The sequence below is a fragment of the Felis catus genome, chromosome B1 (genome assembly GCF_018350175.1).
Source record: "Felis catus isolate Fca126 chromosome B1, F.catus_Fca126_mat1.0, whole genome shotgun sequence".
Lineage (NCBI taxonomy): Eukaryota > Metazoa > Chordata > Mammalia > Carnivora > Felidae > Felis > Felis catus.
The window spans coordinates 122,292,293-122,364,381 of NC_058371.1; the positions used below are offsets into that span (position 1 = coordinate 122,292,293).

General features: G+C 37.8%; 1 protein-coding gene across 1 annotated transcript; it reads left to right on the forward strand.

Annotated features, from left to right (window-relative positions):
* Window positions 1–23,907: 23,907 nt before the first annotated feature.
* LOC101100805 (alcohol dehydrogenase 6-like) lies at window positions 23,908–35,523 on the forward strand. The gene is made up of 9 exons (XM_003985149.4): window positions 23,908–24,010; window positions 26,659–26,760; window positions 29,134–29,272; window positions 30,715–30,802; window positions 30,945–31,164; window positions 31,344–31,604; window positions 32,708–32,843; window positions 33,643–33,781; window positions 35,319–35,523. Exons 1-9 carry the CDS (start codon window positions 23,975–23,977, stop codon window positions 35,341–35,343), a joined length of 1,146 nt encoding a protein of 381 aa, XP_003985198.4. The 5' UTR covers window positions 23,908–23,974; the 3' UTR covers window positions 35,344–35,523.
* Window positions 35,524–72,089: the final 36,566 nt, after the last annotated feature.

Here is a 72,089-nt window from a genome sequence, read left to right on the forward strand (position 1 = left end):
AGGCCAAGATCCCTGATGAATATGGATGCAAAAATTCTCAATAAGATACTAGCAAATCGAATTCAACAGCATATAAAAAGAATTATTCCCCATGATCAAGTGGGATTCATTCCTGGGATGCAGGGCTGGTTCGACATTGGCAAATCAATCAACGTGATACATCACATTAATAAAAGAAAAGATAAGAATCATATGATCCTGTCAATCGATGCAGAAAAGGCATTTGAAAAAATTCAGCATCCTTTCTTAATAAAAACCCTCGAGAAAGTCGGAATAGAAGGGACATACTTAAACATCATGAAAGCCATTTATGAAAATCCCAGAGCTGACATCATCCTCAATGGGGAAAAACCTGAGAGCTTTTTCCCTGAGATCAGGAACACGACAGGGATGTCCACTCTCACTGCTCTTCTTTAACATAGTGTTGGAAGTTCTAGCATCAGCAATCAGACAACTAAAGGAAATAAAAGACATCAAAATTGGCAAAGATGAAGTGAAGCTTTCACTTTTTGCAGATGACATGATATTATACATGGAAAATCCGACAGACTCCACCAAAAGTCTGCTAGAACTGAAACACGAATTTAGCAAAGTTGCAGGATACAAAATCAATGTACAGAAATCAGTTGCATTCTTATACACTAATAATGAAGCAACAGAAAGACAAATAAAGAAACTGATCCCATTCACAATTGCACCAAGAAGCATAAAATACCTAGGAATAAACCTAACCAAAGATGTACAAGATCTGTATGCTGAAAACTATAGAAAGCTTATGAAGGAAATTGAAGAAGATATAAAGAAATGGAAAAATATTCTGTGCTCATGGATTGGAAGAATAAATATTGTCAAAATGTCAATACTACCCAAAGCTATCTACACATTGAATGCAATCCCAATCAAAATTGCACCAGCATTCTTCTCAAAACTAGAACAAGCAATTCTAAAACTCATATGGAACCACAAAAGGCCCCGAATAGCCAAAGTAATTTTGAAGAAGACCAAAGCGGAAGGCATCACAATCCCAGAATTTAGCCTCTACTACAAAGCTGTCATCATCAAGACAGCATGGTATTGGCACAAAAACAGACACATAGACCAATGGAATAGAATAGAAACCCCAGAACTAGACCCACAAACGTATGACCAACTAATCTTTGACAAAGCAGGAAAGAACATCCAATGGAAAAAAGACACTCTCTTTAACAAATGGTGCTGAGAGAACTGGACAGCAACATGCAGAAGATTGAAACTAGACCACTTTCTCACACCATTCACAAAAATAAACAAAATGGATAAAGTACCTGAATGTGAGACAGGAAACCATCAAAACCCTAGAGGAGAAAGCAGGAAAAGACCTCTCTGACTTCAGCCATAGCAATTTCTTACTTGACACATCCCCAAAGGCAAGGGAATTAAAAGCAAAATGAACCCTACTAGTACCTTATGAAGATAAAAAGCTTCTGCACAGCAAAGGAAACAACCAACAAAACTAAAAGGCAACCAACGGAATGGGAAAAGATATTTGCACATGACATATTGGACAAAGGACTAGTATCCAAAATCTATAAAGAGCTCACCAAACTCCACACCCAAAAAACAAATAACCCAGTGAAGAAATGGGCAGAAAACATCAATAGACACTTCTCTAAAGAAGACATCCAGATGGCCAACAGGCACATGAAAAGATGCTCAACGTCGCTTCTCATCAGGGAAATACAAATCAAAACCACACTCAGATATCACCTCACGCCAGTCAGAGTGGCCAAAATGAACAAGTCAGGAGATATAGATGTTGGAGAGGATGTGGAGAAACGGGAACCCTCTTGCACTGTTGGTGGGAATGCACATTGGTGCAGCCACTCTGGAAAACAGTGTGGAGGTTCCTCAGAAAATTAAAAATAGACCTACCCTATGACCCAGCAATAGCACTGCTAGGAATTTGCCCAAGGGATACAGGAGTGCTGATGCATAGGGGCACTTGTACCCCAATGCTTATAGCAGCACTCTCAACAATAGCCAAATTAAGGAAAGAACCTAAATGTCCATCAACTGATGAATGGATAAAGAAATTGTGGTTTATATACACAATGGAGTACTACGTGGCAATGAGAAAGAATGAAATACGGCCCTTTGTAGCAACATGGATGGAACTGGAGAGTGTTATGCTAAGTGAAATAAGCCATACAGAGAAAGACAGATACCATATGTTTTCACTCTTATGTGGATCCTGAGAAACTTAACAGAAACCCATGGGGGAGGGGAAGGAAAAAAAAGAAAAAAAAAAGGAGTTTAGAGTGGGAGAGAGCCAAAGCATAAGAGACTCTTAAAAACTGAGAACAAACTGAGAGTTGATGGGGGGTGGGTGATGGGAATTGAGGAGGGTACCTTTTGGGATGAGCCTTAGGTGTTGTATGGAAACCAATTTGACAATAAACTTCATACATTGAAAAAAAAGAAAAGAAAAGAAAAATTAAAGAAATATTAAAAGGGGATAACAGTGAATCTGCCACACAATTATTGTTAGGATTAAATGAGTTGATATATGTAAAGCATTTAAAATGGTACCTGGAACACAGAATGACAAAGATACTAGGTATCACTGTTGTTGTTGTTGCTGTTATCAGGCAGGTTATTTAACTTGGATCTGGGCTTCCTGGAACACTGGCTCTACCACTAGCTGTTTTACCTTGAAAATTTTATGTAAACTCCTCAAGACTCAGCATCATCATCTGTAAAATGTGCATCACAAAGATACCTACTTCACATATGAATTTTAAGAACTGAAATTCATTCAAAGTATTTAGCAAACTAAGCACTCCATTGAATATTAGATACTGACAGTAATAACTTGTTTTTCATGGATAACAATATTTTTAAATTGAGGAGAAAACTTTCCACCACCGAACAACTATTTTTTTTCATTCTTTAAAGTTTTTTTATTTTTTAGAGAGACAGACTGGGAGCCAGGGAGGGGCAGAGAGAGAGGGAGACACAGAATCCGACGCAGCCTCCAGGCTCTGAGCTGTCAGCACAGAGCCCCATGCGGGGCTCGAACTCAGGAACGGTGAGATCGTGACCTGAGCTGAAGTCAGACGCTTAACCGACTGAGCCACCCAGGCACCCTTGAGCAACTATTGTTAGTTTTTAAATATTTTATATTGTCACAATGTTACTTTGTATTATTTCAAAGGATTCTGAATATATGGTGTTTCCACATCATCTCAGTAATTTTATTATGCATCTATCAAACATGTCATAAAAATGATATAAAATACGTCACCAAAATATCTGTGAGACATTCAGATTGTTTGTCGTTTGGTTGTCACAGAGAAATGGAATGTACATATTTGTGGTTTGGGATTTTAGCTTCTTTTAGATTATTTCCCAAGACCCTCTGGAGACATGCAAACAGGATGGTGCATATCACTCAGATGTTCTTCAAGGCAAAGTTCCCAGCACCACAGCCACAGAAAAACTGGCAAGTATTTAAATTCCCTCAACATTTTTGGCTTCAGTATTAAAACAAAATGAAATGCTAACTGTATAACAATTAATGATTTTTAATGTGAGTATTTTTCAAAATTGCTCTAGGAATTTAAAATCTTGGCCGAGGATTCTTTATGCTGCTACTGAATTCCCTGCTCCACTCTTCATTTTGTAACTCATCCCTCATGCTTTAAAGTTTTCAGACTATTTATGTAACATATATGAAGTTTTACATTTTTTCTTTCTAAATATTTTTAAATAATATTAATCTGCTCATTTTGCGAAGCAATTTAACCCCCCAAAATTAAGAATTTGAATTGAGAATGATTTCTGCCAATTACATTTTTCTTTCTTAGGTGCTTGTAAATGATGAGCCCACTAGGGAAAAAAGAGAGAGCCAGGGTCTCTTGCAAAGATGCTAGTTTTTCCCTCTGAGGCTTTGGAGTCAAATCTTAGCAATGCTCATAATTAGCTGAATAACTGTATTAGAGATGCCAGTCTTTGCCTTCCTGGTAACCTTCCAAGGAGTTTGTGGTAATTTGTTACAAAAGCAATGGAAAACTAATATACCCCCTATTGTAACATGGCCATCTGAGAACTGTGGGTAGTCATGTCACCCTCCCTGACCACAGCCTAAAAGAGTTCTCCTATTTTAAGAACCCATGTACTTAGATTAGGTCCTCCTGTATAATCCAGGATAATCGTCTCATTTCAAGATCTTTAAGGAAAACAAAAATACTAATTTAAAAATATATGTGTTTGATAAGTTCTTTATAGAATTTTGGATACTAACCCTTTATCAGATTTGTCATTTGCAAATATCTTTTCCTATTCCGTAGGCTGCCTTTTAGCTTTGTTGATTGTTTCCTTCACTGTGCAGAAGCTTTTTATCTTAATGCGGTCCCATTAGTTCATGTCTGTTTTTGCTTCCCTTGCCTTTGGCAATGTGTCTAGTAAGTTGCTCCAATTGAGGTCACAGAGGTTGCTGCCCGTGTTTTCCTCTAGGATTTTGATGGTTTCCTGTCTCTCTTTAGGTCTTTTATCCATTTTGAATTTATTTTTGTGTATAGTGTTAGAGTGTGGTCCAGTTTCATTCTTCTGCATGTTGTCAGTATTCCCAACACCATTTGTTGTAGACTATCTTTTTTCCCCTTGGATATCCTTTCCTACTTTGTCAAAGATTAGTTGATCCTATAGTTGTGGGTACATTTCTGGGGTTTCTCTTCCATTCCATTGGTCTATGTGTCTGATTTGTGCCAGTATCATACTGTCTTGATGACTACAGCTTTGTAATATAGCTTGAAATCTGGAATCATGGTGCCTCCAGTTTTGTTTTTCTTTTTCAGGATTGCTTTGGCTTTTGGGGTTTTTCATTGTTCCATACAAATGTTAGGATTGTTGGATTCTAGCTCTGTGAAGAATGCTGGTGGTTATTTGAAACTCAATACCCAAAAAACAAACAACCCAGTCAAGAAATGGGTAGAAGACATGAATAGACACTTTTCCAAAGAAGACATCCAGATGGCCAACAGACACATGAAAAGATGCTCAACATCACTCATCAGGGGAATACAAATCAAAACCACGATGAGATATAACCTCAAATGTGTCAGAATGGCTAAAATTAACAACACAAGAAACAACAGGTGTTGGCAAGCATGTGGAGAAAGGGGAACCCTCTTGCACAGCTGGTAGGAATGCAAACTGGGGCAGCCACTCTGGAGAACAGTACGGAGGTTTCTCAAAAAACTAAAAATAGAATGACCCTACGATCTAGCAATTGCATTATTAGGTATTTACCGAAGGATACAAAAATACAGATTTGAAGGGGTATATGCACCCCAGTGTCTGTAGCAGCACTATCAACAACAGCCAAGCTATGGAGAGAGCCAAATGTCCAATGACTGATGAATGGATAAAGAAGATGTGGTACATATATACAATGGAATATTAAAAAATAAAATCCATCACTGAAAAATTAAAGCCATCAAAAAAATGAAATCATGCCATTTGCAACAATGTGGATGGAGCTACAATGGTTTAGGCTAAGCAAAATAAGTCAATAAAAGAAACACAAATATCATATAATTTCACTCATACATGGAATTTAAGAAAAAAAACAGATGAACAAATGGGAAGTGGGGGTGGAAGATAAGAAAGGGAAACAAACCATAAGAGACTCTGACAGAGAACAAACTGAGGGTTGATGGAGGGAGGTGGGTGAGTGATGGACTAGATGGGTGATGGGTATTAAGGAGGGCACTTGTTGTGATGAGCATCAGGTGTTGTATGTAAGTGATGAATCACTGAATTCTACTTCTGAAACTAATATTGCACTGTATATTAACTAAAATGTGAATAATAATACAAAAAGATATATGCACCTCTGTGTTTTTTGTAGCATTGTTCACAATAGTGAAGGTACAGAAGCTGCCTAAGTGTCCATCGATAGATGAATGGATAAAAAAAAAGATGTGTTATATGTATGTGTTGTGTATATATGTATATGTATATATGTGTATATATACTCAGCCATTACTGAGTCATAAAAAAGAATGAAATATTGCCATTCATGACAACATGGATGGACTTACAGGCTATCATGCTAATAAGTGAGACACAGAAAGACAATATGATTTCATTTATATGTGGGATCTAAAAACAAAACAAATGAACAAACAAGCCAACAACAAAAGAAAACAGAAACAGATTCATAAATACAGAGACCTGGTGGTTGCCAGAGCAAGGGGGGGTGGGAGGATGAGCAAAATAGGTGAAGGTGATTAAGAAGTACAAACTTTCAGTTATAAAATTAATAAGTCACAGGAATTAAAAGTATAGCATAGGGAATACAGTCATTACTATTATAATAATGTTGTTTGGTAACAGACAACATATCATGGTGAGCATCCTACAATGTATGGCATTGTCAAATCACCATGTTGTATACCTGAAACTAATAAAGCATTGTATGTCAACTATACTTCAATAATAAAAAATGAAATAACAATAATTTTGAAAGACTTTTAATTTAATCATACCTACAAAATTCCTTTTTCCATGTAAGGCAACATGCAGTTGACCCTTAAACAACACAGGTTTGAACTGCACAGGCAGATTTTTTTCAATAACTCAGTACAGTACTATAAATTTATTTTCTCTTCCTTAAGATTTTCTTTTGTTTTTTTTTCTTTTTAGTTCTTTCCCCTTATGATTTTCTTTATTGTTTTAATTTTATTTTGTATTTTAAAGATTGCTTTTTGTTTCTTTCTTTTGAGAGAGAGACAGTGCAAGTCGGGGAGGGGCACAGGGAGAGGGAGACAGAGAGAATCCTAAGCAGACCCCATGCTGTCAATGCAGAACCCGATGTGGGACTCAAACCCATGAAACCACAAGATCATGACCTGAGCTGAAACCAAAAGTCAGCTGCTTAAACGATTGAGCCACCCAGGTGCCCCCACTTACGATTTTCTTAATAATACTTTCTTTTCTCTACCTTACTTTATTGTAACAATACAGGATATAATACCTATAAAATACAAAATATGTGTTAATCAACTGTCTATGTTATTGGTAAGGCTTCTGCTCAACAGTAGGCTATTAATTAAGTTTGGGGAATCAAAAGTTATACGCAATTTTCGACTGTGCGGTGGAAGGGGATAATCGGTGTCCCTAACCTCTGAGTTGTTCAAGGGTCAACCATATTCATGGGTCCCAGGGCTTAGAAATGGACATTTCTGGAGGCCATTTATCCTGCCTACCCCAGGGTGGGCTGTGACCTCATCTGGAACAATCATATCCTCTTTCTGGAGAATCCAAACTTAGAAGACAGTGCTTGGATTACAACATTATACAAAGTTGGGCTCAGTTACAGAGAGAAAGAGGGACAGAGACAGAAGGAGAGAGAGACAGAGGGGAGTGATAGCCTGTAACCCTTTAGAAACTGATAATTTCCTTTGAATTTTCCAGACTTTGTTCCAGATGTTTTATGGCCATCTTGATTTTGGAGCACTGATATATCCAGTAGCATGTCCCCTATTCTTTTAACCCACCCATCTAAACTTCTAGAAGCTAGGGCAAAGGGTGAGAGCAGAAAACTTGCCAGATAGTATGAAAATAAGATAGCCTGGCTCTATGGAGTTTGTCTCCATGTGTTTTTGGTCATTTAAGGAGCCAAAATCAGTTGAGACTTGAAAACAAGGTGGTAATGACTATAATTCCCTCAAACCCCAGGCCTCCAGGTAGGGGAGATGAGTAAACAGGAGAATGTGTAAAAGAGATATTAAGAGAAAAGATTTTATTCAAGGTTCTTTGTGTTGTTGATTCCAACTATACCTCTCAATTCCAACTCATCTTTCTAGGTTAGTCTTAATAAAATACCTTTCTTTCAAGGCTTCTTTGACTCTCTAAGTAGAAGTCGTTCCTCCATTTCAGTGAACAAATATCTGAGCATTATTTGCCAAGCATTGAGTTAGGTGTTGAAAATGCACAAATGAAAAAACACGGTACAGTCTTTGCCCTCTGAATACTACTTTGGAATTTGGCTGCCATTGACCACTTCCAACATCATATGAGGGTCTCTCTGTCTTGTTGACCTAATGAATGCTGACCCCACAGCTATCTGCAAGCCCTTAAATAGGAAGCACTGGATCGTATTCATTACAGATTCCTCAAGGTGAGCATAGGCCTGCCCTAAGGTAACTGAGCACAAAAATTCATCAACTGTTTATTAAACACCTACTGCATACATGCTACTAAATACAGCTGAGAACATAAATGAAATTTAAGAAGGTTCCTAACTAGAAATTGCCAGTAGGATTTCAAAGATGGATCTCCATACTAAATATCAAGAGCAAAAGAAGACAATGGGTTCCAAGTGCCATGTTGAAAGGGATGACTGTGAGATGGAGCTGACATCATCTCCAGAGTGGGGCACTTTGACCTAGGTCTCAGCATTTTAGTATTTGAATGACCCAAGGGTACAGGAAAAGAAGGAACATGATGAGCAAGGGCTGAATTAGGAATGCATTTCTGTTCAGAAGACAATGTAGACACTAGCTTCCAAAGAGCATAGGTCCTATACTGGAAAAAATGGAGAAGTAAGGAGGATGAGAAGGTTAGAGTCAGATTATAAAGGGCCTTGAATGTCAGACACAAGACTTGGACTTTCATCTTTCTTTCACACCTTTCCAAACTAGATGCAACTTGAAATCATAGGATGTCCCTTGCATCTGGTAGGTGAATGTTTCTTAGCCCCCAGTGATTTCTCAGTGACTACATAATCACAGCTTGCCAACACAGCCATGAACTAGTCATCAAATTGTTCCCTTGACAATTCTAGAGAAAGATGTCCTTTATGTTAACTTATCTACCTGGACAGACTATAATTAATTAAATAGCTGGCTATATGATGGATTTTATAAGGTCACCAAATGTGAATTTAAAAAAAATTGGGGTGCCTAGATGGCTCAGTTGGTTAAGCATCTGACTCTTGGTTTTGGCTCAGGTCATGATCTCATGGTAGTGAGATTAAGCCCTGTATCAGGCTCTGCACTGTGCATGGAGCCTGCTTGAAATATTCCCTCTCTCTTTCTCCCTCTCTCTCTCTCTCTCTCTCTCTCTCTCTCTCTCTCTCATTCAAATAAATAAATATATATAAATCAAACTTTTATTCTCTGGAAACCATACACATACTAGTTATACTGAATAAAGGACATTAGAAATGGCCTCATGAGGATATTTCTCTATTCTCCAAGATTAAAGTCTACCTCAAATGCCTGCTCCTCTACAAAGTGTCCTCTGAGTCCTTCATTCAGAATGGCACTTCCTCCTCTGCTCCCAGAGCACTAACCCATGATATGGCACTTCCCATGATAAGCCAACAAGACTTGGTTGCCTGTGTGTCTTTTCTCCCATAGATTGTGATCTTGCTTTTATGGATAATAATTGTAGCTAATATTTTTCGAGGGTTATCCTATCTGCCAGGATGCTTCCTAAATGCTTTAAAAGAATTACCTCATTTGTTCATCAAACCACCCTTTGAAGAGGTACTATCATTTGTCCTCATTTTAAAGGAAACTAGGCTCAAAGACAGTTAAAAAGTAAGGTTAACAACTAGTTGGGACAGGGTCTGCCTGAACCCAAGGCCATGCCATAACCAGTGCTCCAAACTCCCTGTTAATTCAGGTAGACAGCACCTCTTATCCATCACTGCCACCCCACTGTGCCCAGCTGAGTGCCTGGAGCAGGAAGGTGCACAGTCAGTGCTGACTGGTGTTGCACACAGCAGAAATGCCAGAGATAGTGAGCACCTTTGCTGTGACTAACATCTGACTTCCCTGCTACGAAGAAGAGAGTGCTGGAACATATGTCAATCTCTCTACAGAAATGTTTTGAATGGTAGTAGTTTTATAACAATGAGATAGAGACTGATATGATTGAATATCAATTTGACTCAACACTGAAGTTCAAGACTAAAATTATCTAGGCAAATTTAATCCCTAAAAATAACTGTCATTGGGGTGCCTGGGTGGCTCAGCCAGTTAAGAGTCTGACTTCAGCTCAGGTCATGATCTCATGGTTCGTGGGTTCAAGCCCCATGTCGGGCTGGGTTCTGTGCTGACAGCTCAGAGCCTGGAACCTGCTTCAGATTCTGTGTCTCCCTCTCTCTCTCCCCTCCCACACTCCTGCTCTGTCTCTGTCTCTCAAAAATAAATAAACATTGAAAAAAAAATTTTTTTAAACTGTCATTAACCTGTCCTGGGTAGAGATTCAAACCCAGTTCTCCTATGTAAAAGATGAAGAGAAGGAAGGAAAAGGGGAAGAAGAAAAAGAAAAGTTTTAGTCTGTAATTTTGACTTCTACGTCTCTTAACTCCAGCCTCGAAAGCAGTCCCTACACATAAAAAAGAAAACAAAAGAGGGTGTGCATGCTAAGTTCCAAATGAACTATATACAAAATAATTCCCTCCATAGTTATGTAGAGAGAGATTTAAATAAAGTTGAAGCAGACACGTAAAGAGTAAAGGAGTCAGGGTGCCTGGGTGGCTCAGTTGGTTGAGCGTCTGACTTCAGCTCGGGTCTTGATACCGCGGTTTGTGAGTTTGAGCCCTGCGTTGGGCTCTGTGCTGACAGCTCAGAGCCTGGAGCCTGCTTTGGATTCTGTGTCTCCCTCTCTCTCTGCCCCTCTCCCGCTCACACTCTGTCTTTCTCTCTTTCAAAAATAAATAAACATTAAAAAAAATTTTTTAAACAGTAAAGGAGTGGGTTGCTTCCAAATTTGACTATTGTCGATGATGCTGCTATACATGTAGGGGTGTATGTATCTCTCTGAATTAGTTTTTTGTATTTGTTGAGTAAATATGCAGTCGTGCAATTATTGGATTGTAGGGTAGTTACATTTTTAATTTTCTGAGGATGTTAACTATAGTGGAATTGTAATTAAGAAAAAAAAGAGTGAAAGGGAAACCATCCCAGTCAGACAGAAGAGAAGAGAAGCAGGGACACAGGAAAACACATGGAATAATGAACACAGATTGGTGCTCATTGTGGCTGAAGCAAACAATTAAGGAGGCAATGGAAATAACAAAAACACAAACATCTTTCTATCAATCAAATATCGGTGATCTGGAACTTCACACACTGACCCAGAGTTGTGGTTAGATAACCATTGATAGGAATGCATTAGGAAATAGAAATTAATTAGGAATTAATAGGAATTCATTTTCCTATTAGAAGTTAATAGGAATTAACTAGAAATTAATATCTTCGAAAAAAATATAATTATAGCCTGAAATTCAGCTTTACCTGAGCATCTTACTTGGCTCATCTCTGGTTCTCTATTTTTAAAATATATTTTTTCTTTCTTGGGGCATCTCAGTGGCTCACCAAGTTAAGTGTCTGACCTCGGCTCAGGTCATGATCTCATCGTTTGTGAGTCTAAGCCCCGTCGGGCTCTGTGCTGACAGCTTGGAGCCTGGAGCCTGCTTCAGATTCTGTGCCTCCCTCTCTCCCTGCCCCCCCCCAAAATAAATAAAAATTAAAATATTTTTAAAATATATTTTGCTTTCCACAGTAAAAAAATTATTTCTATCCCCAAAACCAAGAGCACACTTTACACACTGTATGTTAGCCAATGTGATAATAAATTACATTAAAAACAAAGAATTATTTCTACAGGCAGCTGGGTGGCTCAGGTGTCCAACTGCAGCTCAGGTAATGATCTCACAGTTAGTGAGTTCAAGCCCCACAGTGGGCTTGCTGCTGTCAGCCTGTCAGTGCAGAGGCCACTTCAAATCTTCTGTCTCCCTCTCTCTGCCCCTTCCCCTGCTTGCACTCTCTCAAAAATAAATAGACATTAAATAAATGAATGAATAAAAAAAAATAAATATTTCTATAAACCACTAATTATTCAGTTCACATCTATGAAGCACTTACTGTTTTCTAGTCATTGTACAAAATGCCGCCTTTACAAATGTGCGTCATCACATGGCCTTCTTCCTTGTGTGTCTTTGTGTGTACTGTCCTCTTCTTATAAGAACACCAGTTATATTGGATTTAGGGCCCATGCTAATCCAGTGTGACCTCATTTTAACTTAACGTAACTGATTATATCATCAAAGACCCTATTTCCACATAAGGCCACAGTCTGAAACTCTAGGTGGACATGAATTTGGGAGGGATACTATTCAACCTGGTATAGTCCTTCCTCTGGCCTCCTGAAGTTCTTATCAATTCTCCATCCCATGTATAAAATGCAGTTACTTCATCCCAATATTCCCCCAAGTCTTCACCTATTCCAGCATTAACTCTAAATTCTAAATCTAAGTATCTTCAACACAGAACGTTCCAAATCTTATCATTTAAATCAGGTATGGGTAAGACTCTAGGTATCATCCATCCTGGGGCAAGGTTCCTCCCCATTTGTGGTACTAGGAATGTAGAAAATGAGTTATCTGCTTCTCAAGTACAGTGGTAGGACAGGCATAGGATAGACAATCTGATTCCAAAAGGAAGAAAATAGAAAAAAATAAAGAAGTCTCTGGTCTAAAGAAAGTTATCAACCCATCAAGGCAAGTTCCTTTAGGTTTCAAAGCCTGAGAATAATTTTCTATGGCCAAGACCCCCTCTAGGTCCAAGGAGGCTCCACTCTCTGGGCCTGTCCCTCTCGCCCTGCCCTCAGAGTCATTTTTCCTTCATCTTAAAGGGTAGCACATGTTTGTAGCTGAATGGTTCTATCCCAGCCTTTTTTCTGTAGAATCCCAGAAGTCAGGTAGCGTTCGTCCTGTCTCTGGCCCCTTTAGTCCAAGCTGGTAGGTTTTCTGCTGATATGATGTTTTCAAAAACCTTGTTGGTCTTCTGTGTACATCAGGGGATCCACACCATTACATAAGAGGGTCTTCCACAGATCCTTCTTTGGTAACCTCATTTTTATTCCCCACTTCTGATAAGATAGTTGATTAGATCCATGGATAACACACCTGTTCTCTTTAGTGGAGGTTTGTCCAGCCACATCCTTGGCTCTGTTTCAAAGCTGCAATACCTAGGTTGTCAAGTTTTTTTTGCTTGCCACTTCCCTCCTTAACTTCTTTTTCTTCTCATATTTACTCTAGGCACCAAGGAGAAACCAGGACACCTCCCACACTTCGCTTGGAAATCTCAGCTAAATATCCAAGTTCATCACTTATGAGTTATACTTCCAACACAACACTAGAATGCTACTCAGATAAGGTTTCTGTCACTTTGTAACAAGGACTGCCTTTCCTGCAGTGTCCAAGGACAGATTTCTAATTTCCTTCCGAGCCCTCATCAGTCACGCTTTAATATCTATACTTCTGCCAACAGTCTCTTCAAAGCAATCTAGATTTTTTTCTATCTTATGTCACATAATTCTTCCAGCCTCTACTCATTACCAAATCCAAAGCCCCTTCCTAATTTTTAGGTATTTGTTAAAGAAGCACCCCACTTTTCATACAAAAATCTGTATTAGTTTCCTTGGACTACTATAACAAATTACCATAAACTAGATAACTTAAAGCAACAAATTCATTCTTTCACAATTCTAGAGACTAGAAGTCCAAAATCAACAGGTCAGCAGAGTTTGTGACTACTGCAGGCTCTGTGGGAGAATCTGTTCCATGTCTCTCTCCTAGATTCCAATGGTTGCCAGCAGTCCTTGACAATGCTTGAGTTCTAGTGAGATCACTCCAATCAGTGTCTGTTTCCATTTTCTTATGGCCTTTTACCTATGTGCATATCTTTGTGTATCCTCTCTTCTTATCAGGACATCAGTTCATACTGAATTTAGGGCTCACCCTAATCCAGTATGACCTCATCTTAATTATACATCTGCAAAGACCCTTGTCTTAGTCCATCCAGGGTGCCATAAAATATATACCATCAACTAGGTAGTTTAAACAACATTTATCTCTCACAGGCTGGGAAGTCCAAGATCAGGGTGCTGGCAGATTCAGTATCCAGTGAGGGCCTGCTTCCTAATTCATAGACGGCCATCTTCTCAATGTGTCCTTACAGTAGAAAGAGTATGGGAATTCTCTGGAGTTTCTTTTAAAAGGCATTTAATCCCACTCAGGAGGGCTCCATTGTGATGACCTGATCACCTGCTGCCAAAGGCCCTACCTTCAAATATGATATCAGAGATTAGGTCTCAACATATGAATTTTGAGGAGACTTGAAATTTTAGCCTCTAGCAATTCTGTTTCCAAATAAGGTCACATTCTGAGATTCTGGACAGACAAGAAGTTTGGGAGGGTGCTAGCTAACCCAGTACATATAGCAAGTACATATTTAGTTTTGTTAGAAACTGCCAAACTATTTTCCAGCATAGCTGTACCATTTCATATTCCCACCAGTGATGCATGGGTGATCCAATATCCTTGTCAGCACAGTATTACCACTAGTTTGGTTTTAGCTGTTCTAATAGGTGTATAGTTCTAATAGGTATGTATATGTGAGCGTGTGTGTGTATACACATATATACATATATGTGTATATATATATATATGACATATTTATACATACATACACATACATACATACATATATACATATATGTGTGTATATATATGACATATTTATACATATATATATGTGTGTGTATATATATATATGGTTTTAGCTTGTATTTCCCTAATGGTTAATGATAATGAACCCTTCTTTAGTGAAATATCTGTTTACGTATTTTGCTCATTTAATAATTGAATTTTTTTACTATTGAGTTTGAGAAATTTTTAATATATTCTAGATCTAAGCCATAGTTGATTATATGTTTCTTTGTTTCAATTATATGGCTTACAACTATTTTCTCCCAATATGTAGCTCATCTCTTCATTCTCTTACTAAGATCTATTACAAGGAAAAATGTTTTAATTTTTATAAAGCCCAAATTACTTTATTTTTTCTTTTGTGAATTATGATTTTGATGTAATGTCTAAGATCTTTTTATTAAACCCAAGGTCCTGAAGACATTCTTCCATGTTTTCTTCTAAAAGTTTTATAGTTTTGGGGCGCCTGGGTGGCGCAGTCGGTTAAGCGTCCGACTTCAGCCAGGTCACGATCTCGCGGTCCGTGAGTTCGAGCCCCGCGTCAGGCTCTGGGCTGATGACTCGGAGCCTGGAGCCTGTTTCCGATTCTGTGTCTCCCTCTCTCTCTGCCCCTCCCCCGTTCATGCTCTGTCTCTCTCTGTCCCAAAAATAAATTAAAAAAATAATAATAATAAAAAAATAAAAGTTTTATAGTTTTATGTTTTTGCGTTTATATCCATGGTCCATTTTGAATTCATTTTCTATACAGTATAAGGCTTAGATTGAGGTTCACTTTCTTTTCTTATTAATGTCTAATTCATCCAGGACCATTTGTTTAAAAGATTACTCTTCTTCCATTGAATTGCGTTTGCACTGTCAAATTGGATCTATTTGTGCAGGTCTACTTCTAGATTTTCTATTCTGTTCTATTGATATCTATGAATCTATTCCTCCACTAATACCACACTGTTCTGTATCTAGAAAGTAAGTACTAAGATCAGGTACAGTATTCTTCCCACTTTAATTCTTTTTTTTTTCAAAATTGTTTATTCTAGTTTCACTGCCTTTTCATATGAATTTTAGAATAATATTGTCTATACTGCTGGAACTTTAATAGGACTTTTGTTAAACATGTAGATCAATTTGGAGAGAATGACATCATTACTATATTAGTTTAAAACTTTTGAAATTCGGTTTTCACTTCACAGTGCTTACCCAAAACTTGCTCCTAGCAATGGAAGTTTTTGTATAAATGTTTGCATTCCTTTTCCTTGATTCTCTTTTTTATTGTTTTTGCATATGAGATTTAAAAAGAAAGTTTTAAAAAAAAGCGTACACATCATAGTAAATCTAAGCATACTCTTTCCAAAAGCCAATAATTTCTTCTCAGAGTGTTAATCAAAATAATCATTTCCATGTGATCCAAATCAATACAAAATACCATATTGTCTCAATAAGTACTAGAACTCTGGAAACCCAGGGTTACAATAGCGAAAGCTTTGTAACTTTCGCTTACAATATAGCTTACAATAGCAAAAGACTAACCCTGAGATATGTTGAGAATGTTTCAGATTTGTTTAATTAAGGATTAAATGAAATATGTTCAAAGGTTTTAGTAGAGATCATTGTTTAGAATAACCACTTAAAATTACAGTTATTAATAGCAGAAGAAAAAACATTATTATGTACAATACCTTCCATACACCACTTAATGCAATCCCCATAACATTGAGAGGTAGATAGTACGTCAGTATTTTAGAGAGAAAATCTAGACTTGGATATATGGTGAACTGGCCAAATTAATGAAGCTTATAAGCAGAGCAACCAGAACTGAAACCTAGGTCTACTGGCATCAAAGACAATACTTTTATACTATACCATATGATCTCTCAAAGGCTAATATATGTCAATTACTTAAAACTATTAGTTATCATAGCTATCATTATCATCATCATCATCATTACCCTGTGAGCAAGGATGATTACCCTAAATGGCAACACTGAACAGCAAAAGAAATTTTTAAACCTTGTTAAATTTTCGCTGTGAAGTTTACTATGCATACTTAAGTGCATTAAATCCTACGAAATGAAAAATATGTAGGGTAATATTCAATGCTAGTAAAGTTATATATGATTTGTACTTTTGTTTATTGCTTCTAGGAATATAAACTGCTCCAACTTTTCTGGAAGCAAAATCTTTATCAGAACCTCCATGAAGATCACATTGTGGTGAAACTTCTGATTACTACCGTGATGGAGAATGAACCTCCTTCTGATGACAACTCTAAAACCTGGACAACAGATAAAATACAACTGTCCGTTTTTTTTTTTCCAGATAAATATCCTATTGCTACAGTATCATTTACTAAAGAGTCCACCCTTCGCCCAGTGGATTGTAGTGATGCTCTTATTGTAAATGTGATGACTATATGTAAGTGGATGTATTCCTGGATTTTTATTCTGTTCCATTGGCTTATTTATCTATACTTGCTCTAGTATCATGGTGACTTAATTACTCCAACTTTATAATTAAATTCTGATATCTAGCAGTTAAGTCCTCCAGTTTTATTTTTATTCAAGATTGCTTGACTACTCTAGGTAATCGGCATTTTCAAATGAATTTCTGAATAATCTTATGGTTAAATTTAATAGACATAAATCTATTATACTATATAGATATCTTATGACCCAGAAATTACACTCCTAAAAGCCTACCTGAAGTAAAGAGAGCAGTGTCGACCAAAAGACATGTACAAGGATGTTCATGGCAACTGTAATTATAATAACAAAAACTGGAAACAATACAAATATCCAAAGATAGTAGAATGAATAAATAAGTCATAGTATATTTCTATAATGGGATACTATACTGAAATGAAAAATAAATTGAACAACAAAAACTTACTTTTTGCAATAACAGGGATGAATTTCATAGATAAAAGTATATTGTCAAGAGAATGTAATCAGACACAGGAGTAAATACTGTATGCTTCTACTACATCGAAGTTCAAAAACAGTAAAATTATGTCAGGATGATAGAAATTAGAATAGCACTTACCTTTAAAAGTACTGACTGAGTGGAAAGATGACAGATTCCTCTGAGGTACTAAAAGTATTCTGTATTTCTATTTGGAAGAGGGTTACATAGATATAAAAATAAGTAAAAATTCAACCAAGCTATACACTTAAGGTTTATGCATTTTATTGTATATATGGGTTTTTTATGAAAAAAAAGCTCTTATCAGGGCACCTGGGTGGCTCAGCAGGTTAAGCGTCAACTTCAGCTCAGGTCATGATCTCACAGTTCATGAGTTTGAGCCCCGCGTCAGGCTCTGTGCTGACAGCTTGGAGCCTGAAGCCTGCTTGAGATTCTCCCCCCCGCCCTGCCTTCCCTCTGCTTATTCTCTGTCTCAAAAATAAAGAAATAGACATTATGGGGCACCTGGGTGGCTCAGTCGGTTGAGCATCCGACTTCGGCTCAGGTCATGATCTCGCGGTTCATGAGTTTGAGCCCCGCATCGGGCTCTGTGCTGACAGCTGAGGGCCTGGAGCCTGCTTTGGATTTGTCTCCCTCTGTCTCCGCCCCTCCCCTATTAGTGCTCTCGCTCTCTCTCTCTCTCTCTCTCTCTCTCAAAAATAAAATAAACATTGGGGCGCCTGGGTGGCGCAGTCGGTTGAGCGTCCGACTTCAGCCAGGTCACGATCTCGCGGTCCGTGAGTTCGAGCCCCGCGTCGGGCTCTGGGCTGATGGCTCAGAGCCTGGAGCCTGTTTCTGATTCTGTGTCTCCCTCTCTCTCTGCCCCTCGCCCGTTCATGCTCTGTCTCTCTCTGTCCCAAAAATAAATAAACGTTGAAAAAAAAATTTAAAAAAAAATAAAATAAAAAAAATAAAATAAAATAAACATTTAAATAAATAGACATTAAAATATATAAATTAATTAATTAATTAAAAAGCTCTTGTCCTTTGTCTCAGCAATTTCGTTTCTAGGACTCTATTTCATGCAAATCATTCCAGATACAAACAAATATTAGTATAAGAATGTTCGTTTGTTATTCATTATATCAAAAATTAGAAATGCCCTAAAAGTACAATGAAAAGGATATATTTAAATTGTAGAGGGAATACAATTATGAAGGAAATACAATAAAGCCACTAAAAGCTCTGTTTTTAGAAGAATATTTAACAACATGGGAAACAGTCATAATATAATTTTAGATTTTAAGTGCAAAATATAAAGCTGTGTACACCTATACACAAAATTGTACATACCTAATATCTTAACTTTGAAAATATTAACATTTATATATCCAGAAAAAGTTCTAAAATATTTATAGTGATTAACAGGTAATGTGATTATAAGAATTTTTATTTTTTCCTTTACATTTGGTATATTTTTTGAATTTTCTAAAATGAGCATATATCACTTATAATAAGAAAAAATATTGCTTTGTGATGCCTGACTGCCTCAGTTGGTTGAGCATCTGACTCTTGATTTCAGCTCAGGTCATGATCTCACAGTTGTGGGATCAAGCCCTGCTTTGGGCTCCGTGCTAAGCGTGGAGCCTGCTTGGGATTCCCTCTCTCCTTCTCTCTTTGTCCCTCCCTAACTCATGCTCTTTCTGTCTTTGAAAATAAATAAACATTTATAAAAAAAAGAAGAAGAAGAAGAAGAAGAAGAAGAAGAAGAAGAAGAAGAAGAAGAAGAAAGAAAGAAAGAAAGAAAGAAAAAATAGTACTTTAATAAAGAAGCATAACTACCTTGCCTAAACATCAACAATACTAAAGATGATGGTTTAGGAAGAGGATAAAGTATGAAAGAATGGTTCCACAGTAAACATTTCAGTTCTGATCTCCTGAAGTTGAAGAGCTGACCATAGCTGGGACACAAGTCTAGATTATTTCAGGGGTAGCAGAGCTCCAGAGGATGCTGAATTCTCAAGCTCAGCAAGCCTGCTCTGCCAAAGTCAGACCTGTGTGGGATTATTTAATGGCCAAGAGGAGGATGAACCTTATAAAAAGAGTCAAAAAGGAACAGCCAAATATTATGGAGGAAAACAGAAGAGGGCTAAACCAAGAAATTGAAGAAAGAAAGAGTTTCAGGGCGCCTGGGTGGCTCAGTTAGGCGTCGGACTCAGGTCATAATCAGCTCAGGTCATGATCTCGCAGTTTGTGAGTTTTGAGCCCCATGTCAGGCTCTGTGCTGACAGCTCAGAGCCTGGCGCCTGCTTCAGACTCTGTCTCCGCACCCCCCTCCCCATACCATGCTAATGCTCTGTCTCTGTCTCTCAATAAATAAATGTTTAAAAAAAATTAAAATAAAAAAAGAAAGAGTTTCAAGGAGGGCATGATCAATAGCACTGAACTATCAGGATGACTGCTGAAAAATGTCCATTGGCTTTAGTGCATGGAGGTCATGAATAAAATTCAATATGGATGCTTCAATGGAGTGTTGGGGGGTATAAAACAGGATGGTGTGTATGAAGAAGTGACGGGGAGGTGAGGAAAAACAGATATTGAGCATAAAGCGTCTTTTCTTAAATTGTGTTTTTTCTTACTAGGACTCTGGTTTCTTGCTGTCTTTGTGGTCACTGCCAGATACTACCTGAATTACTGTAGAAACTTCCTGAAGTTATGAAATCCAAATCACTCAAATTACAAAGTCAAATCATATATTGGCATCCTGTTACTCAGATTATAAAGTCAAATTAAAGTTATTCAAATATAAAAGTCCTCCCACGAATTAGTCTAATTGCAAAGTCCCAATTACATCCAGGATAATTAAAATTTCTCAAGACCAATAAGCAGAAGCCCAAGTTAACAGTATTTGGCTTATAAATCTTAACCTTCAATTCAGAAAGCCACATAAACATTTGTCTTGACTCCTAGTGGTAGTTAGAGATACGGGAAAATAGAAAGTTTGTTTCTGCTTTTCTTAATGGGAGAAGGATGAATACATTAAAAAGCTGACAAGTTGGGCACCTGGCTGACTCAGTCCGCGGAGCATACAACTCTTGGTCTCAGTGTTGTTAGATCGAGCTCCACCCATATTGGTTGTATAGATCACCTAAAATAAAATCTAGGGGGAAAAAAAAAGCTGACAAGTCACAGTGAGAGAAGAAATCAGAAACAATGATTAGGTGACAGGGACAGGTGACAGGGAAGAACAGGAAGAATATAGATGCAGTTACATGACTGCATAATACGTACATTACATAATAGGCATCCAAGGGAGTTCTTTTCTGATAACTTCACTTTAGTTCATTTAACCAACATTCACAGAGCTCCTACTATATGCCAGGCACCATTCCAGACACATTGGAGTAGAGAAAAATATTGAGATTCAAGGTCCCTATTCTTATAGAAATTGTATTCTAGAGTAGAGAATAAGACTTTAACACTAACAAATTTGGGAAATATATCAGAGGTAGAGCTGGCAGAACTTGTTAATGAACTGGATACAGAGCGGGAAGGGTTGTGCCTGGAGCAACGGGATGAATTTTCAGTGTACTGTAAACTCATCTCCTGAGGGAAAGGGGGGTGGAGGTAGATACGGAGGGAAGATGGTCACATATTTGACACAAGTGTTGAAAAACTGACATGTATTTCAAGAAATTGGATGGCAAGTTAGCTAGGAAAATGAAGTACTGCCAAGCACTATTGAGACTTCATTTCATCTTGATGATCCAGAATTTACAATGGAGCCAGTCTGCCCTGTGATTTTCCCCAGCCACCTTTAGCTGCTCAGGGGCATCAACATGGCTGTGATAATAGCTGCCAAATTCTTCTACATTCCCACAACTTGGGTAGTTTCATTGGTCCAGGAGTGAACGCTTGACCCAAACTGAGCATGGAGAGACTTCCTTACATTTTTGGAGTTAAGATCACAGACAGATCTGAACTCTCTTATTGCAGTTGTTAGATTTAAGAATTAGGTGGATTTTTTTTTGTGGCTATATTTCCCACCATAGAGCAAAAGCAAGACAGTGGTAAGAAAAGGCAAACAATGTGTGATATATAATGGTAATAATTAATAATAGTAATAAATACATAATACTTATATATAGGCCATGCTATGTGCTTGGCATGGTTCTAACCATTTGTCATTTGTTAACTATCTTAATGCTTATTAACAAACCTATGAGGTAGGAACTAGTATAATCACCCTCACCTTATTAATGGGGAAACTAAAATACAAAGAGGTTGGATTTCTTTTCTTATGTCACAGTATGTACAGGATGGAACTAAGACTGAATGCAGGTCTATTAGTGCTGGTATCCATGCTTTTAACCACTTTGCTGCATTGCCTCACATAAGAGAGAGGGAAAATCCTACTGCAGTTGAATTGATTCAGAGTTCCTGCTCCCAGCTACTTTCCTGCCCTTGACCTTGTTTGGTTATTCATTCCTTTCATGATTTCTGTTAAGTCAACATTTCCTCCCTTTTCCTTAAGCTTGTTCATGTTGGGTTTCAGTAACTTGGAAAGAAAAGAGCCCTAACACAAAAATTGGGTCCCAGAAGGAAAATGGTTCATTAATATCCCTGAACTGTGGGACTCACTGAGTAGAGGGGACTGAGAAGCAATAAAAATTCCACCATCCTTGATTTGAAGATAGGTTTTTGTAGTAAAGCAATTAAATGGTCAATTATCACCTGCCATCTCAGGATTCAGATCACATGCCCACTAAAACTATAAATGTAGGCAATTTGGAAGAAAAAAATTCTAATGTTTTAGCCTTTAGCAAGATGCTATGGCAGAGACAAGCCCAAACTAGCCCTTCTGAACAAGATCATTCACATCAGATCATTCCTTCCAGTCAATCTTCTCAAACAATATTGAGCATCACATGCTCCAAGCATTGCTGAACAGGAAAAATGTGTAGGTTCCAAGATTAATGCAGGGTTGCAAAAAGCTTGGTAACTAAGGTATTGTAGAGCAAGGTCATTTAAGGAGAGAGAAGAACGAACAAACCTAAGTCCCTTCAACCCCATCCAAGCACCTTCGTTCTTGTATCATCTTGCCTGACTATATAAATCATAGTCAGCTGGAATGCCTCCCAAGAGCATTCTCCTGGCCAGGTTTTAGAGCAAAGAAACCAGGTCTCTTCACTCTAGCTCAGATAAGGTCCAAGTCTTATAGGAAGAGCTTCAAAATATCCTGGGGGGGAATGGCAAGTCCCTAGACTGTATGATAAGATAGAAGCAGTGCTTCTATAGCCAGGACCCTGAGGATTTCTGAATCATTAGCAGATACAAAACCCTTCAAATGAAACTTATAACTAACTAATTAGGGGGTCAAGACAGTTCTGTTGCAAGGAAAACTCCAAACCTAGAGACCTAGTAATTATTGAAGCTTGTCCCAAATTTTTCCCCACATCCATCCCGTCTCAAATTACTCTCACTTTACAGTAGCCGTGAACTATGACAGTAATATGTTCTCAGCAAAGAAACTGCTTCATTGGCCTCCTCTGAGGAAGCTCTCGACAAATAATGTCTAAGAGATGGGAGTCAAGGGAGCCTAAGCAGCCAACCGAAGAACTCACACTCTTACTCTGCAAATTAATAAATGGGGCCTTGGTGTTTTCTGGTCTAATATTTGCCTTGGTATCCTCATCTGGCAGAAGCCAGAATATTGAGGGCAGGGCCCAGAACTACAAATTTTAACAACCTCCCACAGAGGATTGATTCTTATGCATCCTGATGTGAAGAAACACTGCGGTAAAAAAATATTAAAAGGTAAACGTGATGAATACCTTGATGAAGCTTAAACCCCCATTTTGAATATGCTACCCATTATTTTATAAATTATTTTATATATTTATATATTATATAAATTATTTTATATAAATTATTTTGTTATATAAATTCGTCCAGATGCAGCTAAGTCTCACCTAAATAAAACTCTCTAATCATGCACAATGACCTCATATTGCCTTGGGCACTTACCATCTTTGTCACTTTTTCTCAGCCTTTTTATAGCAGTTTGGATCATTATTTGTGCTCTTCCATCTTTTTTGACTCCCCGAGACCCGTGTTATACTCTCATTGTCTGGATCTGGCAGTACCTTTCATGTAACTGAAACTCCAGAAATTCTTATTGTTAACTAATTAGTAGTTGATCTTTCTCTTAGTTTCTTTCACTTGATTCACTTTTTTAAATAATCCCTACACTGTCTTCAGATGCATCCCTACCCTTCAAGCTCTCCTCATTCAGCATTCTTGTTTTCGACCTCCTTCCTCCCTAATCATTCTCCCACACTCCTTTCTGTCTTTCACCTTCCCGTATTTGCCAACCACTTTGCTTGTCTGGTTTTCCCTTTGCTGATGTGTGATTATGTAATTAGGTTTAATAACTTCCGGTGTGCAAACACTATAACTACTCTGTCTAGTTTGCCCAGGAGCAGAGTCGAAGAAGTGTAGTTCTCTTGGGTAGACCTGTAGGGTGCCATGGAAAGAAAATTCATCATGGACACTTCGGGCAAAGTAAGTGCTATCTTTAAAATACATTTATGTCATTTCCATTAGTTATCTAAAAAGTATACACTGAAACAAAGTTAAGAAACCATTTTCTCCAATCAGATTAGCAAGGATTTTTAACGACAATACCTAATGTTTTCCCACTTGTGGAAACTCAAGCATCACTGATGGGAGAATAACTTTTTCGGAACTTCCTGGGTGATAGTTTGACAATATTGTATCAAATGCTTAAAAACGTGTCTATCATTTGACCCGGAAATTTATTCCAAGGAAATAATTATGTTGTTTTTATAAATAGGTTAATCATGGCATTGTTTTTAAGAGGACAGCACTGGAAACAAGATATGTCAAATACTAGGAAACTGATTAAATAAATTCTGATATATTAGTCAATAAAGTCCTAAGTGATTATTTTAAATTACCTGGAAAATACTTATAAAGCAAAGTGCAAGAACAGACTGTAAAATAGTTTTCTTAGTATGATTACACAAACACACATAGCGTATCAGTTGGAAAGACTGAACATAAAATGTTACAAACAGTAATAGCTGAGTGCCAGATTTGCCATTTTCCGCCCCCCTTTACGTGTCTGAGCTTTCCAAGTTTTTTGCCTTGAGTGTGAACCATTTTGAAATTAGGAAAGCGTTTTTCATAAAGTATACACTTTTACTGGAGTTTGGTAGGTGAAAGCAGAATTATTTCATCTTGAGAAAGAAGTAGTGTTTTTCTATATAATTTTATTTGAACTTCTCTTGTGGCATTTGTCCCTTTTCTTTGTAATATAATACATATATGTATTATATATATGTAGATATATATTAGATATTAGATATTAGATAATATTATATATTAGATATATGTATATCTATCTAAGTTTCTTGGAGACATAACAGAGTCAGTCAGTTCAGTATATCTTACAATTACTAGCGCAGAAACATTGCAAATGGAACATACATAAAATCATAAAGCGTACTGGGGCCACCAGATATTAAGCTCTTTCAAAAGTAAAGTATTTGATCATTGCGGTACTGCTGCAAGAGAAGTCAGGATGATACATGGAACAAGAGAAACGGCTTCCAAAGAGAAACCTGTAAATTTGAGAACTTCTACGTATATAGTAAAGGGGCTAATTAAGCATAAATGAAAGAAATAATCAAGAGTTCATGTTAGGACAATTCATTTAGATTCTATAACTGCACATCGCACAAAAAAATGATTTTAAGTTGGATTTAAGAATTAAACACTTAGAAGTCAAACTATAAAAATCTAGAATGAGAAGAAGAAATATTTATTTGGTCTCTATGCAAAGAGAATTTCCAAAGCATAAAAATGGGATAAATAATAAAGGAAAAGAAGCTTCTAACCAAAATTTTAAAATGTGTGTATGTGCGCACACATGCACGTAAATGCACAAAAATTAAGGTTCAAACATCAATCAGGGAAAATCATGTACAGCAAGCTGACAGACAATAACTTATTCCTTTAATGTGTAAAGAGGTCAAATGATTAATGAGAAAAACACCAAGATGCGAGTAGATACATACATTAACTCTATGACCAAATACTCCACGAAACAGAAAAGTATATATGACTAATATAAACATGGAAAATATTCAATATTATTAGCATTCAAAAAATACTAGTAAAAGAGATTGATTTTTTGTGTCTATTAGATATTTTGGTTTCGATGACTATGGTCAGTGCTAATGAGGGTGGGATAAATGATGATATAGATATTCTTTTACTTCTAGGAATTGTGCCAAATTATTAAACATTTCTACTAAGAGATTTGGAAATCAATTCAGCCTTAGCAATGTCTCTATCTTTTCCAAAATAATTGTTACTTAAGGAAACCAGGCAAGTCAAAATTATGAACAAAGCTGTTTATCACATTAGACTTTAGAACAGTCAAAACAACGGAAATGATTACATTTGTAAGTGGTTACTAAGCAAACTGGAATATTCAAATGATGAAATACAAAGTAGCCATTTATTTATTTATTTATTTTTAATGTTTATTTATTTTGAGAGAGAGAACAAACGAGCAGGGGAGGTGTAGAGAGAGGGACAGAGAGAGAATCCCAAGCAGGCTCTGCCCTGTCAGCCCAGGGCCCCACGTGGGGCTCAAACCCATGAACTGTGAGATCAAGACCTGACCTGAAATCAAGAGTCAGACACTTAACCAACTGAGCCACCCGGGTGCCCCAAAAGTAGCCATTTAAAATTCTGATTACAGGGGTGCCTGGGTGGCTCAGTCAGAAAAGCACATGACTTTTGATCTTGGGGTCATGGGTTTCAGTCTCATGCTGGGTGTAGTGATTACTAAAAAAAATAGGTAAAATTCTGATTACAAAGCATTTGAAGTGATGAGAAAATGCCTACTTACAAGTAAATGACAAATGGTCATTACATGGTGGCTGTCACTAGCAAAAAAGCAGAATACAAAACTATAGACATGATCTCTACTGTATCAAAATTGTTTTAAGAGACTAGAAGGAAATATGCTAAAATTTCAGTAGGTTGCATCTAAAATTGCAGTGATATTTTATTTATGATTTTTGTACTTTACTAATTATAACAAATAAGTGACATTTGTATGATCAGAATAAAAATTAATTTTTTTCACAAAAATTTTGTTGTCCTGGTGTCAACAGACAATCACATGCCGGGCAGCCATTGCGTGGAAAACAGGTTCCACTCTTGCAATTGAGGAAGTACAAGTCGATCCACCAAAGGCTCGGGAAGTTCGTATTAAGGTAAATTTGTCTTTTAACTTTTACCTTTGTAGGTAAATGTAAGGAAATCCTGTTTCATGAAATGAAACATATTTTATATGTAATACATATAACATTTGCATTTGGGGTCTGTCCACTTCTCTTAGTAAAATGAATTTTTTAAACTAAGATAAATAAATAGAGGTAATGAATGTTTAATATATTCTTAATATTTGTAAAATACTGGTAATTTACTCATCTACCATAATTACTTTTTAAGTATTGAAATTTTTACTTAAATTATATAACATCATAGGTCTATATACTTCACAATGTGACCTAGAAGGTGTTTTAAGTACTAACTTCTTTTCATTGAGGGAAAGGCGACAAGAACTGGATTTCCCCCTACTTCAATGATACAAAATTGATATCAACAAATGAATATGCAATGACTAACAGACGAATGTTCCATCTCTATTGTTTGGAGCTCACACATGATAACCTCAGAAAATGTCTGAAAAAGTTCACTGTGTGGTAAATTTCAATTTCTAGGAATGAGCAGCTAGGACTCCATGATAGTCTTCAAAGTGACTTGGAAGAGTTAACAGTTATTGAACAGAGCTTGGACCAGGGATGGGAAAACAATGACCTGTCAACAGCTTCTTGCCACTCTCAAATCAAACTTTTGATCAATACATCCCAAATTTTATAAAACCATTAAATACCCAAGATTAGGAGTATTATTGCTCCTAATTAAACATTAATATCCACCTATCTTCTAATTTGAGATCAGGAAATTGAACACTTGACTTAATAAATAAGACAAATACTGGATGCCATATGCATCTAGTCATACTATATCTAACCAAAGTCGAAGGTGTAGGAGGATGGCTACAGGAGTAACAGAGACAAGGAATGAAGGGAATTGGAAAGATGCCAAAAGGAAAAGGTGATGGAGGGAAGTATAAAAAGACAGACAGGCAGTGAAAGACAAAACAGGAGAATTTGGGAACACTGAATAAATTATCAAGTCCATGTCTAGTGTTACACTCAAGATTTTATTTCACCAATGAGACATGGTAAAGAACAAAATGAAAATTGACAAGAATGTACACAAAGAAAGAAGTTTGGTAACTGACTGCTGTTCAGAAGCTGTATTTTTCTATTTATCATCCATCCAAACAGCATTGAATTAGTCCTTATTGTGTACTGGGTCACCATCTGCTGAAATGTTTACTAGTTAATTAGTCAATATTCTCTGTTCTTACATTGATAGGCTCCTTAACTACAAAGGCTACCCCCTAAATAATAAATCCACAATAGGCTACCAAGGTAGAAGCTGCATAGCAAGAAACTCAGCAACATCACACTGAACCCTGAACAAATCAAGGTTAAGGACTGGGTCTGTTCATAAGAACAGTCAATTCCACCTCCAGCTTATGCCATGGGAAACTTCCCCAAAATAACTGCGTACTCTTATTTGATATGTAGAACCAAAGTAATAAGGAGATTCCAGGCTGCTGCATACCTAAAACAACACTTCTAGCCTTTGACAGCATCTTGAAGCCATTTTAGCACTGTGGGAACCAAAACCACAGCATATTTCTCATGAGCACTTTCTCTTCACCAGGATCCTTCATTTGCCGGGATCATATACCACAGTTGTTCCCAGTGTTCCAGCTATAAATGCTGCCACTCTCACTACACACGCTGGAGAACTAGTCAATATGCTCAGGCATAGGCTTTTCTGGCTGCAACCCAGGCACAGCAGTAACTTAGGGGCTACGGTACATGAAATGTTTCATTTTTATGACCAATGTCATTGGGTCAGGTCTATTGACAGATAAGAAAACTCAGGCCATTAACTAAGAAAGTTTTAAAACTTCACAACGTCAACTAAATTTTGCAATGGTTAATTTTACCTTAAATTCATTGTTATGTTATTAATTTAAAGAATGTTCTCAATGTATAAATTTGAAATGTTAAAAACAGATTTTCCCAGAGCATTGGAAAAACATTCAACAGTATGGGCCTAAAATTCTTTGTTTCTCAATCATGGTGTTATTGATAATGTGGCAAAAATTCCTTCATTATATGTGATTGTCCATCATATTTCAAAACTATTTGATGACATAAATGTACAAAGTAGATTTCGAAAAAATCTAAGTTTATTTCCAGGTCTTAACATGTGCCACGTAACTTTGGACAAGTCATTCTAAGTCTCTGAATCTCCCTTTCCTCACCTCTAAATTGGGAATGATACAATCCGCCCTGTATTCCTCTGAGCATTGTAATAGGGATCAAACGACACAGTTCAAGTAAAGAAATTTTTTTAATAATCAGTCTCAGATTAAAAGAAAAAGATAAAGGAAAATTCCAAACCAACTGATTCTTGGCTATTTAATTCTTATGCAGATGATATCTACAGGGATCTGTGGTACTGATGATCATGCAGTAAAAGGATTACTCTCCCTAAACTTTCCTTTCATCCCAGGCCATGAAGGAGCTGGGATTGTAGAGAGTATTGGCGAAGGAGTGAGCTCAGTGAAACCAGGTAGGAAGTGGGGTAATGAAACCTTCCCACAAACAGCCTCCCAAAGAGCTCCCCTGCACAGAGAAGGAACTTAAAATGCATTCACTGGGGTGCCTGGGTGGCTCAGTCGGTTAAACATCCGACTTCAGCTCAGATCATGATCTCACAGTTCGTGAGTTCGAGCCCCGCATCCGGCTCTGTGCTGACAGCTCAGAGCGTTAGGGGTCACTGATTGTCTCAAATTCTATGTCTCCCTCTCTCTCTGTTCCTCCCCCCCGCCCCCCCGTCTGTCTCTCCTTCAAAAATAAATAAAAAACATTAAAAGAAATTTTTTAATAAATAAATAAACAAAATGCATTCACATACTTACAGGAGAAAAAAAACTGGTTTACCTCTAGACTCTTCTAACTAATCACATATCATTGTATTAAATGTATTCAGTCATTCCAAGAGTCACATGGTTTCTCTGCTGTTTTCTCTAGCAATTCAGAGGGGCAGTAGCTGAGCCAAGAATATATCCATAACTAAATGAGAGCTGAGATAGGACCAGTGTACTTCTAAATAGACTGAAAACTATTGAGACTGCTCCTTACATACTGTATCCCCCACATGTTTACCACAGTGCCTGTCCCATGGTTAGAATGCATTAGAATGTTTGACAGATGAATGTTCTAATCAACTGGAATATCAAACTTGAATTTTCATTGACAGGATGATGATGATATTTCAAAGAATCAAAGAAAGCAAGTATATGTTCTTCCCCAGACTACCAAAAAAGATCTGGACATAGCTATTCTTAGCCTGTCTGAAATGATTAGAGTGAAGAAGAGCAATCACACAGATTAAGATACTATAGAACCTCACAACTTGGAACCAGGCACACAAAGAGACTTAATAAAGGGCATGGTCAGGATATTTGTGAAACTCTTACCAGGGAACTCATTTGGCAAACAATTATGAGATACCTACATTGAATCTGACACTAGGCACAGAAAGGCGACAAAAGTAAAACGGCACGGTCTATCTCCAAGAACATAATGCAAACAGAAGAGATATATGCTTTAACTCCTCTTTAGCTTAAAAAAAAAAAAAAATTCCAGTGAAAGTTTTGTGTAAAACAATGAGGGGTTGGAGGAGAAAGAGTTGGAGGAGAAAGGACAAGAGAGCAAAAGTTCTCCTGAATTTGAGATCCACTACCTTTGGAATTTTTAAGGGCCAGTGAAGTTAAGATGTGCCTTATCTAAACTTACAAGAGAAACTAATGTTACGCCATATGTTAACTAACTGGAATTTAAATGAAAACTTAAAAAGAAAACAGCAATGGGCAATGTTATGCTGGCTACCATAATCTGCCCACAGCAAGTTTTCAAGCCATCCAATGAAATTTTTATAAACATACTATTGTATTTTTGATCCAGTAATATTTTAAACTAATACTCATATTATTATTTCTCTATATATAGGAGATAAAGTCCTCACACTCGCTATACCACAGTGTAGAGAATGCAGTTCCTGTTTGCATCCCAAGGGAAACTTCTGTGAGAAGCAAGAGTTAGTAATTTACCCCTTACTCTATTATTAAATTGCTGATATTGTATAAGCACTGACCTGTAACTAAACGTGCTCTCTTCTGTCTTTATAATTCCACGTGTCGGTGCCGCCACCTGTAACTGTGTCTGTCACCGCGGAACAGTGTTCTACCTTCTTCTGGATTAATGTTGGACAAGACCAGCAGATTTACCTGCAAAGGAAAAAAGATTTATCACTCTTTCCGTGCAAGCACATTCACTGAATATACGGTTGTACCTGAGATTGCAGTGGCAAAAATTGATGCTGCTGCTCCTATGGATAAAGTTAGTATCATAAGCTGCGAGGTGCCTACAGGTTATGGGGCTGCTGTAAATTCGGCCAAGGTGAGGAAGTTACCCATGTGTTAATGAGTGTCATAGTGATTTGCCTGGAAAACATCAAAATGTTCAATAGTTGCATACAGTTCCAAAGGTTTCAACGGTTGTTTTTGTTTGTTTGCTTTCCTAATTACCTATGTGTCCAGGGTTGATTTCTAATACAAACATGCCTTGTGAATTTGTAGGTCACTCGCGGTTCCACGTGCGTGGTCTTTGGACTTGGTGGAGTTGGTTCAGCCATTGTCATGGGCTGTAAAGCATCTGGTGCTTCTAGGATCATTGGGGTTGACATCAATGAGGAGAAGTTTCCCCGGGCAAGAGCATTAGGGGTCACTGATTGTCTCAACCCTCATAACCTCAAGAAACCTGTCCAGCAGGTGGTCATGGAAATGACAAGAGTTGGTGTTGACTTTGCCTTTGAAGCCATTGGACTCAGTGATACGATGGTAGGTGGGCTTAGGGCACAGTGCATAGATGCTTAAAGAGGGTGGGGCGGGAGTGAGAAATACATGCTAAATATCCTCACATAGATGGGTATAAACTCTCCCGAACATACATTTTGGACCTGTGGACCCCAAATGTAAAAATGGAATATAAATTCATTCTAAAATATCTATTTTAAAAATAAGAGCAATATATACTTAAAGATATGTCATTATAATACACAAAATTTAAACATTCAAAAGGCCGTAATACCAGTATTCCCTTTTCTTTATTCCTAGGTCTTCAGATATACTCTTATATTTAAGTATAAACATTATTTAACTCACAAGATAATTATGGGTCCTGTATCAGAAGTCCTAGGGATATAAGGGTGGACAAAATAGGCACTAAACTCTTGGATCTTACAGTTCAGAGGAGAGAATATATAGACATTTAATATGTTTTATTGTGTACCTAACATACTTGATAGACAAATAAAGGAAGTAAAGGTAGTAACATAGGTAAAAGAGAAAATAAGGCAAAATAGAGAAAAGGAGGAAGACAACAGGACAATGAGCCAGAAAAGGAAGTAAAACAAATATATAAGATATGAAAAAGTACACTGTACATCCCTGCAAAACTGAATTAAAAATAAATAAATAAAGCTTCACACACCCATGTATGTATATGTTTTATTTTAATAGAAATGAGTTAGAGAGCCATGGCAAGTGAGAAGGTCTGGCAAAGGCAGTGAGTAATTTTATTTAATAAATATATGGTCCTCACTATATATCAGATAGTGTTCTAAATGTCTTAAGAATGGTAAATTATTTAATCTTCATAACAATTCTATGAAGTAGGCAGTATTAGTCTTCCTTTTACAAATGAAGAAACTGAGGCATATGGAGGTTAAGTAACTTACCTAAGGTCACACAGCTAGCACAGTCTTTCCCACTAAACTCTACTGGTTCTGTAATGAAATCCCATCACTAGCAGTGTTGAAGGTGAGGTTGAGATAGCATCTGGCCAGGAAGAGGTTCGAGATCTAGGAACACAATCCCTCGACCTCTGGTGGTAGTTGTTACTTGTGTGGGAAGGCACTTACGGTCATTATTGTTGTTATCAGATTGCTGCTTGGGATTCCTGCCACCGGAGCTATGGTATCTGTCTGATGGTTGGGGTGGCTTCATCAAATTCACAGCTTTCCCTGAACGCACCAGATATTATCTCTGGACGGACACTGAAGGGTGTGTGTTTAGGAGGTAGGTCAACAAACAGAAGGGACTAGTTGGCTGCTCTCATGAAATCCCTTTTGACTTTGTAGAAACATACAATTCAAAATTCCTCCTCTTGGGGAAACAGAGCTATAATGGTAGAGGTCTTCAAAGACTTCTCCAATAAGTCGGAGAGCTTTGCAAATCAACTTCAGTTAATTTAATTAAATAGGTTTTTTTAAGTTCAAATACAAATTTTATCTCCTACAAAATAGTTTTTGGGTTTTGCCAGTGTTTCAAACAATTCAGTCAACTTCAGTTCCAAATGCTGGTGAGTTCAAAGTTTATTCTGCTACTTTAGCTGCAAATCTTTTGGATAATTATATGCACCAACCTGGAGTTTTGGTACCAGCTTTTATCCTCCCAGAGGAGCCCTTATTTCTGAGCATTATTGACCAACAGTTTCAGTCAATTAACATTCCCATCTGCACGTAGTTCCCAATGCCATCTCTATGTGTGTATCAATACACAGAAGAGGAAATTTTGGGTAAAGGTAAGCCCAGGAGGTGGGCTATAAACTGCTAGTTTAAAAAGACCATTTTTCAACCCAGTAACACGTGAATACTGACCCAATTTTTCTCTAAAGGAATTCTAGGTAACAGAACTGTCTGTAGCAGCCACACTTAGTAACAGCAGTCAATAGCTTCTGATGTATAAATGATTTATCTTTCATGTTCAATGTCAGATTTTCAGAAGAAAATCTCCATCACAAGTTTACACTTGTTTCCTTTTGGTTGGTTTGGCATTTCTCAAATCTTATCACAATAGCCTTTTTTTTGTTTTGCAGATTATAAAACCAGAGACTGTATTCCCCAACTAGTGACTGATTACCTGCAAAATAAAATTAATATAGATCCCTTAATAACCCATCAGTTGCCTTTTGACCAACTCCACAAAGCTTTCGAGTTGTACCATGCTGGAAAAACGTGAGTGCTTTATTTGATGATCTCCACTACCCTGAATTCACAGAGAAATGACTCTTCAAACACTTCCAAGTGGTTTTGTGAGAAAGAGATGGCCACTTGGATCTTCAATATCTTTCGCACTCTCTACCTTATTTCCTACTATTACCAGGATTAGAAAAAGTTTTACCTATAAGCCCCTCTTTGGGAAAGTTCCACATCACCCTATTTTTTAAAAATGTTCAAGGATTCCAGGGGCGCCTGGGTGGCGCAGTCGATTAAGCGTCCGACTTCAGCCAGGTCACGATCTCGCGGTCCGTGAGATCGAGCCCCGCTTCAGGCTCTGGGCTGATGGCTCGGAGCCTGGAGCCTGTTTCCGATTCTGTGTCTCCCTCTCTCTCTGCCCCTCCCCCGTTCATGCTCTGTCTCTCTCTGTCCCGAAAATAAATAAATAAATAAATAAATAAATAAATAAATAAATAAATAAATAAATAAATAAAATGTTCAAGGATTCCATATAATACTAAGAAGCACTTGACACTACATTGGCCAATTATGTATTACTTTTCTGGTTAGAGAAATGATCTAGAATGAATGAGTTGACATTACTGAAGTCATACAATTTTGCAAGGAATCTTAGAGGCAGAGGTTTAGATTCCACCTAGGGCACAAATCCTTCTGCATCATTTCTGACAAATGGTCACTCTGTTTCAGCTAGCAAACCTTCGGGGATGGAGTGTTCATTCAGTGTGTTCATTTATTCATTCAATGTTTATTTTGTGATGGGGCAGTGTTTGCCAGGACTGTCCTAAGTGCTAGAGACACCAGTAGAGAATAAGCAACAATAAGTAAATGAGGAATTACTCCTGTGATGAATGCTTTGATTTTCTCATTCTGATTCTAAGCACATCTCCCTTTCAAATTCTCTCCCCCAATTCTACCTACATTCTCTGATGGATAAGTGATTTAAAAAAAATTTTTTTTTAATCTAGGTCTTTAAATTTTACCCTGCTATACCACCTTCTTGGTTTTGACCTAGCATGTCAGCCAATCTGAATCAGAAATAAAGAATCAAGAAACCTCATCTGAAATTTTATGAACAGATTATGGAGAATGCAGACAGGGGATCTAGCAGACAGTATACATGCTGTAAAAGGAACACCCCCCCCCCAAAAAAAATTATTATTTTTTCCTAAGAAGACACAGTGCTAGATTCTGGGGCTGACAAAAGCTGATCAGAAGCCATAGCAGAGGGTTTGGATGTCTTTGTGATCACACAGCCTGAGAAACAGTCCTCAAAGCTGAGGCCTTCCTTTCTGATGTTGGATACTGATGTTGATCCTGCTTTCACCATATCCAAGTGGTGATATTAACAATGATCCCAATCAGAGGATCAAGTGATATTTCATATAGGTGAACTAGGATGAAGGTGGAATTGGGAGGGGGTACGAAGGAAAAGGTAGGCAATGCAATGTCACATAATACAGTGCATAATTGCTTTGCTGAAATCACTGTTTCTTAAGCAATTCAATCACTTTACTATTACACTTTTATGTTTCAGCATCCGCTGTATTCTGCTGTTCTGAGATCCCAGATGATAAAAGGTGAAAGGGCATCCTTGGGGATATCATTCCTTTCCTGTATCACCTCTCTGATCATTCCAGTACAGTGGAAAGAGGCGTACCAGAGATGGAAATGCAGTATAATTGTGAAAAATATGTGCATCTTGAACGCAGCTGTAATAAAATAACTGCTCAGAGAAGAGATATTACATAATTCGTTCTGTGACTTTAAAAAGAGAAATGATGGGATTTAGTGATGACATTGTTGATATGTCCATCAACCCAATTGATCTCTGTCACCAGTCCATGAAAGGTGTCACTGACTTATCTCTTGTCGCCATTCTCAGAGTACCTCCATAATACACAGATTTCTCTGTATCTTTCATGCCACACCAGGGCTTGCATGATTTTGCTTCTTCCTCAACATGCTGGGGTATCATAAATCTTTGGAAGGCTATCTCAGGACACAGTAAGCCATTTTCTATGCTAAGGTCTTTAGACCATTCTATCCCTCTACCTATGAAATGTTGAGCCACGGTTCACTGCTTTCAAACACAAAAATGCATTTGGGAAATCTTGCCAATTCCACCCCTAGGTAGTAGGTATAGGACCCTCTCAGAAGAATTCTTCCATATCTACAAGCTCCAAACTCCCTCTTCAAGTCTTTGAGCCAGTATAATCATTTCTTCATTGAGGTTGAGAGATTAGGAGCAGAAAGAAAAACTCAAGCTCCTCTTATCCTGCTTTTTTTCTTATATTTTTCATCTGTCCATGAGTCATTTCTATTCTCCTTAATCCTTCAGCTTTTGAAACACAAAAGCTGACAGGAAAATTCCTCTTAGAATTGCTTTAATTCAATATCCCTTCCTGATATCTGAGCCCAGAATATCCAGTTGACATAATGGGGAAAGGTCCAAGAATGAGAGAAAGAAAGAAAGAAAGAAAGAAAGAAAGAAAGAAAGAAAGAAAGAAAGAAAGAAAGAAAGAAAGAAAGAAAGAAAAGAAAAGAAAAGAAAAGAAAAGAAAAGAAAAGAAAAGAAAAGAAAAGAAAAGAAAAGAAAAGAAAAGAAAAGAAAAGAAAAGAAAAGAAAAGAAAAGAAAAGAAAAGAAAAGAAAAGAAAGAAAAATATTTTTTAAAGGTGATTATGTTAAACATGATCCTGAAAGTCTAGTTCTGTCACTTTCTCAATAAGCTCTTCTCTCTTTGAGTATCCACTGCCACACTGTAAAACAGGGAAAATAAGAACAATGTTGTTGGATGATTTTTAAGACTGGAGATCATGTGTTTAACATAGAGATTGATATGACTGAATATAAATTTAACTCAACACTGAAGTTCAAGACTAAAATTATCTAAGCAAATTTAATCCCTAAAAATAACTATCATTAAACTGTCCTGGGTAGAGACATCAACATAAACACAAAACCTACACACAATATAACACAATATAACACAATGGCACTAAATCTATATCTTTAAATAATCACTCTGAATGTAAATGGACTAAATGCCCCAATCAAAAGACATAGGGTATCAGAATGAATAACAAAAAACAAGATCCATCTGTATGCTGCCTATAAGAGACTCATTTTTAGACCCAAGGACACCTGATTGAAAGTGAGGGGACGGAGAACCATCTATCATGCTAATGGACATCAAAAGAAAACTGGAGTAGTCATACTTATGTCAGGTAAACTAGATTTCAAAACACAGACTGCAACAAGAGATGAAGAAGGGCATTATATCATAATTGAGGGGTCTATCCATCAAGAAGAGCTAACAATTGTAAATGTTAATGCTCCCAACATGAGAGCACCCAAATATATAAATCAATTAATCACACACATAAACAAATATATAGATAATAATATTAATTATAGGGGACTTTAATACTCCACTTACAGAAATGGACAGGTCATCTAGGCAGAAAATCAATAAGGAACAATGGCTCAGATGACACACTGGACCAGATGGACTAACAGATATATCCAGAACATTTCATCCTCAAGCAGAAGAACACATTCTTCTCAAGCACATATGGAACACTCTCAAAATAGAACACATACTGTGTCACAAAACAGCCCTCAACAAGACTGAGATCATGCCATGCATATTTTCAGATCACAATGCTATAAAACATGAAATCAACCACAAAAAAAAAATTTTAGAAAGCCCACAAATACATGGAGGATAAAGAACATCGTACTAAAGAATGAATGGCTCAACCAGGAAATTAAAGAAGAACTTTAAAAATATATGGAAGTAAATGAAAATGAAAATACGACAGTCTAAACTCGTTGGGATGCAGCAAAGGTAGTCCTAAGAGGAAAATACACTGCAATTCAGTCCTATCCCAAGATGCAAGAAAGGTCCCAAATACACAACCTAACATTACACCTAAAGGAGCTAGAAAGGCAGCACCAAAGAAAGCCCAAATCAGAAGAAAAATAATAAAAATTAGAATAGAAATAAAGAATATAGAATAAAAAAAATGAAAACAAGAACAAAACAAAACAAACAAAAAATCTGGTAGAACAGATAAATGAATCTAAGAGCTGGTTTTTTGAAAGAATAAACAAAATTGATAAACCCCTACCCAGACTTCTCAGGACCTAAATAAAAAAAAAAAAAATCACGAATGAAAGAGGAGAGATCACAACCAACAACACAGAAATACAATTACTAGAACACTATGAAAAAATACATGCCAACAAACTGGACAATCTGGAAGAAATGGACAAATTCCTAGAAACTCACACACTACCAAAACTCAAATGGGAAGAAACAGAAAATTCGAACAGACCCATTTCTGGTGAAGAAATTCAATCAGTTATCAAATAAGAGTCCTGAGTTCAATGGCTTTCCAGGGAAATTCTGTCAGACATTTAAAGCAGAGTTAATACCTATTCTTCTCAAGCTATTCCAAAAAGTAGAAATGGAAGGAAAGCTTCCAGACTCATTCTGTGAAGCAAGCATTACCTTGATTCCCAAACCAAACAAAGATCCCACTAAAAAGGAGAATTACAGACCAATATCTCTGATGAACATGGATGCAAAAATTCTCAACAAGATACTAGCAAATCGAATTCAACAGTATATTAAAATACTTATTTGCCATGATCAACTGGGACTCATTCCTGGGCTGCAGGTTCAATATTTGCACAGCAATCAATGTGATACATCACAATAATAGAAGAAAGGATAAGAACCATATGATCTTATCAATAGATGCAGAAAAAACATTTGACAAAATACAGCACCCTTTCTTAATTAAAACCATCAGGAAAGTTGGGATGGAAGGAATATACCTTAACATCAGAAGAGCCATATATGAAAGGCCCACAGCTAATATTATCCTCAAGGGGGAAAAACTGAGAACTTTCCCCTGAGATCAGGAAAATGACAGGGATATCTACTCTCACCACTGTTGTTTAACATAGTGTTGGAAGTCCTAGCCTCAGTAATCAGACAACAAAACAAAACAAAAGGCATCCAAATTGGCAAAGAAAAAGTCAAACTTCCACTCTTCACAGATGACATGATACTCTACATGGAAAACATGAACAACTCCACCAAAAAACTGCTAGAGCTGATACAGGAATTCAGTGAATTTGCAGGCTATAAAATCAATGTACAGAAATTGGTTGCATTTATATACACCAATTAAGAAGCTACAGAAAGAGATATCAGGGAATTGATTGATCCCATTTATAACTGCACCAAAAACCATAAAATACCTAAGAATAAACCTAGCCAAAGAGGTAAAAGATCTATATGCTGAAAACTATAGAAAGCTCGTAAAAAAAATTGAAGAAGACACAAGGAAATGGAAAAATATTCCATGTTCATGGACTGGAAGAACAAATATTGTTAAAATGTCAATACTACCCAAAGCAATCTACATATTCAATGCAATCTCAATCAAAACAGCACCAACATTCTTCACAGAACTAGAACAAACAATCCTAAAATTTGTATGGAACCACAAAAGGCCCTGAATAGCCAAAGTAAAGATGAAAAAGAAAAAGCTGGAGGCATCACAATCCCATACTTTAACCTGTCATACAAAGCTATAATCATCAAGCAGTATGGTATTGGCACAAAAACAGACACATAGATCAGAGAAATAGAATAAAGAATCCAGAAATGGACCCACAAATATATGGCCAACTAATCTTTGACAAAGCAGGAAAAAATGTCCAGTGGAAAAAAGACAGTCTCTTTCACAAATGGTGCTGGGAGAACTGGACAGCAACATGCTGAAGAATGAAACTGGACCACTTTCTTACACCCTACACAGAAGAAACTCAAAACGGGGGAAAGACCTAAATGTGAGACAGGAAACCATCAAAATCCAAGAGGAAAAAGCAGGCAGCCACCTCTTTGACCTCAGCTGCAGCAACTTCTTACTTGACATGTCTCTGAAGGCAAGGGAAATAAAAGAAAAAAATGAATCAAGATAAAGAGCTTCTGTGTGGGAAAGGAAACAATCAACAACACTGAAAGGCAACCAACGGAATGGGAAAAGATATTTGCAAATGACATATCAGATAGAGGGCTAGTATCCAAAATCTATAAAGAACTCACCAAACTCCACACCCGAAAAACAAATAATCCAGTGAAGAAATGGGCAGAAGACATGAATAGGCACTTTACCAAAGAAGGCATCCAGATGGCCAACAGACACATGAAACAATGTTCAACGTCATTCATCATCAGGGAAACATAAATCAAAGCCACACTGAGATACCACCTCATACCACTGAGAGTGGCTAAAATGAACAAATCAGGAAACTACAGATGCTGGTGAGGATGTGGAGAAATGGGAACACTCTTGCACTATTGGTGGAGATGCAAACTGGTACAGCCGCTCTAGAAAACAGTGTGGATATTCCTCAAAAAATTAAAAATAGAACTACCCTATGACCCAGCAATAGCACTGCTAACAATTTGCTCAAGGGATACAGGAGTGCTGATGCATAGGGGCCCATGTACTCCAATGTTTACAACAGCACTATCAACAATAGCCAAATTATGGAAAGAGCCTAAATGTCCATCAACTGATGAATGGATAAAGATGTAGTTTATATATACAATGGAATACTACTTGGCAATGAGAAAGAATAAAATCATGCTATTTGCATCAATGTGGATGGAACTGGAGGGTATTATGCTAAGTGAAATAAGTCAGTCACAGAAAGACAGATATCATATGTTTTCACTCATGTGGATCATGAGAAACTTAACAGAAGACTATGGGGGAAGAGAACGGAGGAAAAATAGCTACAAACAGAGGGAGGGGGGTAAACCATAAGAAACTCTTAAATACAGAGAACAAACTGAGGGTGGATGGGGGTGGGGAAGGGGGAGAAAGTGGGTGATGGGCATTGAGGAGGTCACTTGTTGGGATGAGCACTGGATGTCGCATGTAAGCCAACTTGACAATAAATTATAATTAAAAAAAAAAAGAAGCGAAGGATGCATGGCAGTATTTAAGAAGAGAAGGATACAAGATGATAGGGATATCCTAAACTCATCTCCTCCCACAAACACACCAAATCTACAGTCACAAATGGATCACTACCCTCTAAAAAAGATGTAAAAACTGAAAACTAGATGAAATGCTCTATACGACAGAGGATAAAAAGATCTTATTGCAATGGGGAGAAGAGGCAAAGAGACACAGTCTTCCAAAAACCCCACCCCTGGTGCAGTGATATACAATAAGGATGGATATCACCAAACAGGCACTTGTCCCAGAGAAGCAAAGGGTTGGTACCCTACATCAGGCACCTTGGCCACTGGGATTTGTACCAGCCCAGGGAGATGAGACCCAAGAACGTCTAGCTTGGAAAACCAACCAGGGCTGAAAGTAGTTACTTAAGTGCTATAGGAAACTGACATTTCCTTCTTGGAAGGCTCATGTATGGTCTTGCTTACCCTAAGATCCAGAAAAAAATCAGCAGATTGAAAATATCTAGACAATATGTGAGGGAGATTAATTTACTAATCTAGGGTTATCAGCTGGAGGAATAGGGGCCAGTTGAGCTGTTCGTCAGAACTGGAGACACTGGCAGATGCTATTGTTGCACTCTCCATAAAACCTGCTAGCATAGTTGAGCAAGCTTGGATACAGCACACTTCCATGGCCTTGCTGGGACAGGGGGTGAGTAGTTATGGCACTTACTGAGGCCAGAGGGCACAAGTGGTTACAGTGCTCCCCTGTTCCCTAGCTGGAGCAGGAAATCTCCTGGTACTTAGCTAAAGTCTTTGAGCATGGGCAGTTCTGACATTCCCCTGCCCCTGACCAAAGCTGGCAAACGCAAGTAGTCCAGCATTGTTCTAAACAGCCTAAAGCCCGTGTGTACACATAAATGAGGCATGCTCTTGCTGCACTGCTGAAGCCCACAGATACATGGAGTCAAGACATTTTTCCACTGCCTTTCTGAAACCCATGAGCATGCCCTGCCCCCTACACCCTGACTAGCTAAAACCAAGAGGCACATACAATCAAAACAAGTGATGCTCCTTGATCACCTGGTCTTTGTGGCCAAGAGGGAGGGCATTCCAGAGCTCTACAAAAATGTAACAATCAGAAATACAGTTCTTGGCAGACTACCACCCCTAGGGCACTGTTCAGACAAAAGACTGAAACACAACCCCAATAATCCTGTGAGAAAGGCCTATTTACTTCATCTGGTACTCTAGCTTAAGGGACAGGCTTAAGGTTTCTCATACATGTAAAGGCTAAGGAGGCCCTCCAGGGAACATAAGCAGGAAAATATCATCCTTATGCACCTCCTTGGCATTGCTACACCTAAACAAGATTTCCCAGAAAAAAGCTTATACACTCATCTAAAACCCTGATTCTTACAACTGTCACCTAGGGAACACCTCTGGACCTTCTGGTCTGGAGGCCAACAGAGATTAAAATTCCAGCTCCACTAATCTATATTTATTAGCATACTTTAAAAGGTGTTGCCTGAGGGTCTGGCTTCCAATCAGCCTGAAATTAGTGCTAATGAAATTCTTCACCTGGGTCACTGATACACTGACACAGGGTCACTTGGAACACCTTCAACAATGGGGGCATAGCAAGAATAAATCAGGTGATTCAGACAATCACAAAAGTTTGAGAAATGAAAAAGGGCCGGGGCAAGGTTGAACAAGAAGGATCATCACTAAAACAAGGCCGCTCCTTCAACATTGAGAAGGTAGCCATTTCACCTCATACAGAAATATGGAGAGTCAATAAAAATGAGAAAACAGAAATATTTTCCAAACAAAAGAGCAAGGCCAAACCTCAGAAAAAGACCTTAATTATATAAAGATAGGTAATCTACCTAATAAAGAACCTAAGAAATGGTCAAAAAGATGCTCACCAAACTCAAAAGAATGGCTAAACACAGTAAGAACTTCAACAATGAGATAAGAAACATAAATACCAAACAGAAGTCACATAAGCACCAAACACAGCTGAAGAATATAATAATAAACTGAAAACACACTATAGGGGTTCAACAACAGACTGGATGAGGTAGATAAATGGATCAGTGAGCTAGAAGATAAAGCAATGAAACTCATCCAGACAGAGCAGCAAAAAGAAAAGGGACATTTTTCAAAATACAGAAAACTTAAGGGACCTCTGGGACAACATTCACATTACAAGGGCCCTAGAATAAGGAGAGAAAAGGGGCAGAAAAATTATTTGAAGAAGTAATAGTTGCAAATTTCTCTAACGTAAGGAAATAAACAGACATCCAGATCCAGGAAGTCCAGAGAGTTCCAAATAAGGTTAATTCAAAGAAAGCTACACCGGAAGATGGTGGCATAGGAGGAAGCTGGGCTCACCGCGCATCCTGCTGATCACTTAGATTCCACCTACACCTGCCTAAATAACCCAGAAAACCACCAGAAGACTAGCAGAATGGAGTCTCCGGAGCCAAGCGCAGACGAGAGGCCCACGGAAGAGGGTAGGAAGGGCGGAGAGGCGGTGTGCGCTCCACGGACTGGCAGGAGGGAGCCAGGGCAGAGGGGCGGCCCGCTGGCCAAGCAGAGCCCCGAGTCTGGCTTGCAAAAGCGGAGGGGCTGGACGGAGTGTGTTCCGACAGCAAGCGGGACTTAGCATCTGAGAGGTCATAAGTTAACAGCTCTGCTTGGAAAGCAGAAAGGCTGGAGAACAACGGGAGGGAGAGTTGCTGAGCCCCAGGACGACAGAGCCCAGTTTGGCAGTGAACAAAGGCGCTAGCCAGCGCCATCTCCCTCGCCCATCCCCCAGCCAAAATCCCAAAGGGAACCGGTTCCTGCCAGGGAACTTGCTTGCTCCATGCAAACACCCAATGCTGTGCTTCTGCGGATCCATCCCTCCGGCGGGTCTGACTCCCTCCTGGTGCCACAGGGCCCCTCCCGAAGCGGATCTCCAAAGGAACAGCGAGCTGAGCCTAACCGCCCCCCCCCCCGCCCCTGTGCACCTTGCCGAGGCACCCCAGCTAATATGCCAGATCCCCAGGGCCACAAGCCTGGCAGTGTGCAAGTAGCCCAGATGGGCCACGCCGCTCCGAGTGAATCCCAACCCCTAGGAGAGGGGAAGAGAAGGCACACACCAGTCTGACTGTGGCCCCAGTGGTGGGCTGGGGGCAGACATCAGGTCTGACTGAGGCCACGCCCACCAACGCAAGTTATTCAAGACAGCACAGGGGAAGTGCCCCACAGTCCCGCACCACTCCAGGGACTATCCAAAATGACGAATCGGAAGAATTCCTCTCAAAAAAATGTCCACGAAATAACAACAGCTAACGAACTGATCAAAAATGATTTAAACAGTATAGCGGAAAGTGAATTTAGAATAATAGTCATAAAATTAATCGCTGGGCTTGAAAACAGTATAAAAGACAGCAGAGAATCTCTTGCTACAGAGATCAAGGGACTAAGGAACAGCCAGGAGGAGCTGAAAAATGCTATCAATGAGCTGCAAAATAAAATGGAGACAACTATGGCTCATATTGAAGAGCATAGGAGAGAATAGGTGAACTAGAAGATAAAATTATGGAAAAAGAAGAAGCTGAGAAAAAGAGAGATAAAAAAATACAGGAGTGTGAGGGGAAAATTAGAGAATTAAGTGATGCACTAAAGAGAAATAATCTATGCATAATTGGTATCCCACAGGAGGAAGAGAGAGGGAAAGGTGCTGAAGGTGTACTTGAAGAAATCATAGCTGAGAACTTCTCGGATCTGGGGAAGGAAAAAGGCATTGAAATCCAAGAGACACAGAGAACTCCCTTCAGACGTAACTTGAATCGATCTTCTGCACGACATATCATAGTGAAACTGGCAAAATACAAGGATAAAGAGAAAATTCTGAAAGCAGCTAGAGATAAACATGCTCTAACATATAAAGGGAGACCTATAAGACTCGTGACTGTATCTCTACTGAAACTTGGCAGGCCAGAAAGGAATGGCAGGAGATCTTCAATGTGATGAACAGAAAAAATATGCAGCCGAGAATCCTTTATCCAGCAAGTCTATCATTTAGAATAGAAGGAGAGATAAAGGTCTTCCCAAACAAACAAAAACTGAAGGACTTCGTCACCACTAAACCAGCCCTACAAGAGATCCTAGGGGGATCCTGTGAGACAAAGTACCAGAGACATCGCTACAAGCACGAAACCTATGGACATCACAATGACTCTAAACCCATATCTTTCTATAATAACACTGAATGTAAATGGACTAAATGCTCCAACCAAAAGACACGGGGTATCAGAATGGATCAAAAAACAAGAGCCATCTATTTGCTGTCTACAAGAGACTCATTTTAGACCTGAGGACACCTTCAGATTGAGAGTGAGGGGATGGAGAACTATTTATCATGCCACTGGAAGTCAAAAGAAAGTTGGAGTAGCCATACGTATATCAGACAAACTAGACTTTAAATTGAAGGCTGTAACAAGACATGAAGAAGGGCATTATATAATAATCACGGGGTCTATCCATCAGGAAGAGCTAACAATTATAAGTGTCTATGCACCGAATACAGGAGCCCCCAAATATATAAAACAATTACTCACACACATAAGCAACCTTATTGATAAGAATGTGGTAATTGCAGGGGACTTTAACACTCCACTAACAGAAATGGATAGATCATCTAGACACACGGTCAATAAAGAAACAAGGGCCCTGAATGAGACATTGGATCAGATGGACTTGACAGATATATTTAGAACTCTGAATCCCAAAGCAACAGAATATACTTTCTTCTCGAGTGCACATGGTACATTCTCCAAGACAGATCACATACTGGGTCACAAAACAGCCCTTCATAAGTATACAAGAATTGAAAACATACCATGCATACTTTCAGACCACAATGCTATGAAGCTTGAAATCCACCACAGGAAAAAGTCTGGAAAACCTCCAAAAGCATGGAGGTTAAAGAACACCCTACTAAAGAATGAATGGGTCAACCAAGCAATTAGAGAAGAAATTTAAAAATATGTGGAAACAAATGAAAATGAAAATACAACATCCAAATGCTTTGGGATGCAGCGAAGGCAGTCCTGAGAGGAAAATACATTGCAATCCAGGCCTACCTCAAGAAACAAGAAAAATCCCAAATACAAAATCTAACAGCACACCTAAAGGAAATAGAAGCAGAACAGCAAAGACAGCCTAAACCCAGCAGAAGAAGAGAAATAATAAAGATCAGAGCAGAAATAAACAATATAGAATCTAAAAAAACTGTAGAGCAGATCAACGAAACCAAGAGTTGGTTTTTTGAAAAAATAAACAAAATTGATAAACATCTAGCCAGGCTTCTCAAAAAGAAGAGGGAGATGACCCAAATAGATAAAATCATGAATGAAAATGGAATTATTACAACCAATCCCTCAGAGATACAAGCAATTATCAGGGAATACTATGAAAAATTATATCCAACAAACTGGACAACCTGGAAGAAATGGACAAATTCCTAAACACCCACACGCTTCCAAAACTCAATCAGCAGGAAATAGAAAGCTTGAACAGACCCATAACCAGCGAAGAAATTGATTCAGTCATCAAAACTCTCCCAACAAATAAGAGTCCGGGGCCAGATGGCTTCCCTGGGGAGTTCTACCAGACATTTAAAGCAGAGATAATACCTATCCTTCTCAAGCTGTTCCAAAAAATAGAAAGGGAAGGAAAACTTCCACACTCATTCTATGAAGCCAGCATAACTTTGATTCCTAAACCAGATAGAGACCCAGTAAAAAACAGAACTACAGGCCAAGATCCCTGATGAATATGGATGCAAAAATTCTCAATAAGATACTAGCAAATCGAATTCAACAGCATATAAAAAGAATTATTCCCCATGATCAAGTGGGATTCATTCCTGGGATGCAGGGCTGGTTCGACATTGGCAAATCAATCAACGTGATACATCACATTATTAAAAGAAAAGATAAGAACCATATGATCCTGTCAATCGATGCAGAAAAGGCATTTGAAAAAATTCAGCATCCTTTCTTAATAAAAACCCTCGAGAAAGTCGGGATAGAAGGAACATACTTAAACATCATGAAAGCCATTTATGAAAATCCCAGAGCTGACATCATCCTCAATGGGGAAAAACCTGAGAGCTTTTTCCCTGAGATCAGGAACACAACAGGGATGCCCACTCTCACTGCTGTTGTTTAACATAGTGTTGGAAGTTCTAGCATCAGCAATCAGACAACAAAAGGAAATCAAAGGCATCAAAATTGACAAAGATGAAGTCAAGCTTTCACTTTTTGCAGATGACATGATACTATACATGGAAAATCCGTTACAATCCACCAAAAGTCTGCTAGAACTGATACATGAATTCAGCAAAGTTGCAGGGTACAAAATCAATGTACAGAAATCAGTTGTATTCTTATACACTAACAACGAAGCAACAGAAAGACAAATAAAGAAACTGATCCCATTCACAATTGCACCAAGAAGCATAAAATACCTAGGAATAAATCTAACCAAAGATGTAAAAGATCTGTATGCTGAAAACTACAGAAAGCTTATGAAGGAAATTGAAGAAGATATAAAGAAATGGAAAGACATTCCCTGCTCATGGATTGGAAGAATAAATATTGTCAAAATGTCAATACTACCTAAAGCTATCTACACATTCAATACAATCCCAATCAAAATTGCACCAGCATTCTTCTTGAAACTAGAACAAGCAATCCTAAAATTCATATGGAACCACAAAAGGCCCTGAATAGCCAAAGTAATTTTGAAGAAGAAGACCAAAGCGGGAGGCATCACAATCCCAGACTTTAGCGTCTACTACAAAGCTGTCATCATCAAGACAGCATGGTATTGGCACAAAAACAGACATGTAGACCAATGGAATAGAATAGAGAACCCAGAACTAGACCCACAAACGTATGGCCAACTAATCTTTGACAAAGCAGGAAAGAACATCCAATGGAAAAAAGACAGTCTCTTTAACAAATCGTGCTGAGAGAACTGGACAGCAACATGCAGAAGGTTGAAACTAGACCACTTTCTCACACCATTCACAAAAATAAACTCACAATGGAAAAAGGACCTGAATGTGAGACAGGAAACCATCAAAACCCTAGAGGAGAAAGCAGGAAAAGACCTCTCTGACTTCAGCCATAGCAATTTCTTACTTGACACATTCCCAAAGGCAAGGCCATTAAAAGCAAAAATGAACTACTGGGACCTTATGAAGATAAAAAGCTTCTGCACAGCAAAGGAAACAACCAACAAAACTAAAAGGCAACCAACGGAATGGGAAAAGATATTTGCAAATGACATATCGGACAAAGGGCTAGTATCCAAAACCTATAAAGAGCTCACCAAACTCCACACCCGAAAAACAAATAACCCAGTGGAGAAATGGGCAGACAACATGAATAGACACTTCTCTAAAGAAGACATCCAGATGGCCAACAGGCACATGAAAAGATGCTCAACGTCGCTCCTCATCAGGGAAATACAAATCAAAACCACACTCAGATATCACCTCACGCCAGTCAGAGTGGCCAAAATGAACAAGTCAGGAGGTATAGATGTTGGAGAGGATGTGGAGAAACAGGAACCCTCTTGCACTGTTAGTGGGAATGCAAATTGGTGCAGCCACTCTGGAAAACAGTGTGGAGGTTCCTCAAAAAATTAAAAATAGACCTACCCTATGACCCAGCAATAGCACTGCTAGGAATTTACCCAAGGGATACAGGAGTACTGATGCATAGGGGCACTTGTACCCCAATGTTTATAGCAGCACTCTCAACAACAGCCAAATTATGGAAAGAGCCTAAATGTCCATCAACTGATGAATGGATCAAGAAATTGTGGTTTATATACACAATGGAGTACTACGTGGCAATGAGAAAGAATGAAATATGGCCCTTTGTAGCAACGTGGATGGAACTGGAGAGTGTTATGCTAAGTGAAATAAGCCATACAGAGAATGACAGATACCAAATGGTTTCACTCTTATGTGGATCCTGAGAAACATGACAGAAACCCATGGGGGAGGGAAAGGAAAAAAAAAAAAAGGTTAGAGTGGGAGAGAGCCAAAGCATAAGAGACTCTTAAAAACTGAGAACAAACTGAGGGTTGATGGGGGGTGGGAGGGAGGGGAGGGTGGGTGATGGGTATTGAGGAGGGCACCTTTTGGGATGAGCACTGGGTGTTGTATGGAAACCAATTTGACAATAAACTTCATATATTGAAAAAAATAAAAAGAAAGAGAAATACATTCTAAAAAAAAAAAAACTGAGTACAAACTGAGGTTTGATGGGGGGTGGGAGGGAGGAGAGAGTGGGTGATGGGTATTGAGGAGGGCACCTTTTGGGATGAGCACTGGGTGTTGTATGGAAACCAATTTGACAATAAACTTCATATATTGAAAAAAATAATAAAATAAGACAACCAGAAAGAACAAAACAAAACAAAAAAAAAACAAAGATAGCTACACCAAGATAAATTATAATTAAATGTCAAAAGTTAAAAATAAAGAGATAAATTTAAAAGCAGCAAGGAAAAAACAAATTGTTACACACAGGGAAAACTCCATAAGGCTGTTGGCAGATTTCTCAGCAAAAACTTGCAAACCAGAAGGGAGTAGAATTGACATATTCAAAATGGTGAAAAGAAAATTTTGCAGCCAAGAATACTCTACCTGGCAAGAATATCATTGAGATTTGAAGGACAGGTAAGCAGTTTTCCAGACAAACAAAAGCTAAAAGAGTTCATCACTATTAAACCAGCCATACAAGAAATATTACAGGGACTTCTTTAAGCTGAAATAAAATGGCACTAATAACAAAACATACAAAAGTAAAAAAAAAAAATCACTGAAAAAGATAAATATATAGGGAAAGGAGTGGACTAATCACTGTAAATTTACTAAAAAGATTAAAAGAGAAAGTAGTAAAATTAATTAAAGCTACAGTAATTAATTAAGGGATTAAAAAAAAGTGTAAAAAGTGACATCAAAAACATAAAATCAGGGCACCTGGGTGGCTCAGTCAGTTAAATGTCAGACTCTTTGATTTCAGCTCAGGTCATGATCTCACAGTTGTGAGATTCAGCCCCACTCCACTCCATACTACATGTGGAACCTACTTAAGACTTTCTCTTTCTTTATCTCCCTCGCCGCCCCCCCCCCCCCGCCTCAATGTCTCTAAAAAATTAAAAAATAAAAAAACATAAGGACGTTTGCATGGCTCAGTCAGTTAAATGTCTGACTTGTGATTTTGGCTCAGGTCATGATCTCACAGTTTGTGAGATCAAACCCCATGTCTGGCTCCATGCTGACAGCACAGAGGGTTCTTGGGATTCTCTCCCTCTCTGTCCCTCCTCTGCTTGCTCTCTCTCTCAAAAATAAGCAAACTCAAAAAAAAAAAAAAACACATATGTGGGGGAGAGTAAAATGTAGTTTTGGAATGTTTTCAAATTTAAGTTGCTATAAACTTTTAAAAGACTATTATATGCATAGGAAGATAGATGTAAACCTCAGAGTAAACACAAAGCAAAAACTTATAATAAATACACAAAAGAAAATGAGAAAGAAATCTAAACATAACACTATAGAAAGTTATCAACAACTGGGAAGAGAGAAAGAGTAGAAGAGAACAAATACAAAAAAAGCCAGAAAACAATTTTTAAAATGGCATGAACAAGAAGTTGGAGCACAGAGGGCAGTCACAGTGGGTGGTAGCAGCAGAATGTTGGCTACCAGAGTGTTTAGCCTAAAGGGAGAAATTGACAGGAATACAATAATAAGTAAGGGATGTTAATATTCCACTCATATCAGTAGATAGATCATCCAGACAGAAAATCAGTAAAGAAGCATTGGCCTTAAGTAACATATTAGACCAAATGAACTTAATGGATATATACAGAACATTCCATCCAAAATCAACAAAATACACATTCTTCTCAAGTACAGATGGAACATTCTCCAGGATAGATTGCACATTAGACCACGAAACAACTCAAGCAGACTGAATTCATATCAAATATCTTTCCAGCCACAAAGGTTTGAGAAACTGGAAATCAATTACCCTCCCCCCCCAAAAAAAACAAACTGAAAAAACTACAAAAACATAAAGATTAAATAGCATGTTACTGAACAACAATTGAGTCATATTAGAAATTAAAGGAGGGACGCCTAGGTGGCTCAGTCAGTTGAGTGTCTGACTTCGGCTCGGGTCATGATCTCACAGTTCCTTAGTTTGAGCCCCACATCAGGCTCTGTGCTGACAGCTAGGAGCCTGCAACCTGCTTGGAATTCTATGTCTCCCTCTCTCTCTCTGCCCATCTCCCAGTCATGCTCTCTCTCTCAAAAAAAAAGCAAACATTAAAAAAAAAGAAATTAAAGGAGAAATCGAAGAATATTTAGAGACAAATGAAAACAGAAATATACTAAAATCGAAGAGATGTAGCAAAAAGGTCCTCTAAGAGCAAAGTTCATAGCAATACAGACCAACTCCAAGAAACTAAAAAATCTCAAATAAACAACTTTACACCTAAGGAAACTAGAAAAAGAAGAACAAAGCCCAAAGTTACTTTCTAAAATGAATGAAATAATAAAGATCAGAGAGGAAATACATGAAATAGAAACAAAAATATAGGAAAAAAATCAATGAAACTAAGAGCTTTGAAAAATAAACAAAATTGACAAATCTTTACTAAACTCACAAAAAAAAGGTAGAGCTCAAATAAAATCAGAAATGAAAAAGGAGAAGTTACAACTGATATCACAAAAATACAAAGAATGGCAAGAGAAAGACTACTATGAACAATTATACACAAATTGGACAACCTAGAAAAAATGGATAAATTCCTAGAAATTTACAATCTTCCAAAACTGAATCATGAAGAAATAGAAAATCTGAATAGAATAACTACTAGAAAGGAGACTGAATCATTGATTAAAAACTTCCCAACAAAAAGTCCAGGACCAGAAAATTTCATTGGTGAATTCTAAAAAACATTTAAAGAATTAACATTCTCAAACACTTTCAAAAAAATAAAGATGAAGGAAAGCTTCCAAACTCATTTTACTAGGCCAGTAGGACACTACAAAAGAAGAAAAATGAACACAGCTGCAAAAATCCTCAACAAAACATTAGCAAACTGAATTCAATAATGATTAAAAGGACCACACACCACAATCAAGTGGGATTAATTCCAGGAATGCAAGGATGTTTCCACATCTGCAAATCAATTGATGTGATATATCCCATTAACAAAATAAAAGATAATAATAACAGGATCGCCTCATAGATGTAGAAAAAGCATTTGACAAATTTCAACTTCCATTTATGATTAAAAACTCTCAAAAAAGTGAATATAAAGAGAACGTATTTCAACATAATAAAGACTATTACAAACCCACAGCTACTATCATACTCAACAATGAAAAGATGAAAGCTATTCCTCTAAGATCAGAAACAAGACAATTATTTACACTTTTATTCAACATAGTATTGGAAGACTTAGCCACAGCAATTATGGCAAGAAAAAGAAATAAAAAGACATCCAAATCGGAAAGGAAGAAGTTAAACTGTCACTATATGTAGATGACATGATTGATACCAAGTATAGAAAACCCTAAAAATTCTACCAAAAAAAACTGTTAGAACTAATAATTAAATTCAGTGAAGTTACAAGATACAAAATTAAGATACAAAAATCAATTGTGTTTCTATACACTAATAATGAACTACCAAAAAGAGAAATCAAGACAACTATCATATTTACAATTACATCAAAAAGGATAAAATACCTAGCAGTAAATTTAAACAAAGAGATAAAAGATGTGTACACTGAAAACTATACACATTGATGAAATAAATGGAAGAAGACACACAATGGCAAGATATTCCATGTTCATGGATTGAGAAAATTAATAAAATGTCCATAGGACCCAAAGGAATATACAGATTCAATGAAATACCTATGCAAACTCCGATGGCATTTTTCACAGAACTAGAATAGTTCTGAAATTTGTATAAAACCATAAAAGATCCCAAAATGGTAAAACAATCTTGAGAAAGAACAAAGCCAGAGGTATCACACTCCTTGATTTCAAACAATAGTACAAAACCATAGTAATAAAAAAAAAAATACAGTATTGGCACTAAAACAGACACAGAGATCAATGGAATAAAATAGAGTGCTCAGAAGTAAACCCATGCTTATATGGTCAAATAATTTACAACAGAGGAGGCAAGAATATGCAATAGGGAAAGGACAGTCTCTTCTATTCTGGGTTACACAGACCAGAAGCTCCAGAGAATTTATACCTCCCAAGAAGCCTTTAAATAATGACTAATACAAGTTTCTATAAAATACACATTCCGCAAAGTACCCCTATGGGATCAAACTCCAGTTGCCCATTTTGATAACTGGCTTTAAAAATGCACTCTTGGGGCTCTTGGGTAGCTCAGTTGAGTATCTCTTGGCTTTTGGCTCAGGTCATGATGCCAGGGTCATGGGATTGAGCCCCCCATTGGGTATGAAGACTGCTTGGGATGCTCTGTCTCTCTCTCTCTCTCACCCACTACCCCTCTCTCCCACTTGTGGTTGCTCTTTCTCTCTCTCTAAAATACATTTAAAAAAAATGCACTCTAGGGGTGCCTCAGTGGCTCACTTGGTTAAGTGTCCGACTTCAGCTCAGGTCATGATCTCGCAATTCATGAGTTTGAGCCCCACATCGGGCTCTGTGCTGACTGCTCAGAGCCTAGAGCTTACTTCAGATTCTGTGTCTCCCTCTCTCTCTCCCCCTCCCTCTCTCTCTGTCTCTCTCAAAAACAGACATTAAAAAAATAATTCATTTAAAAAAATTAAAAAATGCACTCTTACATCCATGTTCATGGCAGCATTATTGGCAGTAGCCAAAATGTAGAAGCAACCCAAGTGTCCACTGACAGATAAATGGATACACAAAATATGATACACACCTACAGTGGAATATTATTCGGCCTTAAAAATGAAGGAAACCCTGACACATGCTACAACATGGATGAGCCTTGAAGACATTATTCTAAGTGAAATAAGTCAGACATAAAAGTACAATAATTAGTCCACTCATATGAGGTACCTTAGAGAAGTCAAATTATAGAGTGAAAGTAGAATGGTCGTTGCCAAGGGCTGGGAGGAGGGAGGAATAGGCAGTGTTCAAAGGGTAGGGAATTTCAATTTGGAAAGCGGGGAAAAGTTCTGGAGATAGTGGTGATGTGAATATAAGTACAATGTGAATGTACTTAATGCCACTGAACTATATACCTAAAATTCTATAGCATGTATATTTTATCACAATAAAAAATATCCTCTTTATTGGCAGCCTTCCCTTCTTTGTGTCATCTTCCCTACTTTCTTTTCTTTTAATATTTTTCAACATTTATTCATTTTTAAAAGCTTGACACAGGGCTCGAACCCACGAACGATGAGATCATAGATTGCACTGTTTCCATGATCCCTGTTTCCCTGTCCCGCCCCCCTTATTTATTTTTGCCATTTTACATTATCTATCTCAGTTAAACCCAACAATCTTTACAGTATCCAATTAGGACACTTTTTACACATTCTAAACTAAATTCAACCCTACCCTCAATTGCTTCTTATATTCTGCTCCCTTGGTCCAGGATGCTTATGATTTATTTTCAGCATGTTTTTCCAGGTCTTGCCGGCACATGTGAACTATGTCTTGTGGTTGTTTGGGTGAATTGTTTTCCTAGCCAAGCTGAGACTTGAACTTATTTATTGGCCAGGAAGTCATGAAGGGAAGGAAGGTAAGTATCATTGTATGAGCATTTACCTTAGTGAGGCTCCTTGTGGTCTCCAGGCAGGGAGAGCCTGCTATCCTATAGCAGTGGGGACTGACCACTTCTTTAGGCTTCTAGGTTCAGCATAATTTTATGGTTCAAAGTTTAGAAGACACTCCCCATACGGTTTTAAGATTTCATCCCTTCCTGACCAGGGCCCTGATTTTAGTGTTGGAGGTTAAAGGAGGAACTATACATGAAAACTTATCTGCAATTTAGCTAATAATCAAATCCTAGACCTGATATTTAGCCTAATCTGTCCTCTGGTTACAGCCAAAGTAACCAGAGGAGATGAAGGGAAAATTCAAAGATGCCATAGAAGTTTTGTGGTTTTCTGCGGCACCTGGGTGGCTCTGTCGGTTAGGCGTCTGACTTTGGCTCAGGTCATGATCTTGCAGTTTGTGATTTCCAGCCCAGCTGTGCTGACAGCTCAGAGCCTGCAGCCTGCTTCGGATTCTGTGTCTCCCCATCTCTCAGCCCCTCCCCTGCTCATGCTCTGTATCACTCTGTCTCTCAATAATAAATGTTAAAAAAACATTTTTTTAAGTTTCATGGTTTTCAGTCATGCTGTTAGTTGGTGATTGGTTAATTCAAGCTTGTTTTGTTTTTCCTTCAATATATTAATGACACTTAACAAAACCCAACTAAACCCACAGTTCTTATAATTGTCATTGCCATTTTATCTCTCAGGCACTAAGAGAGGTTCAGGAATACCAAAACCAGTTTCTCTAATTATTGTCTTCTATGACACCAAACTTAGCTCAAGCTCAAATTCAAATGTGTGCTATTGGGCATACCCAAAGCATACACATTTAAACAGTCAAAGGTCCTTGCCTTTGTTCTTGGCTATGCTTCAGTCAGGATTCAGTCTAGAGACAAAAACCACACCAGTTCATAAAGAAAGAAATTGTTATTCTTAACCAATAAGGTTGGTTACTAGGTAACTAAAAAGGCAAGAAGAGAAAACCACACTGTAATAAAGGTAGCAATTGCAATAAACTGCAACTTATTGAGAGAACAAAATAGGATGGAGAGAACAAAAAGACAATGTTGTAATTATTAAAAATGGAGAGATGGGCCCAGCAGACCTGAAACTCAGACCTCCGAGGACGGTGCTCAGGCTAGCTGGGTTGCTGAGGGTCCACCACGGGCTACTTTTGCAAGGACTGGAATAACTTCTAACTGAATTAAGCTGCTGCTATGAGAGGGCCCTGCTGCTACTGGGGTGAAGAAATGACGCTGGGGTGATGGTCATAGGAAATGCAAACATCTAAGAATAAAACAGGAAACTCACTGGGCATATCAGTCTCCTCTCCTCCCTCCCAGTCTCTTCTCCTCCACAACCCCAGTGCCACCTATTGGCAGAGAATAACACAGAGCTGTGGTTTACAAGAGCCCCAGCATCACACAGCCAAGCATACAAGGGAGGTTGGAGTTGAGACAAAATAATTTAATGACTTTTACACTGGGGGAACAAACAGTACACAAGACAGATGCCAACAACCTGCCCACCATGTGTTACACACTTGTAATCCTCGTACATTTTTGTGTGTATCTAGAGATATTCTAGTCACATCCCTTTGGGTTTGTAAGCAGGAGGCCACTTTCTATCAGATAAAGTGTATGCCCAAGTATCAAAAATATATAAAGAACTTATACAACTCAACACCCAAAAAGCAATATTCCAATTAAAACTGGCAGAAGACATGGGGCACCTGGATGGTTCAGTCAGTTAAACGCCTGACTCTTGATTTTGGCTCAGGTCATGATCTCACAGTTCATGGGTTCAAGCCCCACATCACGCTCTGTGCTGGCAGAGAGGAGCATTCTTGAGATTCTCTCTCTCCCTCTCTCTCTGCCCCTCCCCCACTAGTGTGCATATGCTCCCTCTAAATAAATAAATAAATAAATAAATACACATTTAAAAAAAAAAACTGGCAGAAGACATGAACAGACTTTTCTCCAAAGACATCCAGATGATCAACAGACACATGAAAAGGTGCTCAACATCATTCACCATCAAGAAAATACAAATCAAAACTACAATGAGATATCACCTCACACCTGTCATAATGGCTAAAATCCACACCACAAGAAATAAGTGTTGGTGAGGACATGGAGAAAAAGGAACCCTCTTGCACTGTCTGTGGTAATGCAAACTGGTGCAGCCACTGTGGAAAACAGTATGGAGTTTCCTCAAAAAGTTAAAAATAGAACTACCTTATGATCCAGTCATCACACTACTGGGTATTTATCCAAAGAATATAAAAATGCTAATTCAAAAGTATATATGTGCCTCTATGTTTATTGCAGCTATTTTTTAATAGCCAAATTATGGAAGCATCACAAGTATCCATTGATAGATGATGGACAAAGAAGATGTGGTACATATACACAATGAAATATTATTCAGTCATAGAGAAGAGTGAAATTTTGCCATTTGCAACAACATGGATGGCTAGAGAATATAATGCTAAGCGAAGTCAGTCAGAAAGACAAATACCATATGTTTTCACTCATATGTGGAATTAAACAAAACAAATGAACAAGGGGGGAAAAAGAGAGAGAGAAAAACCAAGAAACAAACTCTTAACTATAGAGAACAAATTGATGGCTACTAGAAAGGAATTGGGTAGGGAGATGGGTGAAATAGCTCATGGGGATTAAAAGTACACGTAACCATGATGAGCACTGATAAATACATAGAATTGTTGAATGACTATATTATTCACTTGAAACTAATATAACATTGTATGATAACTACACTTGAATTAAAATTAAAAACTTGATAAAATTTTAAAAAAAGAAAGAAAGAAAAGGCTATGCCCAGGCACGAGCAATTAGAGGTACAGCATGTGATAGGCCCTTGGAGTTCCCAAAGAATTTTGTAGGAGAAGTGCCATGCCGTTGGAAAATGTTGCTGGAAGTTCCGCTTAAACTGAAGTAATCACATCAAAAAGAAAGTAGTAGGTAAGAGCATAACTAGAACTACCATGCACACACACACATACATAAACACATGAATACATACAGTAGGAACACAAGTAAGGTCTCCAAATACAAAACACTTTCCAAAAATATGTGGCGAGGGTTCCAGAGCAAAAGCCCAAATCAGCTACTCAAAGTGTGGACAGTGGACCAGTACAGGCCCAGGTATTCTTTACTATCAGCCCATGACCAAGTAAATACCAAAACTGAGAGTAAACATTTTGAAGCTTCTGTGTAGCACACTGGCAGAATACTTTTAGGTCTTTTGAATCTAATAATAAAAATTAGGGCTTATTCTTGGGGCACCTGGGTGGCTCAGTCCGTTAAGCATCCTACTTCGGCTCAGGTCATGATCTCATGGTTCGTGGGTTCGAGCCCCGTGTCAGGCTCTGTGCTGACAACTCAGAGCCTGGAGCCTGCTTCATATTCTGTGTCTCCTTCTCTCCCCACCCCTCCCGTGCTCATGCTCTGCCTCTCTCTCTCTCTCTCTCTCTCTCTCTCTCTCTCTCTCTCTCTCTCTAAAAAAACATTTTAAAAAATTTTAATAAAATAAAAAAATAAAAATTAGGGCTATTCTTGTCTTTGTCTTTATTTCCTATTTTATTTTTCTAACAATTGATTTTTAAATTTCTTTTATGAAAAAGTACCAGTCTACAATAGACTGAAAATATAAACAAAAGTCATCCTTCACTATGGGTAACTTGAGAAACACTATCCTAACCCAGCAATTTGCTCCAAACTGAATGGAAGACACATTAAATGGCATGGCTTGGCCCCTGGGCATTGTCAGCTAGTGCTCCGTGTGCATGCTCCATGGCTCAGGGAGCATCCCGGGAAAGAGAGTAGCTAGACAAGTTGGGGCCAGTGGACTGACTTAGGACCAGGAAGCAGTGGCATCTCCATCCAGGCAGTTTGCCAAAAGGAGAAGATGCTAAAACTAAGGAGGGAAAGTAAAAGTGCTGGTGACTACTGGAAGGACACAGTGCCACACAGCTCTTCGTCACGAAATCTTCTAAGCAGCTCCTTGACATTTTCAAGTTTTCAGCCACTGTTTGCCATGAACACCCTGATGACCGCAAAAACTAGGGATATTTTTGTAAATGTGTTCTTTCCAGCATCCTGATTTTTCTCATGATATTCTGATAGCTAGAGTGCCAGAGATAAACTGAGATAACACACATATCAGGAAGAGAACACTTGAAGAGTATAAAGGCCATAATCAAAAGATAAATTACATACAGTAACTTACCTGGTAAATGGTGGATTGAAACCACCCCAACTCATGTTTACAACAAAGATGTACCATTTATGTAATTTTTAAAAACAAATAATTAAAAATTTTTATATGAAATTTATTGACAAATTGGTTTCCATACAACACCCAGTGCTCATCCCAAAAGGTGCCCTCCTCAATACCCATCACCCACCCTCTCCTCCCTCCCACCCCCCATCAACCCTCAGTTTGTTCTCAGTTTTTAACAGTCTCTTATGCTTTGGCTCTCTCCCACTCTAACCTCTTTTTTTTTTTCCTTCCCCTCCCCCATGGGTTCCTGTCTTCAAGACACTCTAACATGCTCTTAACTAAAATCTACAAGTCTTAAGGCACCTCATAAGTATTTTCCAGACAGATTCAAATCCTCTGGACTGCACCATCCCTCCGTAAAAAATAATGTTTCCAGTGGCAATTATCTTCACCAATGCAACAGACATTCTCTTCAATTACTTGTCTTAATGCATGGAGCCAGCCTTTGGGAGTTTCTGGCAGTCTCACAAATTAAGCCCAGAATTGGCCGTGGATCTGTAAAGTACATAATGACTCTATACAGATCTAAAACTGTAAGTTTTTAACAGGAAAGAATTTTTAACAAGAAATTTATCTTGTTTATCTTTTTAACGTTATTAACACTCATGCTACAAAGGCCAAATTCGACCCTTCCCTATTTAAAGATGGCTCAGGTTACAGGTAGTGCTAAGCCTAGCCATTCAACGTTCAAGAAACAAATTGTCTATGTAAGAACTGTCTGGCAGGCATGGATGGCACCCCGTGCATGATTTGAGCAAATCAGGTATGGTCTTTTACCTTTGTAGGGCTTACAGTCTCAAGGAGACAGACATTAAACATGTAAACTCACACATAAATACATAATTGCAAATTGTGATAAATATTTTAAAGAAGATAATTGGCCAAAATGAACAGAACAGAATGAATCTATTCTAGATTGGAAGTCAAGTTTTAAATACTAAGGTGAGCTATAAATACTAACACAGCAATGTGTATTTATAATAGGCCTACATATAAGGTTTGTATTTGTGCTGAGTCTTTTAGAAAATATAACATTTATTGTCTTTTGTGGTATGTTCTGTGATTTTTTTAGGTTTTTGTTATTTGGTTTGGCAACCATGCTTTGCTCATTAACATTAGCAGGACATATAGCTTGAGCTATAATTCTCATTTTGTATTTCATTAACATTCAACAAAATGTGTGTAATGTTTAACAACTCAGTATCTCCTTCTGTGGTTTCTTCAGGACTCTGACCTTTGTTTTCTCTGGAAGAAAAAGACATATGTGGACTCTACTTCAGAGCAGTTCAGGTTCATTCCGCGCATGTGCCCCTGCCATAACCTGAGATGCAGCTAGAGCTTGCATGGTAAGTCGATGTTACAGAATTACAGTAAGTCCATTTAAATCCTACACACTATATTCATCCTAGAGAAAACATGAGATGAAAAAGAGGTACAACTAAACACCACTAAATTTAAAAGTGGAGGTTCAAAGTGCCGTGAAGGAAGAGTGGAGGGTGTTCTGAGAGCGTAACACAAGGGGCCCTCACCCAATCTGAGGGGTATGGGAGGGCAACTCAGAACAAGGGATGCTTAAGCTAAAATCTGAAAAACAAGAGTTACATTTGCCCGGTATCCCGATGTGAAAATTATTATATGTTATTATGAATTATCTTATAGACACTCATCTAAAGATGTAAAAACAATCTCCTTTTTCTAACTAGGACCTATTAATTCTATATAATGTTTACTAACTTAACAACAATGAAAGTAAAAGGGACAGTATCCTAGAAGTCACAATTCTATTTACAGGTAATGGTAAGAGAAGGGAAACTACAGAGCCCAAATTTTATCAAACAACCTGAAACTTTACAGAGCAGCGGCTTACCTGAAAGAAAGAAAGAAACAAACAAACAAACATGAACTTTGGATTCAAACAGACTTCAAATCAAATCCCTGCTCTCTTAGCTAATAATTGTTCAGAATCAGATAGTATGAACCTTGTTAACTGTGGGGGGCCGGGCCCCGGTGCCAGGCTGAGACCGGGTCGAGCAATGTTCCCCGTTGACTCAAGCCAACCCGGTGGTTCCCCCTCCCATTCCCCCATTTTCAAGGGCATACGAAAGCCTTGTCAAGGCTGAGAAAGTTAATTCCTGAAGACTGTGGTCTGCAGGTGTTGGCAGTAATGCTACCTCCCTTTTTCTACCCCGAGTCAGATAGAAACAAACATGGGAATTGTGTTTTGCTAGCAATCTTATCAACAAGGTCTTGTGACCCATCTAGAAAATGCACAAGAAACACAGAATTAAATGTTTTGGTTGGCAGCAATTATGTGAAACCTGTTTATTCTTAGAATGACCTAACCCATAAGAGTCTGGTTATAAAAGATTGTGTACAGCAACTATAAAGCCGTCACTTGGGCCATCAGCCCAGGGGACCCTCCTGTTCCCAAACTTTCTCTTCTCTCTTTTTTTCTTGCATTCCCCTACCCTCAGGACCCTGACCTCGGTGTTTGTCGCGCTGGCCGCGACAGTTAACAGGAAACATATTATCTACCTTACAGGGCTGTAAGAGAGGATGAAATCAGTAACAAAGTGCCTAATATTCACTATGCATTCAATAACAGCTAGTTTCTTCCCACTAAATAATTATTTTTAATTTAGTTAATAATTTAAATACCAAACCAGAATTATAACAGTAACAAACTCCTATGATTCTCTTTGACATGTCTGAATATGTTTTCTTGTGCACACAATTAGAGAAAGCCCATTATAAGACTAAGCAACCAGAAATTCGGAAGCTATTTGGGTCAGCTGATGAGCCCCCAACTTTTGGTAAGGAACCAAGGCTCACAAAGGTATTCTGGGGCTTGATTTAGTTTTTTGTCGTTGCAGCTTTTGGCATATTTGGACAAAACCAGCTGTGTTCTAATTGGAAAGTAGGAAATGACTAATTAATGGATCCATAAATTATAATGCCATCCTATAATTAAATTTGTTTTGTAGAAGAGAGATATTTAGAATTTGAACCTTTAATATCCTCTCCACAAATATTAGTGAAACAAAGGCTAGTTTTGTTTGTATATGTGCCCATATGTCCTATAAATATGAGGTATTTTCTCTACCTCCAGATGGTATTGCTAAAATTAATTTGTAAAGGAGCTTTATTTAACTGGTTTAAAGGCAAGTATTTGTAAAAACTGGGCACTCTAAAACTCAAAAAGAGGGGCACCTGGGTGGCTTAGTGGGTTAGGCATTCAACTCTTGGTTTTGGCTCGGGTCATGATCTCAGAGTTCGTGGGTTCAAGCCCCACGTCAGTCTCCATGGTGACAGCACAGAACCTGCTTGGGATTGTCTCTCTCCCTCTCTCTCTGCCCCTCCCCCACTCACAGGTGCATACTCGCTCAAAGTAAATACACTTTGAAAAATAAATAAAACTCAAAATGATAAAAATTAACCCAAATATCTTTCAAGTTCACATGCTCTGGGATAATCTTTGGTAAATTAAAAGTCAAGGTTGTTGGTTTAATTAAAATAGACATGTCTTTAGACTTATTAGAATTAAATATATAATGTTTATTCTGTCAAGGTTTACTATAGGTCAAATAAGCTCATGTTATCTGTGTTGCAATTTGTCAACAAAAATCACTTAAAATGATGGTTAATTTTTTCTGTGTCATGAACTTTTCATGGTAATTGTTAAAGAGCAAATAGGTTCAATAAATAAAAAGGTTTATAGGTGAACTTTTAACATCTTTCAAACCTTTAGTAACCTGAAACTTTTAAGTTTTGCTAGGTTAAATGATAAATTGGATTAAATTCATCAAATATCTAAGTCTTTTCCAAATAAGATAAAATACTAAAACAATTACTAAACACAAGTTTCTCTGCATTTGCCTTATTACAGAGAAACTCAAGATACCTGGGTCTATTAGAAACATGTTTTATATGTTATTTAAAGTTACACTATGAAAAAAACATGTTTCTAGAAGTTATGAATTTGCCAATATAAAGAATTCTGATGTAAGAGACAGTTCACAACTGGCTACTACTTAGTTTTCAATGGAGACTTAAGTCTCTAAAAGTTAAAATTCTGATGAATGTAATTGAGACTGCTAGAAATGATAAGGAAAGCAACTCTGCATGTAGGAAAGCGAGAGAGATATAAGAAAGGTATAAGACATGAAAATACATCTTTATTGCAGAAAAAAAAAAGCGATTTCATCCTGAAGTGAGACTGGTTATTTAGAGAGGGAAAATTTAGGACAAAATCTAAATGAAAATGGAAAGTTGTAGTAGGTTTATAAAGGGGAATCTTTAGAAAAGAATGTTATATGTAGACAGGCCTAAGACTGTAATGAATACGTTTTAAAAGTACACTGGTGTAAGAGTAGAATTCAGTTTCTCACTGTTAAAAAGACAAAGTTTTCTTGGATTGTTTGTCTGCTCTTGATAAAAAATCATGAACAAAGGCATTACTTTATCTATCTAGGGAATCAGTTTTTATGTTTTGTCCTTATGAGGTCTTCAATTACTTAAGATGGTTTTATCTTCTCAATATTAAAAGAGCTAAGTTTTTCTAACAACTGTGTAATCTTTTGTATTTGCCTTTAGAATCTCTTATGAACACATTGGTTAAACAGATAATTAAGTTTTAAGTTTTGTAATGATCAGTGATCCTATTGAGGCTTTAAAACTCTGATTGTACAGACTTCCCAAATATTCACATACTGAATTAAGTCTTTTTGACTAATTAGGCTTGTTTATTTGCTATGTTAAACTACATGGGAAGCATCATCAGATAAGGGATGATAAACCTTCTTAGGTTATATTGTATGAATGAATGCTATAACTGTACTAGAAAGTATTAAAAAAAATTCCTGGGGTGCCTGGCTGGCTCAGTCAGTAAAGCATGCAACTCTTGGTTTCAAGGTTGTGAGTTCAAGCCCCATGTTGAGTGTGGAGGTTATTTAAAAAATAAGATCTTAAAAAAAGAAAAGTATATAAAATGCCTAAAGTTTTCCATTTTTTTAAATTGTTCTAGGTTTATTTATTTTGATAGAGCAAGCAGAGGAGGGACAGAGAGAGAGAGAGAGAGAGAATCCCAAGCAGGCTCCACACTGTCAAGCCCAACACAGTGCTCAAACTCATGAACAGTGAGATCATGACCTGAGCCGAAACCAAGAGTCAGACCTTCAACCAACTGAGCCACCCAGACATCCCATGCCTAAAGTTTTAATATGTTCTTGTATAATGCTATCACTTGAAATCCTAGTTATGAAAATGTTGTGTCATAAAAATAAACAAATATTCTTGTCAACTGCATTAAAATGAATTCTCATCAGGTATTTAACCATGGCCATTTTCAGTCTTTTGCCACTTATGATTACTGTTTCCCTCTGATGCTCTTATGAATGTGTTTCAGCCTCAAGGAAATTCATGAAAAGTACTTCTGACAAATACAAGTTTCTGATATGTTTAAGATCACAAAACTAAACTAAAAGTTTCTGGAACTAATGGAAAAACTGCATTCAAACAAAAGAAGAATAAATAACATTGGACTAAATGAATTGAGGAGGATAATTATAGTTTTTATGACTTTTATCTGAAACATTGCTGGTTGTCTAATGTTTGCTCTTCAAGATTTAAGGAAACTTTTTCCCTTAAGATATCTACAACTTATACAGGTGCGTGGGTGGCTCAATCGGTTGAGCGTCTGACTTTGGCTTGGGTCATGATCTCACAGTTTGTGAGTTTAAGCCCCACGTCGAGCTCTATGCTGACAGCAGAGTCTGGAACTTGTTTCAATTTCTGTGTGTGTCTCTCTCTCCCCCTGCCCCTCCCCCACTCGTCCATATGTGCGTGTGTGTGTGCACGCCTGCACATGTGTGTGTGTGCACTCTAACAATAAACATTAAAAAAGCTTAAGATATCTACAACTTATAAAAAATTGATTTTAAAAATGCTTTGTAAACAAATTAAAACATTTATCTTTTCCCCTTTATCTGAACCCTCTAGAATTCAAAAAACTCTCAGTGATCATTCTTTCTTTCATGGCAATTATAATTATTTGCAGAAGTTCAATAAGAATCTCTTCTTCTAACACTGGTTATTTTACTAAGGCTTTGACTGGAATGTCCTATTTGAAAGAGACAGGCATAGACTCAGATATGACCAGACAGCTTTAAAGAACTAAAGTTGACTTCACGGAACCAATGAAGCCCTTTGGAAATTTTGGCCTGATAACTTCCTTACAAAGTTCCCAGCAGCCTTACCAGGTGAATTAAAAAAATGTAACTTCCTGGCAGGTGCAGGAACCTCAGGCTATTTGGGGCACCTCAGAAAGAGAGGAACTCACCCAAATCTACAGATCCTGCAAGTGAGTTTGATGGCAAATATTTGGTTTGGCTTCTGGCCTTGAGAGGCTATGAAAAGTTCAATCTGAAATCCCCTATAAAAATTTCAGCAAAGCAGATTTTTTAAAAACCTGTATGGTCAATAGGTATTTTGCTGTGCTTATGTAAATAATTAACCAAGTTTATTAAAACTAGATTTGTTTCACAAACAATAAATTGGTCTTAATTTGGCTATCTCTGATGGGGAGGAGGGTGATTCTGGAGAAAAAGATTATGTTTCAGTAACACACTTTATGGATGTTAGATTCTAGTTCTGATTAATTGTCTTTCAGTGTTTGTTGTTTGCCTATAAAACTAGGCCAGATCCTGAATCCTTCTGGTTTCCTTAAATATCTGGCTATAACCCTCCAAACTGAAGTTTCCAATTTTCTCCAATTCTCTTGACTTGAAATCATTGAGAACTCAAAGTGCTCTTTTTCCTACAGCCCTGAAAACTGATGCTAGGCACTTTGAGGTAATCTTCAGAGAAACTGCCACCATGGCCCATGTCCACACAATAATCGTGCCTGCTGCTCTATGGGTCACTCAAAAGGATCACCAGAGACATTTGAACTACTAACGACAAAAATCCATCAGGTTACCCCTGCCTGCTCCCACTCCACCCAAGGATGCTTTAAGCTTGACATCTAGAAATCTCACTGGCAGCGCTCAGGACTCAAACACTACATTTATACTTTGCTCCAAACATTTTGTTTCTATAGACATGCCTCTTATTAATTACCCAACTGTTTGCACAACATAGGCCTAACTTTGATAGCCTACCTGCAAGAGTGTCTCTTAATATGAGGCAACTATTTTAACATATAACAACCATTTAATACATATATATATATGGCTTAAAGTCATGACAAGATTTATTTCAAAATAAAAACAAAAAACTTCTCTTGTAGGAAAAAAACTTTTGGTTTTATCAGTAATCCAAATATTTGTCATGCACGTGTGTCCCCACCTTTTGTTCACTATCCTCCCTGCAAAAACAGTGCCTGGGGACCCCACAACAATCACTGGTATGCATACCCCCTTCCACACTTTCTATTTCTGGGCTTACATTCATGTGGTCTGCATTCCTGCTCCTGCTGATTTTTTTTTTTTTTTAATCATCCCATGGGTCAGCTGTCCTCCTAAACCTACTGTCATCTGTGCCACTTCACCACATGCTATACTTTCCCTCTTCCCGTATTTCTGAAAGCACCACCACCCCAAGGCCCTGGGGGAAAGCAGACTTTGCTGATGACTCAGGAAAGATACATTATAGTGCAGTGGGGCATGAACAGACAACATGCAATTTAATGTTAGATGCTGCTGCCCCCGTGTTCTCTGGCCATCCCCATGCTTGGGAATTTCCATGGGCTGTTTCTCTTCTCACTCAGATCTCATCCAAGCCTATTCTTGCCCTTCTCTACACTCTTCAAATCCTGGTACTTCTGTTGTACCCACAAGCAGAAGAATTATATTAGCATAAGTCTTAAAATCCACCCATTTTTTATTTCTATTTTTATTACTTACACAAATATAATTCTTCTTTGTCTACACCTCTTCCATCTAATCTCTGACCAGAAGCCCTGCCTTACAGGACCACCCATGACCATGAAGGCATTTTTTCTGCACCTGAGTGAGCCTTTTACTTTTCCTTGGCCAATTATCACAAACTATATTTAGGCAGATTCTAAAGTAACACTTTTTCTTCCTGTTACATAAGTATGTAGTTGCCTAAATGGATGTGTGTCAATGCATCTATGGAAGCTGCATCTGAAGCAAAAAGTTATAATTCCTTACCAAGGAGTGATAAAGACTCTTTGACCAAACCCGAGTCAGGCTGAGCCCTCTTCCCAAGTAGGCTCTGACCTTGGGCTCTGTCCCTGGCCTGCTTAGTCCAGTTTTAGCAAGAATCCTGCTGGATCATTTTAGAAAAACAAAAACAAAAACACCTTTGACATCTGATCTAATTCCTCTTTCCTCAACCTCACCATCTTATCACCATTGTCTACAGGATCCTGTTGAGCCAGGCCAGCATGAATCCCCCTGGTCTTAATGTTTGCTCTGAGTAATTTTCCTTCCATTGACCCCCACCTTGCTCCTTGGCTATAAATCTCCACTTGTCTTTGTCATATTCAGAGGTGAGCCCAATCTCTCTCCCCTGCTGCAAAGCCCCCATTGCAAGTCTTCTTTACTGTCTTTGACAAGTGTCATGAATGATTTTTTTTCTTTTACAAGAGCTAACTACAACAGAGAGTTATTAGAAAATGAAGGCATCCCAAGAAAATGATGTGTGTGCTTTCACTGACTCATCAAAATATTTTTATTTCTTAAAAAACATGAAAGATCAGAAGTCTGCTAGCCTCGTATTCAAAATTTTAAGAGAACTTCAGACAAGAATTCCTGGCATGTGGTTCTTCAAAAATGCCAATTCATGAAAGATAAAGAAAGCCTAAGAAACTGTTCAGAATTAAAGGAAACAGATGAGATATGACAACTAAATGCAATCCATGATCCTGGAATGGATCTTGAACTCTTGGGGGGAGGGAGGGGGATGGGAATATCCTATAAAGGAAATTATTGGAAAATGATTAAAACTAGAGTATGGGTGTAGATTTTTTCTTCATACTTTAGAAAAAAAACTTTATATTTTTAAATAACCCAAACTTACAGAAAAGTGGCATGTACAGAACAAAGAATTTATCTACCTGAACTATTTGAGAATAAGTTGACAATGTAGTATCCCATTATCCCCAATTGCTTTAATGCATATTTTATACAAAGACATTCTCATGGTACAAACACCAAAATCAGGGCATTCATGTTAATACTTTCCTATCATCTATTCCTCAGTCAAATTACATTAATTGCCCCAATAATGTTCTTAGAACCAAAGGATCCAATTCAGAATCACAAGCCACATTTAGCTATATCTTTTTAGTCCTCTGGACTGGAATAGCTCCTCATTCTTTCCTTAAATTTCATGGCCTTGATACTTTGGCAATTTTTCTATAAACTAAAAATGTCTTTCAAAATAAAAAAGTGAACCAAAGGCATTGTTACCTCAAGCAAAATTTCAAAAAGAACTCAATCCTCAAAATGGAGAGAATTTAACTAAAGTAGTTATTACATGTAATCACAAGTGTTTTATGGAACCATTGAGTAACTCTATAATAATCTATAAAAAGTAGATTAGATTAGGTGATTTCAAAGGTACCAAATTTCTGCTTTACAGTGATCCTTACCAATTAATCTAGACCTTGCATAGGTGGTCCCTTATTGAATGCCATTCCCCCACTGGAATTTCTTAGGACTATTTTCTGAACTCCAAACTTTGCACGGGTCTTAGGGATCATTTCTAAAAAATCAATTTATAAGCTATACCTAAGGCAAAGATGAAACTAACTTCATAACAGAAAATAATAAATAAAAAAAAGAACAAGAACAAAAAGATTTGTATTTAAAGACACTAATGGTATACATTTCAGGATTCTGAAATGAAATTATAAAAGGAATAAAATAAAATGTCTAATGTTTAAAAATATGGCAAGAGTAGATATGTTAACTATATTATAAATATGTAAATGTTCTTTCCAGTTTGAAATGGTGAAAAACAACAGAAATATCACAAAGTAAAAAACTTTGTAATACCAGGCCCAGAATTTGGGATTACACTTTGTTGGTTCTACCAGATGAAACATTTCTTCCCCCAACATAGTAGCTTACATTATACCACCTTAGAGCTGGGAAGGATATTAAAAAGACTCTAGTTCAAGTCTTTCACTTTAAAGATGATGAAATCTAGGCAGAGAAATAACCATTCTTGCTTAATATTACATAATAAAAATGGTTGAATCAGAACTTGATTCAAAGTCTCCTGACTCTTAGTCCAGTACTTTCCCCTACAAAAGAAAATGAGTCATTGATTTTATGTAGAAAGGGAAATCTTACCGACATATAAATATAGAAATGAAAATTTCTTGAGCAATTTTCTGTAAGTCAACTCAATATGATACCCATGGAATTATCTGTCTAGCTCAGTTCTTCACTAAGATTTGCCTCTTCCTTAAGTCTATAAGATCCTAAGGGGTGCTTGGGTGGCTCAGTCGGTTAAGTGTCCAACTTTTGATTTAGGCTCAGGTCATGATACCACGGTTCGTGGGTTTGAGCCCTGCATCAGACTCTGTACTGACAGCATGGAGCCTGCTCGGGATTCTCTCCCTCTCTCTCCCCCTCCCCTGTTCATGCTCTCTTTCTCTCTCTCTCAAAACAAAACAATTTTTAAACATATAAGATCCTAAGAGTCATCTTTGTTGATGGGACCACATGTAGTCACAGAACTCCCTGGGAATTTGAAATATAGACTGAAGAAAGCATTTTGATTCATCCTCTTCCTAAGAGTCTGGCCTAGTAAAATGTGAACTGGGGAAATAGTAGTCAAAATTTAAACCACATGAACACAGATCAAAACAAAAGCCAGTCTACAGTAAGAGGAATGAGGAGGCACAGAAAGCAGCAGAGAAGAGAAATGGAGGAGTTCTGGTAAAAGTCTAGTGCTTAGTTCCAACTCCTTCCTGAGCTGTTTTGCCTCTTTGCTTTTGGATTCCATGATACACCCCGATGTATTCATAAATAAATCTCTGGTTAATAGCTCAAATGAGATACTGCAACCAAACAATCCCAAGTAATGCTACCCCCTTTGCCCTATGAAATAAAGTACACTCCCAGTAGCCCTTTATCTGTTTAAGGTGATATCCACTTAATTAACAATAATATATTTACACTTACCTATCAATATCAACCAATCTTCTCTGTAATGCTAAAGACAAACATTAGCAATATAGCAATTTGATCTAAAATCCTGGTACAGAGGGGCACCTGGGTGGCTCAGTCAGTTAAGCGTCCGACTTCAGCTTGGGTCATGATCTCGCGGTCCGTGAGTTCGAGCCCTGCGTCGGGCTCTGTGCTGACCACTCAGAGCCTAGAGCCTGTTTCGGATTCTGTGTCTCCCTCTCTCTCTGACCCTCCCCCATTCATGCTCTGTCTCTCTCTGCCTCAAAAATAAATAAAAACATTTAAAAAATAAATAAATAAAATAAAATCCTGGTACAGAGAAAATCTAACACACAGGAGTTGAACCAATGACACTGATAAAGTACCCTTACTCAATCTACTAGCTTTATGAATCATGTAGTAATTGATACATACATGAAACAAACACACAGAACATGAACATGAACAAGAGTAGAAGGTTCCAATATTTATTTACCTATGCCTATTCATGGGAGAGGTTGTTCTGGCTTTAAGCCATTAATTTTGTTTTAAGTAAATCTCTAGAGCAAAGAAAAAAAGAGGGCTGTCTGGGTGACTCAGTTGGTTAAGCCTCAGACTCTTGATTTTGGCTGAGGTCATGATCTCACAATTCATGGGATCCAGCCCTGTGTTGTGCCCTGCACTAACAGCACAGAGCCTGCTTGGGATTCTCTCTCTCCTTCTCTCTCTGCCCCTTCCCTGCTTGCATATGCATGTGCTCTGGTTCTCTTTCTCAAAATAAATAAGCATTTAAAAAAAAGAAAAGAAAAAAGAGCATTCTTTCAGGTTTATTGTAATACTAGTTCACTCCCCAGTATTCTTTTCCCCAGATAATTAAGCCTAACAGCAACTTTTAACATTCTCCCAGACAACTGTTCTTGGCCTATGGGCATGTGACTTGAATTGGCCCAGTCCGTTTACAATCCCCCACGAGTTTCATTAGGTTGGTTGGTTAGTTGGTTGGTTGGTTTTTCAGAACCATCTTACCCTGTGACATTTCTTTTTTCTGGAATTGAGTGAGATGGCACTTCTTTTTCTGGAATTTCAAACCTAGTAATCGAATTCAAAACACTCCCTCTCACCTCTCTCCCAACTTCAAATGAACAAGGAAGCATGTAGTACCAATTAGGGATTCTAATCACAAGGGGAAGCAGCCCTTGATGAATTCAACAGTGACAACAGAGCATAGAAAAAGATAAAATCTTAGTTCTTACTGACATCATTGACCCACTCAATTAAACAACTCAAGAGCCAGCCCTAGCTCTGAAAATCTAATTAAAGCCATATTGATATTGTTTAAGCTAGTTTTGGGTCAGGGATTTCTATCATTTCCTGTTACAAATGTCTCGAATAATTTAGCCCCTCGCCTTAGTCTAAATAAAATATCCCCAACTTTCTTTAGGTTTCCCAATAGCCAACTGAATTGCCTCAACTCTGAATTCAAATTTAAGTTTCAGAAATGGACCTACTGATAAATAAAGATGTGGCCTTTGCAAGGATCAGTCACACATTTCTGACAGGCTCGGTATATCTCCTATTATAAATGAACTGATTAGTATCATAGTGTGCAGACACCTATGAGTTTAACTTATTATGCCTCTTCTCTCAGAACTACATTATCTTGGATTTAAAATTTTTTTTCTTGTTTTTTGGAACTTCAAAATTAACAATAAAATCATGGGCCAGATGTTTATGACATGCTATATAAATATATTAGTCTGTATTCTGAAATATATGCTTTAAAAAGATTAATCATAAAAAGGTGAATTATATAGGGGTGTCTGGGTGGCTCAGTCAATTGAGAGTCTGACTCTTGATTTCGGCCCAGGTCATGATCCCAGGGTCATGGGATCGAGCCCCACACATCAGGCTCTGTGCTGAGGGTGGAACCTGCTTGAGATTCTCTCTCTCTCCCTCTGCACCTCCCCTGTTCACGTGCTCACTCTCTCTCTCTCTCTCTCTCT

Coding starts and splice junctions, on each gene's coding strand:
- LOC101100805 (XM_003985149.4), top strand. CDS start 23,975: ATGGAAAGAAAATTCATCATGGACACTTCGGGCAAA. Junction 24,011..26,658: donor TCATGGACACTTCGGGCAAA/GTAAGTGCTATC, acceptor TGGTGTCAACAG/ACAATCACATGCCGGGCAGC. Junction 31,165..31,343: donor CTGCTGTAAATTCGGCCAAG/GTGAGGAAGTTA, acceptor GTGAATTTGTAG/GTCACTCGCGGTTCCACGTG.